At 32.8% G+C, this 72,089-nt stretch overlaps 3 protein-coding genes across 4 annotated transcripts; 1 reads left to right on the top strand and 2 right to left on the bottom strand.

Annotated features, from left to right (window-relative positions):
• Positions 1-30,807: 30,807 nt before the first annotated feature.
• Positions 30,808-32,655, top strand: LOC140893120 (small ribosomal subunit protein uS17-like). The gene is made up of 6 exons (XM_073302187.1): positions 30,808-30,936; positions 31,024-31,064; positions 31,160-31,260; positions 31,905-32,049; positions 32,129-32,218; positions 32,309-32,655. Exons 1-6 carry the CDS (start codon positions 30,925-30,927, stop codon positions 32,397-32,399), a joined length of 480 nt encoding a protein of 159 aa, XP_073158288.1. The 5' UTR covers positions 30,808-30,924; the 3' UTR covers positions 32,400-32,655.
• A 2,909-nt stretch (positions 32,656-35,564) lies between these two features.
• LOC140875322 (uncharacterized) lies at positions 35,565-37,835 on the bottom strand. Of its 2 annotated transcripts, XM_073278983.1 has the most exons (4): positions 37,713-37,835; positions 36,696-36,909; positions 36,521-36,584; positions 35,566-36,363 (listed from the first exon to the last, which is right to left on the bottom strand). In XM_073278983.1, the coding sequence occupies exons 2-4, from the start codon at positions 36,890-36,892 to the stop codon at positions 36,046-36,048; spliced, it is 579 nt and encodes a 192-aa protein (XP_073135084.1). In that variant the 5' UTR covers positions 36,893-36,909; positions 37,713-37,835; the 3' UTR covers positions 35,566-36,045. The 2 variants fall into 2 exon arrangements, with proteins under 2 accessions (XP_073135085.1, XP_073135084.1); XM_073278984.1 differs by lacking the exon at positions 37,713-37,835 and having other exon boundaries at positions 35,565-36,363.
• Positions 37,836-53,245: 15,410 nt separating this feature from the next.
• On the bottom strand, positions 53,246-57,234 carry LOC140875118 (large ribosomal subunit protein uL15c). Its single transcript, XM_073278665.1, has 4 exons — positions 57,092-57,234; positions 56,615-56,972; positions 54,819-54,970; positions 53,246-53,729 (listed from the first exon to the last, which is right to left on the bottom strand). The coding sequence occupies exons 1-4, from the start codon at positions 57,173-57,175 to the stop codon at positions 53,511-53,513; spliced, it is 813 nt and encodes a 270-aa protein (XP_073134766.1). The 5' UTR covers positions 57,176-57,234; the 3' UTR covers positions 53,246-53,510.
• Positions 57,235-72,089: the final 14,855 nt, after the last annotated feature.

The raw sequence follows: 72,089 nt of genomic DNA, 5'->3' as shown, positions 1-72,089 counted from the left end.
TTTTTCAGGGAAGACTCCTCTTTTTGCTGTACAAATTCCTGCTCCCGAATCAATATAAGCTGCAAAGTATTCAGCCTTATACTGTTCATACAACATCCCTATCGGAATGTATATGGAGAAAGGACTTGTTGCCATTTTTTAAAGGGATTACTAAATGGTCCTGCCATTTTTAACAGACTGTGTTGTAACTCAGTAATCCGATTAAGACTATTCACCTTTAGTCTTCCTAAGGCTTCAGAAGGTAGAGTATGGTTACTCCTTTCTACCTCTTCAATGCGATCTAGTAAATCATGTTCATGACTTACTAATTTCAACAGCTGCTTCTTCCTCTGTTTGTAAACAGAGTTCTCGAATCTGATTAAGGGATTGTCCCTTATCCAATTCTCTTGGTTTTTCATATCGTAGAATTCTTATTGAATCCTCCAAGTCTTTTCTTCTGCCATGAACTCTATTCCTTTTTCAAGGCGTTTCCATGGTTTATGGTATTCCAGAAAATCTAGGCTAAGAATGAGCTGATCCACTTCTTTTCCTGGAATTCCACATATTTGAACTTCCAATTCTCCAATATTTATCAATCCTTGGTAAGTTCCTTTTTCATGTTGTTCCAAATAGTAAATCGAGTTACAAGAGAACTGGTTCCGATGACTTGTAATATCGAATACTATTTTCACTTCTTTCCATCCTTCTGGAGATCTAAGTTTTCCTATTATAGAAAACTCTTTTTCTTCTGGTGGAATTTCTTGAATAGGAGATTTGTCCCATCTCCTACTTGTCATTCGATTTCCTTGAAAAGATAACCTTCGAGGTTCTATTTTAAGGTCTCTGTATAGAACCGGTCTGTCTTGAATTTGAATGTCTGTTTCCTGAGTTAAAGGAAACTCGATTCTTTCTGGGTATATTGCATGAGCAACTTTCCCAAAGATCTCTGGAATTTCAATGAACTCATTTCTAATAAATAATTCAGAATGATGAGTATTAGAAAGAGCATATGAAATTTGATATGTAATAGAATATGGTCTATTACCTTCCTTCATTAGTCTCTTTTCCTTGAAGTTTTGATGCAACGTCAAGGCTCGACTAAAGTCCCTGTCAGCTAAATTGTAGGATATTCTTGGATAGATAACTCCTACAATTTTTCCTGCACAAAGATTTCCTGAGATAGTACCCAGGACAGCATTTTGAATATTCGCCATTCTTTTATCGCATACTACGATATCTATGGGTGAATCTATTCCTTCTTTAAAAGTTGCCTTGATCATTATTTGGATTGCTCCAATATAAATCCAAGACATCGTCCTTGCTACCTCACCTTTCAACTTTTGCAATTCCTCTCTTATTTCTTCAAAAGGAATTAACTGCATCTCTATTTGATTACTTGTTAACTCCATGGGGATTGCCATTTCCCTTCTGGATACTTTGTAAATCAAATTATGTCTTCTTTGTCTAAGCCCTAAGTTTCCTAATACTCTTTCTACTTGTCCTGCCGAAAATCCCTGGTACTTTTGTAACGTTGGATTTTCTCTCATAATCCTTTGGACCATATTATGAGATATCGTGGTTTGGCTAAAGAATCCAGCCAAACCTTCATGTGTTTCATGCCGAAACACTTCTTCTTTATTCTGATTCTGATTCTGATTCTGATCCATCCTCAGAATCTTCTTGACTAAACAATATATCTTCTTCGTATATACTTTCATCTGAGGGGATATCCTCAAATTGATATACTTGGAATAGATCTTGAAAGAAGACCGCCTCATCCATATTTGGTGTTGCTTCAAAGAGTTTAACTCCTTTTTTCTCGTTTTCTGGACAATTTGTAGATATATGTCCTCTTGCTCCACATGTCCAGCAGTTGCAATCCTTGAAACTTTCACTTGCTCTTGTATGAGTTCATTTGAAAGTTCTTCTTGATGGTGTTCTTCCCCTGCTTTGTGATGAGCTTGTTACTGGGGATGTTCTTGTAGGTCAACTTCTTCTTCCTGACCTATAAGATCTGGCCTTTTGTTTGGACCAAAATGTTCTTGGTTTCCAAGAACTTCTCATTCTTTTATTGTAGGGATTACTTCTGAATTTTTTTCTTTTAAATCCCTGTGATCTATTTCCAATGATCGTTGGAAGATCATTATCTTTACAACATAAAGGTGTACGTTTATTTATACCCTTTATTTTCTTGTAGTTCTTCTGTAATGCTGCCATATGGCACCATTCTGCCAATTTTCCTTTCAAAAAGGACGCGCGTCTTGCCAAAGTGTCAAGATGACCTGGAACGTATTCTTTAATCAGCATTTCTCTCCAGGGACTTGGCATTTTTGCGAAAAATAGCTGAATAGATACATTTTCCTCGACTCCTGAATTCCATCTGTATTTAGTAAATAACATAATGTATTCATCAACTAAACAGATATCATGTAACTCGAGGCTATACAGAGCTTGAGTATATCTTCTCTTTTTCTCTGTATCTTGATTGTTGAAATAGTCTACCCCTATGAATTGTGCTTTAAATAGGGTGGCCATTCTTTCTCCAATTTCGCTGAGGGATTTTCCTGCTAAGATTGATTATTTCGTATCTGGCATAGTCATCTCCCAAGCAATCTTGACAGATCCCATTAGACTCATTTCTAGAAGTTTAATGAATCCTTCTTTATTGAGATCTAATGTCCCGGCTGCAATTCTCATAGCTGACGTCCAATCATCTATAAGATCTTCTCTGTTTTTGAAATCCAAAACATCAAGGTTTAACATAACCCCGTAAGGATGTATTGGATCTAAAACAGTTTTTTCGTAAGGAGTTTGAAGGAGTGGGATTTTACTCCTTCTTGATCTGGTTCCTGCTGGATGTGAATTTTCTCCAACCTGAAACTCACTATGTGGTTCTTCTGTTTTAACCGCATATCTTGGGGGTTTCCCTATGGGTTGTTCACCCTCAGGGGAGTTCATTTTTAGATCTACTACTTTGAGATTCGCAAAATAATCCGCGAGATCTTGTAGATCCTCGAGATTTAATCTCTCTAAAGTAGTCATCAGATAGTGTTTTTCTCTGATACTGCTTTTATAATATTAATCATCCTTTCATCATCAGTTAAAGGTTTTTGAACCATTTTGGTTTTACCTTTCTGATGTAACAACGGTTCGGTACCAAATGAGAGTGGTAACCTTCCTCCTGTATTTATTTTTCTAGAACCTGAAGTTTGTTCTAGATTTGTGATTTTAGTTTGAAGATCCTTTAGGGTTACAAGAATTTCTTCTTGTTTCTTAAGGATTCCTTCAATTTGCCGAGGTATTTCATACAGCTGATTGCTGTAATATTGTACCGTCTTTTGAATTTATCTAAGATCTCCGGAGAGTTTAGAGGAATCTGGGGTAATTTCTAAAAATTGAGAGTTAGAAATCATCTTTCTGTCGTAAGTAATCTATTGTGAACAGATTAACTTGTTTATAAGATTTCATATAAATAAAATCCTCTTGATTCAAACCTTCGTTTGAAGTCATCTTTTGTAAAAAATCTTCTCCTCAACAAAGAAAAGTATGAGTTAACGAATAATATTAAGTCTGAATATTTAACCTAAGGCTCTGATACCATTTTGCGCACATAATTATTTGTTCCAAAATAAGCATTAAAACATGAGATATAAACACAGAGATCTTTATATATAAGTATAAAACCTTCAGATCTAAGCACAAAACAACCCATATTGAGTACAAGAATTAAATATTAAAATAATCAAGTTTTGTGGTCCTTAGGGAGTGCAAAGAAAGAATCTTTAAGGAAGGGAGTTGGGAGAAAGAAAGGTTTGGGTTTGGGGATTTATTCATAATTGACTCATATTATAATCATTATTTTCAACTAGCCAATTCGAATAAATTGAAGAAATCAAAGTTTGGATCTTTTTTTTTTTGGCGTGTTTCGCACTTATGGATGGGTTCAAGTAGTTCGATTAACACGATTATTTTGCTATTTCGATTCACTAAGGTCAGTTTGTATGAATTCAATTTATAAATTAGAGTGAAAAAAATATACTTTATTTTGAAATATTTGATATTTAGTACAGTAAAATCTTTCAGAGAGCAAGGGCGGAGGCACGTGTGGCCCATTTTAGTTTATTTTTTAAAAAATGTGTTATATATATTTTTAAAAATAATTTTGTGTGTTATTTTTAGATGAATGCTATATTAGTTCGGATAGTCAAATTAAAAAATTAAATAGCTAACATGTAACCCAATTAAAAAAAATTAAGTAGCACATATGTCTCAAAATTGGACTTTTTCGTTCTTGTCTTGTTGATTACATTTAATTCAAGTTAACTTTCATATGTATCAATCTCTGTCTTTTAATAATATTTTCACTTCTATAAGGTAGATTTTTTCTTGCCGTTTTTTAATTTTTTTTTGCTTTGTGATATTGCTTATTTTAAAAGTAACTGCATTGCAATGAAATGATTTTTTTTAGAATTTCAATTTTTTGATTTCATAAAAAAGTTTAAGGGTAAATGATTTAAAAATCCCTACCAATCCTTCAAACTTTATCTTAACTCCCTAACCACAATTTTCTTTATTTCAACTCTCTAGTGGTCCTCATTTTTGAATTAAATATTATTTAGTAACTAATCCTTTGTACGTGACATTGTTAACCTATCGAACCAGTCTCGGTCATGCAAGACTATTAGTTACGCAAGGTTTCCAGTCGATATATTCCGAATTAGGGTCCAACATGCTTCCGTAAGATGAATTAAATTCAAATACCTCTTTGACCAAAATGTCGTCGGGTCATACCTGCCGAGTTTTACGAAGTGCTCCTCACACTCCAACCACAAAGTCGCAACAGATGGTTTCTGCACAAGCTCTTTCAACGACACCCAGCACAGCCTTAATTCGTTTTCTACCTTAAGGCGTATGATATATAAATTTAATTATAAAATATGAGCATGAAAAAACAAGAGGCTTTAAAGAAATTATTCAGACATAATATTATTATATAAATCAACTCCTTTGAAGAGGAGAAGACAACTTGTTTAGCTACTTATAGTAGCTTTGTTCTTGAAATACATGAAAGAAAACTTAATACAATAGAAAGAGAAATATTACAACAATTTATTTGTAAAAAAACTGAAGGGAATGATCGATGTCTTCAGCTTCCTTGAACGCTTGTATTTATAGCTGAGGTTCCACTCGTTTCACCGAAAAACTTCAGGAAATCTTACAGCTGTCTTGTATTTCTTTATGCCATTATTGATGACATCTTTTACTAGTGGAGGAATTACATGTCTGCCACTTTCTTTTGACTTTATTCTCCTCACATGTTTGCTTTATTGTTGTCGGGGCATCTTTTGCTTTTGAAGTAGGCCCCTGTGAAAACGCATCTTCAGTGGTCCTTGTCCACCTTTGCTTGTCTCGGAAAAATCCTTTCGATCCGTTCGGGGTCCAAATGTTTTTTCAAATTCTGGCTCCTTCTGATTTGGGCATTCTGAGCAGATATTCTCTGACCATCGTCCAATATGAGCCATGTTACAAAATTTTCGGCGAGTTTCTTTACTCCCCGGCAGCTTGTTGTTCCACAAAAGATTTCTCTTCTTTTCAAAGAGTTCTTCCGCAAAGGCTGTAGTTTTTTCTGTCATTGTGCTTAACAGGAACGATCCATTCACAGAATTCTGATAAAATTTAAATGAAAACTTGACTTTGTCCATCTCAGTAAGACAGACCCAAATACCTCATGCCCTTCTGGTTGAGACATTTTCCTCGAAAGTGGACACTAAGGGTATTTCTTCAGTTTTAGGATCCTTGATAAATTTGTGACTATTTATATCAGGTCTCCTTAGCTTGATGAAATAAAAGGGTTCGTGTGATCCTTTCACTGTTGGTTCCGGAGCTGCACTAAAAATGTATAACTCAAACACATCTCCTCTGGAAAAATGGTCGTTATTTGCCCATGTTTCTTGGACTGCTTCCTGAATCCATTTTGGTAACTGTGATATCTCTGGGAAGCTTGGTGATGTTGTATAAACTGAGGCCAAGGCTCCAAATTCATACCAGAGCTTTACATCCTTAGGATTGACATTGTTTTTTAGCCAAACCCTTGGATATATCCCTGCCACATCAACCCTACAAGTGTTAGGGTTAATTTTACTTTTTGTATTTAATTTTTCCCACCTTTTTTGATAAACCTGAAATGGAGAAATAATAGTTGGGTTAGTATCGATCTTAGATTTGTCCTTGTCAGTGTTGGGCCTAAGATTGATCTCTTCCTCTTTTATCCCAGAGGCGGAGGGTTGACTTGATGAGGAATCCTCATCAATTATTGTTTCATCTAGATCATCAAAAGTTGATGATAGATTATCACTTGTTTCTTGAGTTTTAGCTTCCTCAACATCTTTTTTCCCAACCGGTGGTTGTATTTCTTATTTTTGTAAAACCAATGGTTTTATCATATCTTGTTTATGAGAAACCAATGGTTTCTCTATAGCCTTCACAATTGGCCCTTGAATAGCAGCCCATAGTTGTGTTTGAGCTTGCATACATCCTGTAATTCGATTAGATACTTTGATCCGATCAGTTTGTTGTAACCTGCCGACCATTTCAGCATTAATGGCTAACTGGTTGAACTCGTTTTGAAGCAACCCAAGATGTTCCCTGAGATGCCTCTGCATTTTGATGATGGAATCCACGTCACTGCCTTCCATCTCTTGTTAAAAAATCTGCAAGAATATTTTCATGAGATTTAATAATAACAATATCAAAAATATAATTTTGACATAATGCTTGCCATCTTAATAACCTAGCTTTCTCAGGTTTAGATTCAATTTTATTTCTTAGGAAAGCTTTTATCTGGGTGTTATCAACCTTCAAAGTGAATTTTTTAGCAAGTAAAAATAATGGCTATTTTTCAAAAGCCCTTTTAACTGCATAAAATTCATTTTCGTTGATATGTCATCTGATGGCCTCTGATTCTGAAAAAAGGCCGCTACAGTATCTGCATGGTATTTCCCCATCTGGAGTGATCTTGGTAAGGAATGCTGCCCACCAATCATCACCGGCATCCGTAAATAATACCAGATCATCTTCATCTAAGGGTATAGCCATTTTTGGGAGATTCTTGCATATCTCTTTTAATTGGTTTACCCCTTTAGTATGGTCATCGGTCCATATAAACCTAGCATCCTTTTTTAACAAATGACTGAACACTTTTCTGTACATTGCTAGGTTGTTAATGAACATCCCTGCAAAATTAAATACTCCAAGAAAACTCTGGAGTTGTTTTACGTCTTTGAGTTTATCTGAAAAATTCTTTACCTTTTCCACAATATGGGGTTGCAGAATTATTCCAGTTTCATCAATCTCAATACCAAGGAATTCAATTTTTCTTGTTGCTATGACTGCTTTCTTTTCAAATAAGACCAGTCCTTCTTGTTTATAAATTTTAGAGAAAATCTCTAAGTGTTTAACGTGTTCGTCTATGTTTTTTGATGCTATCAGAATATCATCAATATAAACAAACATAAAGTTGAAATAATCTTTAAAAAGGTTATCCATCTTTCTTTGAAAAATCTGGGGTGCATTAGCCAACGCCATAGGCATAACTTCCCAAATATAGTGTCCTTGTGGAGTGGAGAAGACTGTGAATTTCTTACTGCCTTCTTCCATTCGAATCTGATAAAATCCAGATTTACAATCAAATTTTGAGAACACTCTAGCATTTCGTACACAACTAATTAGGTGTTCTCTACTTGGTATGAAGTACCCATCAAACTCCAGGATTTTATTAATACCTTGGTAGTTAATAACTAGCCTGGGTTTCCCTCTTTTTATTTCACCATGATTTCTAACCAGAAAACCTGGGCTGCTATATGGTGAAACTCCTTCTTTGATTAAACCAAGGTCCAAATGTTCATTGATAATCATTCTCATATCCTTTTGATCTGTTATGTTCATCGGGATAGGATTATATCTGACGAATTCATACTCTTTGCCTTCCTTTAGAGTAAGACTGTCTTTGAGTTGATTTCTATCCCACCATGCCAAAGGATGCTCGTTGTAACTTTCTTTGAGTCTCTTTTTGACATCTTCAAGGGATACCTTATTTTCTAACTCTATATCTCTGTGATTTAGAGTTACCTTGAGAAGCTCCATATCCTATGTTTGGAGTTCTTGTTCTGTTGTTATTTTCAACATGATTTCTCCAAACCTTCTTGGATCTTTCATTTTCGGGTGAAAAAGTTGTCCTTCATCACCACGCTGGCTGCGAAATATTATCGGCAATTGTCGATAAAAAGCAACCTTGAGTCTTTGAACTATAATTTTATGATCACAAATTGTAGTGAACATAAGTTTTCTTGACTCATTGTCTTGTGTGTACTTCTTAAACATTTGTAAGAAGTTATTTCCTAACAGGATATCAGCTCTTGTATCATGGAAATAGATTGGTGGTGTTTTTACCTTATACCAAGGTGTTTGACCTGCACCTCCCATAAGGATCTCTGCTTGTTTTATTCCTTTGCAAAGAATTAAAATTTTTCGAGAGAAATCTCGTCCAGCAATTTTTGGCAATTTTTCTTCACATTCTTCAGAGAATACTCCTCTTTTTGCTGTACAAATTCCTGCTCCCGAGTCAATATAAGCTGCAAAGTACTCAGCCTTATATTGTTCATACAACATCCCTATCGGAATGTATATGGAGAAAGGACTTGTTGTCATTTTTTAAAGGGATTACTAAATGGCCCCGCCATTTTTAACAGACTGTGTTGTAATTCAGTAATCCGATTAAGACTATTTACCTTTAGTTTTTCTAAGGCCTCAGAAGGTAGAGTATGGTTACACATTTCTACTTCTTCAATGCGTTCTAGTAAATCATGTTCATGACTTACTAATTTCAGCAGTTGCTTCTTCCTCTTTTTGTGAACAGAGTTTTCGAATCTGATTAAGAGATTGTCCCTTATCCAATTCTCTTGGTTTTTCATTTCGTAGAATTCTTATTGAATCCTCCAAGTCTTTTCTTTTGCCATGAACTCTATTCCCTTTTCAAGGCGTTTCCATGGTTTATGGTCCTCCAGAAATTCTAGACCAAGAATGAGCTAATCTATTTCTTTTCCTGGAATTCCCCAGATTTGAACTTCCAATTCTCCAATATTTATCACTCCTTGGTAAGTTCCTTTTTCCTGTTGTTCCAAATAGTAAATCGAGTTACAAGGGAACTGGTTCCGATGACTTGTAATTTCGAATACTATTTTCACTTTTTTCCATCCTTCTGGAGATCTAAGTTTTCCTATTATAGAAAACTCTTTTTCTTCTGGTGGAATTTCTTGAATAGAAGATTTGTCCCATCTCTTGCTTGTCATTCTGTCTCCTTGGAAAGATAACCTTTGGGGTTCTATTTTAAGGTCTCTGTATAGAACCGGTCTGTCTTGAATTTGAATGTCTGTTTCCTGAATTAAAGGAAACTCGCTTTTTTCCGGGTATATTGCTTGAGCAACTTTCCCAAAGATCTCTGGAATTTCAATGAACTCATTTCTAATAAATAATTCAGAATGGTGAGTATTAGAAAGAGCATATGAAATTTGATACGTAATAGAATATGGCCTATTACCTTCCTTCATTAGTCTTTTTTCCTTGAAGTTTTGATGCAACGTTAAGGCTCGACTAAAATCTCTATCAGTTAAATTGTAGGCTATTCTTGGATAAATAACTCCCACAATTTTTCCTGCACACAAATTTCCCGAGATAGTTCCTAGAATCGCATCTTGTATATTCCTCATTCTTTTATCGCATACTAGGATATCTATGGGTGAATCTATTCCCTCTTTAAAAGTAGCTTTGATCATAATCTGGATTGCTCCAATATGAATCCAAGACATTGTCTTTGCTACTTCTGCTTTTAATTTCTGTAATTCCTCTCGAATTTCTTCAAAAAAAATTAACTACATCTCAATTTGATTACTGGTTAATTCCATAGGGATCGCCATTTCCCTTCTGGATACCTTATAAATCAAGTTATGTCTTCTTTGTCTTAGCCCTAGGTTTCCTAAGACTCTTTCAACTTGTCCTGCCGAAAATCCTTGGTACTTTTGTAATGTTGGATTTTCTCTCATAATCCTTTGGACCATATTATGAGATATCGTGGTTTGACTAAAGAACCCAGCCAAACTTTCATGTGTTTCATGCCAAAACACTTCCTCTTTACTCTGATTCTGATTCTGATTCATCCTCAGAAACTTCTCGACTAAACAATATCTCTTCTTCGTATATGCTTTCATCTGAGGGGATATCCTCAAATTGATATACTTGGACTAGATCTTGAAAGAAGACCGCATCATCCATATCTGGTGTTGCTTCAAAGAGTTTAACTCCTTTTTTCTCGTTTTCTGGACAATTTGTAGATATATGTCCTCTTGCTCCACATGTCCAGTAGTTGCAATCCTTGAAACTTTCATTTGCTCTTGTATGAGTTCTTCTGAAAGTTCTTCTTGATGGTGTTCTATCCCTGCTTTGTGATGAGCCTGTTGTTGGGGATGTTCTTATAGGTCCACTTCTTCTACCCGATCTATAGGATCTGGCCTTTTGTTTGGACCAAAATGTTCTTGGTTTCCAAGAACTTTTCATTTTTTTATTATAGGGATTATTTCTGAATTTCTTCCTTTTAAATCCCTGTGATATGTTTCCAATGATCATTGAAAGATCATTTTCCCTACAACACAAAGGTGTACGCTTATCTATACCCCTTATTTTCTTGTAGTTCTTCTGTAATGCTGCCATATGGCACCATTCTGCTAATTTTCCTTTCAAAAAGGAGGCACGTCTTGCCAATGTATCAAGATTACCTGGAACATATTCTTTGATCAACATTTCTCTCCAGGGACTTGGCATTTTTGCGAAAAATAGCTGAATAGCTATATTTTTCTCGACTCCCAAATTCCATCTGTATTTAGTGAATAACATAATGTATTCATCAACTAAACATATATCATGTAACTCGAGGCTATAAAGAGCTTGAGTATATCTTCTCTTTTTCTCTGTACCTTGATTATTGAAATAATCTACCCCTATGAATTGTGCTTTAAATAGGGTGGCCATTCTTTCTCCAATCTCACTGAGGAATTCTCCTGCTAAGATTGATTCCTTAGTTTCTGGCATAGTCATCTCCCATGCGATCTTAACAGATCCCATTAGATTCATTTCTAGAATTTTAATGAATCCTTCTTTATTGAGATCTAATGTCCCTGCTGCTATTCTCATAGCTGACGTCCAATCATCTATAAGATCTTCTCTGTTTTTGAAGTTCAAAACATCAAGGTTTAACATAACCCCATAAGGATGTATTTGATCTAAAACAGTTTTTCCGTAAGGAGTTTGATGGAGTGGGATTTTATTCCTTCTTGATCTGGTTTCTGCTGGATGTGAATTTTCTCCAACCTGAAACTCACTATGCGGTTCTTCTGTTTTAACCACATATCTTGGGGGATTTTCTATGGGTTGTTCACCCTCAGGGGAATTCATTTTTAGATCTACTACTTTGAGATTTGCAAATGAATCTGCAAGATCTTGTAGATCCTCGAGATTTAATCTTTCTAAATTAGTCATCAGATAGTGTTTTTCTCTGATACTGGTTTTATAAAATTAATCATCATTTCATCATTGGTTAAAGGTTTTTAAACCATTTTGGTTTTACCTATCTGATGTAGCAAAGGTTCGGTACCAAATGAGAGTGGTAACCTTCCTCCTGTATTTCCTTTTCTAGAACCCGAAGTGTGTTCTAGATTTATGATTTTATTTTGAAGATCCTTTAGAGTTCCAAGAATTTCTTCTTGTTTCTTAAGGATTTCATCAATTTGCCGAGGTATTTCATACAGCTGATTGTTGTAATATTGTACCGTCTTTTGAATTTCTCTAAGATCTCCGGAGAGTTTAGAGGAATCTGGAGTAATCTCTAAAAATTGAGAGTTAGAAATCATTTTTCTTTATCTCTTCAAAATTAAGAGCATTAATCACAACCTGTTGTAAGTAATCTATTGTGAATAGATTAACTTGTTTATAGGATTTCATATGAATAAAATCCTCTTGATTCAAACCTTCGTTTGAAGTCATCTTTTGTAAAAATCTTCTCCTCAACAAAGAAAAACATGAATTAACGAATAATATTACGTCTGAGTAATTAACCTAAAGCTCTCATACCATCTTGCGGATATTTTTTTATACTGCAAATGAGCACAAAATCTCCAGATTCAAGCATAAAACCTTTAAATTTTAAGCATAAAACCTATAGATTTCAAGCATAGATTAGCATAAATCCAGTACAAGAATTAAACATTAAAATAGTCAAGTTTGGTGGTCCTAGGGAGTAATAGTAAAGAATCTTTTGGTTAGGGAGTTATAATAAAGTTAGGAAGGGTATTAGGGATTTTAGGACAATTCACTCAAAGTTTAATTGTATATTCCATTCAAGTTTCTATTTATATTAGATTATGTATCGTCCTGATCGTTTGTTGCTGATATGATGTCATATTTAAAACAAATTTGATTGTGATATCGGTCAAATGATTTTAAATCTTACGTACATTTCATAAAAAAATATTGAAGATCTTATTAATGGAAAGTTTTTAAGACTACAATGAACAAGTATTTTATTATCGTTTTAATTCTTATGCATTATTTTTTTGTTTTTTCTTAAAATTTTAGCCCGGATGAATTTTGGATCCTAGCTCCGCCATTGTCTGAGAGTGTATTTGATTGATCTTCTTAAAATAACTTATAAATTTATTTTTATTTTATTTTATTTTTTTATTAAGGGGTTGTTTGCAAGCCTTGACCTCTCCCAAATTTGAGAGAGGTTGTGTCGTTAGACCAAGTAGTCATTGGAAAATAGTTTATAAGTTTTTAAAGCTTAAAAACTTTTTATGAGTTTATAAAATGTTATGAATTATTTTAAAAATAAGTTATTAAAAGCGTTTAGATAAACGTATTTTAAACAACTTAAAAATTTTGATATGTTTCATATTATAACATCTTTTTTATTGACAAAATTACCAAAAAAAAGTATTGTTACGCCTTAAACGCATACAAATCTCGTGTTATGAGATTAATGTTTTTAATGCATTAACAAATCTCATATTATTATGTTTTGATGATTACAAAACTCGGTTAATTGTTACTAACCATTTAAAGTGAGACTTTGCAGATTAGATCATATTAACAATCAAATTCTTGGAAGTTACTTTGAAGTTGTAAAAGAAATGGACAAGGACAAGCCAATATTATAAAGCAGAAACTTGCAAAATTCACCGGGCACTTTTCGGTCATCCAAATCAGATCTCCAACAATGAAAATCAAGATCAGGATGTTCTCAAACTTCTCTCCAAATTTCATAGCAATCCAACGGCTGGATATGGAGATATGAGTTTTTTTAACAAAGATGCACAGTACTTACTTCTGCAAGGAATGAACTATGAAGACTCAAATTCAGAAAATAACTGGGAATGCTTCGGTTATTAAAATCCGATCTCCACCGATCACATGGATTTCTATGATGTTTTAAAGTTTGTATCCAAATTTCAAATCAATCCAACGGCTGGATATGGAGTTATGATTTTTGCAAATATGTTGAACAGTAGCTATTTCTGCAAGGAGCTAACTGCTAAAGTATCGGATTCAGAAGACTACTGGAATCGATGGAGGCATCCAAATCCAATCTCCACCAATCACGATCAATATCAGGATGTTACAAAGATTGTGTGTTAATTTCAGGCCAATCCAACGGATGGATTGTGAGATTCGAATTTTTGAAAAGTAATGCTCAGAACAAAAGCGAAAACGTGATTTTGCGACTTTCGAGATTTACTGGAAATGTTTGACTCGTTAGAATCAAATCTTCACCGTTCAGATTGAAGATCCAGATGTTTTAAAGCTTCAGTTTAAATGTTAGATCAATCCAACGGTTAGATTGGAAGATATGATTTTTCCACAAAAGCTGCTCAGTGCTGGAAAAAGAAGGCAGCGGCGCCTACACTTTGTCTCTACTCCTTGGCTTCCCAATAAACGCTCCAAGCACACAAATTCAAATTCAAATCTTTGCCAACTATAAATAGAGGCTTGCCAAGACCATTTAGAGACATTCCAACTCATCTCTTCTCTCCTTTGCAAGCAATTTCTCACTATCAAAGTGTTTGTGTGATATATTTGAGAGTGTTTGTAAAAATAGTTTGTGAGTTGGTTGTGCTATTGTTGTAAACACTTGAGTGTGAAGCCAAGTGTGTTGTGCTATCGTTGTAAGCACTTGAGTGTGAAGCCAAGTGTTGTGTTGAGGCTATCCTTGGAGCCCTTAAGGCCAAGAGTGTTGAGTTGTATCGGCGCGGTGATCGTGTCAAGTTGTAAGGCTATCCTTGGAGCCATCAAGGCCAAGACGTTCGAAGTGCTAGTGGATCCTTGGTTAATCGACTTAACCAAGAAGGGGAGACGTAGACGATTTATCGTCGAACTTCCATAAACATCTCTTATCCCTTTTACTGCTTTATTTACATTACGTATTTATTTACCGCACTTATTTATTTGATTGCTTAAGTCTTCCGCTTGCGTACTTGCATAATTATTTTAAATTGCTAAAGTTGCCAATAGAACCTAAATCCCCCCCCCCCCCATTAGGTTCTAACAAGTGGTATCAGAGCCATTTGAAAATACTTTTCAAATCCTTTTTATGGCAAACCTAGCGAGTGATTATGCTCAAGGGCAATCTACTAATCGTCCTCCTCTTTTTAATGGCATAAACTACGGGTATTGGAAAAATCGTATGTCCCTATATATCCAATCCGTAGACTATGACCTATGGAAAGTGACGGTGAAAGGTCCCTATACACCTATGAAAATAGTTGATGAGGTTGAAATTCCTAAGGGAATGGATGACTTTTCAAAAGAGGACATGAAATTAATTTCGCAAAATGCTAAAGCTATGAATATCTTGCATTGTTCCTTAGATATGAACGGGTACAACCGGATATCGATGTGCTCATCTGCTAAAGAGATATGGGACAAGCTAGAGATATGTCACGAAGGCACCAACCAAGTGAAAGAAACAAAGATCGACTTACTCCAACTCAAATACGAAACATTTGAGATGGAATCCAACGAAGATGTTGACACCATGTTCCGAAGGCTTACTCAAATCATCAATGAGTTAGCACAATTGGGAGAACAATATCCTACCAAGCAAGTTTGGAGGAGAGCTCTTCGTGCCCTACCAAAAGAATGGGATGCAAAGAGAACCGCCATCATCGAATCCAACAAAGGGGACACTGCCGCCTATGATCTTGATCAACTACATGGGACCCTAAAAACCCATGAGTTAGAAGTGTCCACAAGAAAAGAATCAAAGAAAGAAGATGTCAAGCACAAAGGGATAGCCTTGACTACACAAGTCGAAGAAGATGACGATGATGACATGGCTCTCTTCGCAAGAAAATTCAAGAAATTCATGCGAGGAAACAAATTCAAAAAGGACAAGAAACCTGAGAAAGAAGTGACCTGCTACAACTGTCAACAACAAGGTCACTACGCCAATGAATGCCGACTCAAGAAGAAAGTGGACAAAGGAAAGAAGAAAGCCCTACTAGCTACCTGGAGTGATAGCGACGACGACGACGAGGAAGCAAACTTCTGCTTAATGGCTAAAAGTGATGACATCGTCTCTGACGACGATGACGAGGTACCTACTTACGATGAACTCTTACATGCTTATAAAGATATGTTTGATATGGTTAAGGTTCTTAGAAAAGAGAATAGAAATCTTAAAAAGGAATTAGAAACTAAGGAGCATGATAACCTTAGACTTAAGGATGACTTAGATCACTTAGAAAAATCTTTCGATAAATTCAATGTGAGTAGCAATAAATTGAACAACCTACTTAGCATGCAGAAATGTAGCTTTGATAAGGGAGGAATAGGCTATGGTAAAAAGTCTATAGACTTTGCTAGTCTAATAGCTAAAGCTAAAATGAGATCAACCCCTACTTGTTCTTATTGTTGCAAATCTGGTCATGTTAGACATAAATGCAGATCATTGAAATATCAATATGTTCAAAAGAGCTATATGAAATGGAGGCCTAAGAGTACTTAACAACTCATTAGTCGGCATTATGAGATCAAAATCTAAGGGAGTTCAATATAGACCGGCTTAAAAATGCCTTGACTTGCGGCTGGTCTCCCTGTTGAACGTTGCTCTGTCCAAGGAAATAGGTTTTTAAAGTGGCCATATGCCCTACCTACTACTGGGAGCACTCTTGGAAAGTGGCGATGATGTTGCTATGAGAGACTGAACTCTTAGAAGTCTATTTTGTATCTCTCTTTTCTAACATTGTGGACCCAAAAGAACTAAAGGGTACCAAAATCAATTATTTTCAGGGAAACAAGAAAAATGCTCTCCCTAGCATATGGTATCTAGACAGTGGATGTTCTAGACATATGACGGGGAACAAGGATCTTTTTCAATCAATCAAACCAAAGGAGAAGGGGACTGTCACCTTTGGAGACAACAACAAAGGAGTAATTGAAGGCATCGGCTCAATAGGTATATCTAATTCTTGTCTAATTGATGATGTACTCCTAGTGAAAGGACTTAAGCATAATCTACTAAGCATAAGTCAATTGTGCGATAGAGGTTATGAAGTCAAATTCACTCCCCAACACTGCACTGTATCATTTATTAGTGACAAATCCATAAATTTCAAAGGATATAGAAGTGAGAACGTTTACAAGGTCTCTTTAAATAATTTATCTTTATCAAATATAAAAAGCCTTGTATCCGTGAATGTTGATGACAACATTCTTTGGCATAGACGATTGGGTCATGTTGGTCCTAGTACCATCGAAAAACTTTTAAAACTTGACTTAGTCGTTGGTATGCCAAAACTTGATTTGAAACTTGATTCTGTTTGTGATGCGTGTCAATTTGGCAAACATACAAGGGAATATTTTAAAAGCAAAAATTTTGTATCCACTTCTATGCCCCTTAAACTTCTCCACCTAGATCTATGTGGTCCCTCGAGGAACGCTAGTTTAGGAGGAAAGCTTTATGCGTTTGTCATTGTAGATGATTTTTCACGTTACACGTGGACATTGTTTTTAGCTCACAAAAATGATGTCTTTGAGTATTTTAAAACTTTTGCTAAACGAGTTGAGAATGAGAAAAATCTTTCAATAAAACAGATCCGTAGTGACCACGGAACTGAATTTCAAAATGAGAATTTTTCAAACTTTTGTATAGAAAAAGGCATCGGTCACAATTTTTCTTGTCCTAGGACTCCTCAACAAAACGGGGTCGTTGAGAGGAAAAATAGGACACTAGTAGAGATTGCAAGGACCATGTTATGTGAGCATTCTCTACCAAAATATTTTTGGGCTGAAGCAATGAACACTGCCTGTTACATCATCAATCGCGTATCAATAAGGCCAATTCTCAAGAAAACTCCATACGAGTTATGGAGGGAGAGAAAGCCTAACATTTCATTCTTTCGGGCTTTTGGTTCTAAGTGCTTCATTCACAACAATGGTAAGGACAACCTTGGCAAATTTGATGCCAAATCCGATAAAGGTATTTTTCTTGGGTATTCTACTACAAGTAAGGCTTATAGAGTATTCAATAAGCGCACCTTACTTGTTGAAGAATCAATGCATGTTATATTTGATGAATCTTTGTTAAATATTTCTCGCACTAACAATGATGATATAGAAATACTTGAAGAAGAGATGGTTTTCTCAAGCTTAAATGATATAGATGCTACAGTTGAGGAAACACCACTTCCTAAGGAATGGACACATCACAAAGATCATCCTAAAGATCTGATAATTGGAAGTCCATCAAAGGGAGTATCTACTCGCTCTTCTCTCAATAATATTTGTAATCATCTTGCTTTTGTTTCTCATGTTGAGCCAAAATGTGTTGATGATGCTTTACTTGATGATTCCTGGATTATTGCTATGCAAGATGAGTTAAATGAATTTAAACGCAATAATGTTTGGGATCTTGTTTCTAGGCCGCATGATAGACCTGTGATAGGTACTAAATGGGTGTTTAGAAATAAACTTGATGAGCATGGCACCATCACTAGAAACAAGGCTAGGCTCGTAGCTAAAGGATATAGTCAAGAAGAAGGCATTGATTATGATGAGACTTATGCTCCTGTTGCCCGTCTTGAATCCATTCGTATGTTACTTGCTTTTGCATGCTCTAGAAATTTTAAATTATTTCAGATGGATGTTAAAAGTGCTTTCTTGAATGGTGATTTGAAAGAAGAGGTCTATATTGAACAACCTAATGGCTTTGTTGATAATTTGTTATCTGATCACGTATATAGACTCAACAAAGCTTTGTATGGATTGAAACAAGCTCCTCGAGCTTGGTATGAAAAACTCTCTTCTTTCCTTATTACCAATGGCTTTACTAGAGGAATTGTTGATATTACTTTGTTTACCAAACATGACAAAGATGATTTATTAATTGTGCAAATTTATGTTGATGACATAATTTTTGGTTCTACTAATGAAACTCTTTGTCAAGAATTCTCTAAGTTGATGCAGGAACACTTCGAGATGAGTATGATGGGGGAACTTAACTATTTCCTCGGATTACAAATCAAACAGTGCAAGGATGAGTTCTTTGTGAACCAAAGCAAATACATCAAGGAGATTCTAAAGAAGTTTGGAATGGAGAACACAAAATCATCATCCACACCGATGAGCACAGCAATCAGACTCGACAAGGATGAAAATGGTAAAACTGTAGATCAATCTTCCTTTCGTAGTATGATTGGCTCCTTATTATATGCTACTGCTAGTAGACCGGACATTATGTTTAGTGTTTGCTTGTGTGCACGATTTCAATCATGTCCAAAGGAATCACATTTGTTCGCCTTAAAACGCATTTTCAAATATCTTTCAAATACTCCAAATCTCGGCTTGTGGTATTCGAAAAATTCTTTCTTTGATTTAAAATCTTATTGCGATGCCGACTTTGGTGGATATAAGGTGGACCGGAAAAGCACTAGTGGAACCTGTTTCTTTTTAGGAAACTTTTTGGTTTCTTGGTTTTCCAAAAAGCAAAACTGTGTTGCGTTATCAACGACCGAAGCCGAATATATGGCTGCCGGTAGTTGTTGTGCGCAAATTCTTTGGATGAAGCATCAATTGCTCGACTATGGCGTCTCTTTTTCAAAAATCCCTATTTTCTGTGACAACACTAGCGCCATATGTCTTACAAAGAATCCGATTCAACATTCGCGCACCAAACATATTGGCATTCGTCATCATTTTATTCGTGACCACATCGAACGAAATGAAGTTGAACTTCAATATGTTGACACTAAAGATCAAATTGCCGATATTTTTACAAAACCACTAGATGAAAATACTTTTATTCGTTTGCGTGGTGAACTTGGCATGATTGAGTTGTAATCACTTGTGGACATAAATAAATTTAATGTCATATTAAGGGGGAGCTTAATATAAAATTTGAGCAACTTAATTTTGGATAATACAAATTAATTGTATTTATTCAAAGTTATAAAGCTCACATTTTATGTGAAATTTATGTGTTGCTTTTTAGAAATCATATTTAATTATCATGTTTTGTATTTATTTTTCCAGTCTTTTTGATTATCACAAAAAGGGGGAGAATTAGTTTGGTTAAATACTTTAACTAAGGGGGAGAGTTAGTTTGCTTAAATGCATAGAGAATAAAAAAATTGGTTATTTGATAAACAAACTCTTCTTAACTAATTGTTTAATTTAGGAGGAGTTTTATTCATGCAATTATATTGTGCAAATTTAAATTATTTATTTAATATTGTACATTTATTTCTCATATTTAACCAAGTTTTGTGATCATCAAAAAGGGGGAGATTGTTACGCCTTAAACGCATACAAATCTCGTGTTATGAGATTAATGTTTTTAATGCATTAACAAATCTCATATTATTATGTTTTGATGATTACAAAACTCGGTTAATTGTTACTAACCATTTAAAGTGAGACTTTGCAGATTAGATCATATTAACAATCAAATTCTTGGAAGTTACTTTGAAGTTGTAAAAGAAATGGACAAGGACAAGCCAATATTATAAAGCAGAAACTTGCAAAATTCACCGGGCACTTTTCGGTCATCCAAATCAGATCTCCAACAATGAAAATCAAGATCAGGATGTTCTCAAGCTTCTCTCCAAATTTCATAGCAATCCAACGGCTGGATATGGAGATATGAGTTTTTTTAACAAAGCTGCACAGTACTTACTTCTGCAAGGAATGAACTATGAAGACTCAAATTCAGAAAATAACTGGGAATGCTTCGGTTATTAAAATCCGATCTCCACCGATCACATGGATTTCTATGATGTTTTAAAGTTTGTATCCAAATTTCAAATCAATCCAACGGCTGGATATGGAGTTATGATTTTTGCAAATATGTTGAACAGTAGCTATTTCTGCAAGGAGCTAACTGCTAAAGTATCGGATTCAGAAGACTACTGGAATCGATGGAGGCATCCAAATCCAATCTCCACCAATCACGATCAATATCAGGATGTTACAAAGATTTTGTGTTAATTTCAGGCCAATCCAACGGATGGATTGTGAGATTCGAATTTTTGAAAAGTAATGCTCAGAACAAAAGCGAAAACGTGATTTTGCGACTTTCGAGATTTACTGGAAATGTTTGACTCGTTAGAATCAAATCTTCACCGTTCAGATTGAAGATCCAGATGATTTAAAGCTTCAGTTTAAATGTCAGATCAATCCAACGGTTAGATTGGAAGATATGATTTTTCCACAAAAGCTGCTCAGTGCTGGAAAAAGAAGGCAGCGGCGCCTACACTTTGTCTCTACTCCTTGGCTTCCCAATAAACGCTCCAAGCACACAAATTCAAATTCAAATCTTTGCCAACTATAAATAGAGGCTTGCCAAGACCATTTAGAGACATCCCAACTCATCTCTTCTCTCCTTTGCAAGCAATTTCTCACTATCAAAGTGTTTGTGTGATATATTTGAGAGTGTTTGTAAAAATAGTTTGTGAGTTGGTTGTGCTATTGTTGTAAACACTTGAGTGTGAAGCCAAGTGTGTTGTGCTATCGTTGTAAGCACTTGAGTGTGAAGCCAAGTGTTGTGTTGAGGCTATCCTTGGAGCCCTTAAGGCCAAGAGTGTTGAGTTGTATCGGCGCGGTGATCGTGTCAAGTTGTAAGGCTATCCTTGGAGCCATCAAGGCCAAGACGTTCGAAGTGCTAGTGGATCCTTGGTTAATCGACTTAACCAAGAAGGGGAGACGTAGACGATTTATCGTCGAACTTCCATAAACATCTCTTATCCCTTTTACTGCTTTATTTACATTACGTATTTATTTACCGCACTTATTTATTTGATTGCTTAAGTCTTCCGCTTGCGTACTTGCATAATTATTTTAAATTGCTAAAGTTGCCAATAGAACCTAAATCCCCCCCCATTAGGTTCTAAGAAGTATAATGTTCTGCAGATAATGTAACGATTTATAATATACGAAAATAGGTTTAGAATAAACCTATATTAAAAAAATTATTTTAATTTAGAAAAATTTATGTTATTTGAATTTTTTTTAAATAATATTTATGGGTAGAAGATATGACGGAGATTTATAAAAATATACAAGGATATTTTGGAGAGATAAAATGTTCAAATTAGATATTTTCTTTAAAAAACGGCCCTTAATTTTTTAAAAAATATCTTATAATCTTTTTGAAATTGTTTTGCCAAAATAAAAATAAAGGGCATATAAGGTCCAAAACAATTTATAACCTGTTTTGTAAAATTTATAAGCTCAACTAAACACCCTTTAAATAAATACTCGATAAGTAATAACTCCTTTAAAATAAAATTTTGTCTAGTCCCGACTTGGGCCAGTTTATTGATTCAAGAATTTCGTTAAATTAATAAGATAATAAATTTTTGAAAGAGATTTATATAAATACATGCTCCCGTCAATATCCTAAATCAATAATTCTCTAAAATTACAAAATATAATCAGGACAAGTTAGTAAAATGTGATTCTATATTGTTTTTTTTTTAATTCAAATCTAATTGAAACGAGTTTCTAATTGAATTCATCTCTAACTATTTTTATCGCATCCAAAAGTTATAGTGTCGCATTATCGGACTGTGACGAAAAATTCTGAAGAGTTTTTTTCTCTGTGAATGCTTTTTTTTTTGTGTAACTGGTTCCAAAATATTACAGTGACCCGTCCCGTGATTACTAAGAGTCAAAGCTTAAGCATACAATATAACTTAATAAACAATAATCAAAATAAGTCAGCGAAAACTTAATCAATTCAACTAAAAACTAAAGGCATGAATACAACCGGTTCCAAAACAATAACTGATAAATGTTATACAACCCAATCGAAGATAATACTAAACTCCACAAAGAAAAACATGGTACAGTACAATCCACCTTGCTCCTGCTCAACAACCGCAACCTCTCGATCCGTTCAACCTAAGTCCTGCCCGTGGAATAGGGTGTCCAAAACCAAAACCGAGGGTGTGAACTAACAAACGCTCAACATGAAAGTACGAGTATACTCATTCTATGAATGTTAAATAAAAATGATCGAGTACCGGAAATCTATCATGATAAAGGAACACTGCTCAGTCTATAGGCGTCATGGTATGTAGCACGCTGAGCCGTCGTAGCAGGAGGTGTCTCTCATACCATAAGTCGTGGGCATAACCGGATCCAGAACCATGACATCCATCCAATAAAATATCATGAGGCTGAGTGATCCCTCTACATGTAGTATCAAGGTATATTCTCAACGTGATAATGCATGCAACATAATAATCGTGATATAATAGATGCAGATAGGTTATGCCATATAAATCATGCAAACATAGAACATGTATACTCAACTAGGATATGTCGGATAGTACGTCTGTACCTCATAAAAATAACCTAGCGATAACGACACTCTAGTCCAAGTCTATAAGCAGACAATCATCGTATCAATAAACATCTACTAAAAGCCTAAACTAGAATAATAGCTACTCGCTGATGCTAATTAGATTCTAGCGCTATACCTGCATCCGTAGTCAGTTCGTTGATGGTGATGACCTCAAAACTTAGGCACAACTACGCTGCGATCCTCGTAACGCCTCACTATCGAATGGTCCTCAAAATAATGCCCAGAAATATGCCTAAAACTGACCAGGACATCCCAAAATTGAGAGAGAAACTGAAGAAATGAGTGAGGGAAATGGCTGCCTCGAGCCCCTATTTATAGAAATCGACCGGAACGTCCAATCTCAGGTTCGGAGCTTTTGAACACACTTCAGAACTACCGATAGTCCTTCCGAATCCCTCATCCAAATGGGTGTCTTTGATTGTACAACACATTGCCGCCGACACAGTTCGGATCCACCGAACTCTAGTTCGATACTTTTGAACTCTGTCAAGTCCATTCACCCAATAAAAACTCATACTTTGTCTGGGTTTAGTACATGCCGTCCGTAGGGCACTACCCTGCGGGTGACGTGTAACCCCATGATTTGTCAAAATTAGTGGGTCCCATGTACGTCCCACTGATTTTAACCAATCATAAACCGCCACGTCACCCGCAAGGCACTACCCTGCGGGTAGCATCGACTCAACCCTCTGTGTGACTGTCACAAGATTGAAGGTTCCATCTCCAATTCAGAGATTTCAAACTGCTCAGTACTATCGATTACTAGCTCTGGCTTCCGAACCAGTTTGGTGCGTCTGAACTGTTCCAACACTTGAAGCCCTTGGTACCATTTTTTGATCGTTCTAAATCCGATTATCAATACTTAAATTCAAATTAGAATCCCTTATTCATGTTTAGACAATAGATTAGCTTGATTAATAGTCGGACTACTACAAATATTCTCTCATCATCAACTTCATAATCAATGTGATTTTCAATTGCATTAGATGTAAATTTTTTTCTAATTTTTGCACTTGTTAACACATCCATTTTTACCTCGATAATATGGAAACATTTTTTAGTGAATAATATAGAAACTACTACTGCTACATCAATTTAATTATTACATATTAATTAGATCGAAAATTTAGTCTTCAAAATAATAAATTATTAATTTATTTATTAATTAATACTTTGAAAATTAATAAAATTTCATGGTCACGACATTATTAATTTATAGAGATTTTATTATTCCTAATATATTGTTTTTTTGCAACTATATATAAAAGAATTTTATGTTATTTTCATGACAATAGAACCTGTCCTCTTTCTCCTTCGATAATACTAGGTAAACCTCAAATTAGTGGAGATGTTAGTATTGAAGAATTTGATTGTTCACAACTACCGGTAGATCGTAGACTAATAACTCGAGTTTGTTCTTATAACGTTAACATTAGGGATCAAGTTCGAAGAACATATCTGCAAAAATTTCCATGTCAACCTTCAGGTTATGAATTTTAAAAATAAAATTTTGGAACAAGCCAATTTATATGGTTTGATACTTCAAAGTAATTTAGTGATTGGTTTGAGTATAGTATAGAAAAAGATGCAGTGTATTGTTTTGTATTGTTATCCCTTCAAGACAACAAAGGAAAAACAAGAAGGAGAAGAGGCTTTCGTTAGCGAAAGATTCACAAATTGAAAGAATACAAATAGATTAAATATTCATATTGACCAACATGACAGTGAACAACATAAAACCCAAATAAATTGTGAAGCTTTGATGAATCAAGATGAGCACATTCAACCACTTTTGCACAAACAGTTAAAGAAAATGCGGAACAATTAATTATCATATCTGTATCAATGCTTCGACTGATTGTCTCAAAGCTCTGTTGTGACAAGGGCATTCATTTTGGGGTCATGTAGAAACTGAATGTTCTCTTAATCATGCTAAATTTCTTATTCAACTGGAATTTTTAGGTGCTCATAATAAAGTTATTAATGATGTGATACTGAAAAATTTGCAATTTAACATCACATGATATAAAAAAATAGTGAGTGTCTGGATTAATATTATCATGAGAGATGTTGGTTACTCACTGCAGTGTTCTCAAAATTGGATTGAACCGGTCGGTTCAACCGGTTCGACCGAGAACCGGTCACTGGTTCGGTCCGGAACACTCCCAAAAATCATTTTAATGGTTGAACCGCTCAAAACAGGTCAAGAACGGGTCAAACCGGTCGAACCGATAAAAAAACCGGCTCCAAGAACGGGCCAAGAACTGGTTCAACCGGTATTTCGAATTTTTGTTTGAAAAATTAATTTTAATTTTAAAATCTTAATTTAATATTTTATTATATATACATGATTATTGAAATTTGTACATCGTTAAAAATATTGTTTTAGTATTATTAGAGGTTTTTTAATTAATTTATTTATTTTTAAAAATATATATAACTATAATTAATATTTTGAATATATTTACATCGTTATTTATTTTTGAAACTAGTATAAATTTTTTTTTGTCTATTTATATACATCTTTTAGGTTTTTAAATTTTAAAATATATTATTAATTTTATTATATTATATTATATAAAAGGTTTTTTGATCCGATCGTCCGGCTAAAACGGTCCGATCGATTGGACCATTTTTTCAAAGTAGACTGGTTCGATCACCAGTCTGATTATGAAAACATTGATTCATTGCCCTCTATTTAGTTGATGAATCCCGTGATGGGGTCTACATATTGCGACAGACCTTCTTCCTGATATTCTGTAGGAAATTCGGGTCCAAGATTTTGATTTGCGAGGAAATATTCTTGATCATGACTAAGAAAAATGTGATCCACTTGTATGTTTTCGGATTCCCAACTCCTGTTCTGAGACCGTGAAGACGACGGAACATCTGGATTGGTATTTGAAAAATTTGGATGAATATACTCTTCTCCGTGAAGATGCCAATTGTAATAGTTCGGTACAAAACCATATCGACTTAAGTGCGCCTTCACTTTGTTGTCATCTAAGAATACTTTATTCTGGCACTTTTTGTGGTTGCAAGGACAACGTACTTTAGCCGCTAATAAACATTCAACATGACTAAGAGCAAATACTATGAATTCCTCTACACCATTAATATACTCCTCATTCATATAACCATTTTGCAGTCTACAATACATCCATCATTTGTCCGTGTGATTCATATTTTTCTACAATAAACAAAGGAAGGTGATATTCATTAATGCTTACAATTATATTAATAATTATATAATATATATATATATATATATATATATATATATATATATATATTCATTAATCGTTACCATTATATTATCCTAGTCTTATTCCATAGTTGTATTTTTTTACAAATAGTCTTGTTTTATAAATTATAAAATATTATAGCTTTGATAAAATTTAATATATATATCATGCCAAAAATAAAAGTTTTTAATTTAAATTTAAATATGATAGAATTTTTTATTACCATAAATATCAATTGACAATTGCATGATAAAATATATAATGCTCGTAAAAATGAATTACTTAACAATAAATTAATAAAATATTATTAATCAATATCATTACGTTAAATATATTTGATAAATGCAATTCAAACAAATTTTTTTTATTAAAAAAACAATTCAATCATCTAAATCAGTTATAAAAAATTAATAATGATAACTAGTTGTTTCAAAATGAGAAACATATATACTTCATGTTCATTGTAGAACATTTGGGTTTGCCATAATATAAGATTATATATATATTTTTTATAAAAAAAGATTATATATATATATATATATATAATCTTTTTTTATAAAAAATATATATATAATCTTATATTATGGCAAACCTATATATATATATATATATATATATATATATATATATATATATATATATATATATATATATATATATATATATAATATATATATATATATATAATCAACATGAAATCATTAATGTAAATAATTCACTAGATAATTAAATCAAAGAAAAATACAAATTCATCATGAATTAATATATCAAATAATGCTATGTCTCGAATCTCTCTTATATCAATATTTCGTTTCGTCTCATTGTAACATCGAGAATATGCGTAGGTTCATTTGATTTTATGTTCCAATTATATAGTAATTAACATGCTCGAAATTATAAATTTTATAAAAATTATTTTGTGTAAATTTAATTAGCTTTTGACCACACACACATATATGTATACATGATGGAATAACTTCAAGATTAAATTACAAGTATACAAAGATAATTAATGACGTACGGGTGTAGTCAATTGGGGCTAGCTAAGCATTTCATGATAGGAATTAAAGAAAATTTAAAGATATTTGATCTTTAAACTTTGGTTTAAATCTACAAAAATAAAAGCTGAATTTATACTTACTTCACCGGATTAATAAGCCGCAAATAATTTTATAAGAACGGACGATGACTTCCGAAATTGGGTTCGACGGAACAAGTAAAAAAAAAAAAAAAGGTACTGGAAGAATTTCCCAAACACGAGGATTTCGGATCTACTCCCCGATTTAAATTTTGATTGAGGACAAAGAAATTATTGGCGGTCAAAAGTAGTGAAATTTTGAAGAAATAAAAGGAAGGAAGACGTACGTCTGGATCGAAAAGATAGTGTCTACACATATATTGTGGCAATGAATTCTTCTTCTGTACCCAGAGGGGCCATTCTATGCTGCACCGGTGTCTACACATATAATTAACATGTAAATGTGGCAATGAATTCTTCTTCTGTATTATTTTTATCCTTGGATTCTTTGGTACCCGACTTTGTATTTTTTTTACGATATACTACAACAATAATGACAATATTTTTATTTTATTTTATTGGTTTAGTGACTCCCTTGTGTTAACACTTAACATCAACAAGGATGTTCTGTAAAAAAAACGTCAAGAAGGATGAATTACTTCATTACCTATCATATCAGTTTTAAAATTCTTTTAATGGTTATTTAATTAGATAAATGTTACCTCGATCCTTTTTAATTTTTTTTATCATTTGATAGATATTTATTTAAAAAAACATCATTTCTTAAATTTTTATTTCATAATTTAATTTTTATTTTTATTTTTGTTTTCATTAAAAAAAATATTGTATAAGCACACAATACATACATACGAGTATTAATTAATACTAGTAGTTGGGCGTGTGAAATGTAATATATAAATATTGGATATCAATACCTTGACATTAATTCTACTGACATGAAATTCAAATTTGTAAATAATTAAAAAATTTCAAAACTCGTTTCTCTTTTTCAACATTTAAGTTAATTCTATGCAAAAGCATCCATCAAATTTTAATCTATGAAATACAGATTTAGAAGTTGTTGACCGAATAAATCTAAAACAAAAAACATATTTAGTCAATTATAATCTTATCGTTCCAAAAATAGTAGCATATATACTTAAAAAAATCGGGAAAACGTTCGTCGAACCTTTATATTGAAATTGAAAGTTCTGAATTAACCTGACAAGGTGGAAAACAATCAAAAATCAATAACAAACTCATGCATGCATTATATATCTTCACATTTTTTAATAGTCCAAACAAAACAAACACCAAAGGCATATTCAAGTTTCTATCTGAAACATGTTTGACAGAAAGGGAAACAAACATTTTGTCAGACATATTGTAGGCAGAAATTAAGTGAAGTGTACATCAAATGTAATATTAAAACAACATAACTCTTCTACCAAAAAGCGGAAAAAAACATGAATCATATGACATTTAGCCATTGTAGTTGGATGTCATCATTGATTCCTACCGTGAATGGTTGAAATAATTAGAAATAGAGAACATGAAATGCTGTGCGGAGTCAATTTAAATTTTTTTTTTCAAATTCGCTCACCAATTATAGTTATTACTGCATATAGAAGATAATGAACGTGGAAGGAAAGGAAGTGGCAAACGTGAGATTGAATGAAGGAAAATAAATTCAAATTCCAAATGAACTAACATTATAGGTTAAGGAAATAAGGGCGTGCGGGAAAAGTTTGAAACAATATTACTATTACCATTAAACCCGTAAACTGAATTTTATGTAACAGAAGATTTAAGGGCAAAGTTGGCAAAATATATTTTGGTGTAGCGCGACAAACCAAAATCAGTTTTTATCATAAGCTCAACTTTAATAAAATAGAAAAGATTTAAAACACGATCAATTTGACATCTGCCACCGTAATCTTTTAACAACTTGGAATTATATTTTAATTTAATCCTCCTTAGTTCTTACTAGGGGTGGAATCGGGTCGGGACCCGTCCCGAAACCCCCTTACCCAATTTTCGTCCCGATAGAAATTGAGATATTTTTTTCTCCCGAACCAGCACCCGAGAAGTGTCGGGACCCGAATATTCGGGATTCCGTCGGGTCGGGAGAGGGTAATCCCGAATAATATTTTTTAAAAAAAAAAAATTCTATGTAAATATTTTTTTAAAAAAAATTATGAAAAAATTCAAATAATTTCTTAATACATTACAAATAAATTAAAATTTCTTTATATATAACAACTAAAAAACTAAAACATTTTTTTAGTACATTACAAATAAACTAAAACAACAACTTGATTAATAAAAAAACATATAATTATTCATAATAATAAAAAAACAAAATAAAAATTTATAACTCAATTGTCTCAACGTTAATATTAAAATAGATAAATATAAAAAAAATTATATGGTATATAATTATAAAACATTAATATTAAAACATAAAATTAAAAAAAATTATTTTTTAATTAAAAAATATTATTTTTATATTCGAATCGGGTCGGAAATCCCGTCGGGAAGAGTTGCCTATCCCGATCCCGATCCTGAAATTGATCGGGTCGGAAAAAATCCCGACCACTCGGGTCGGAAAAAGTTCGGGACAGGAAAAATTCGGGACGAGAATCGGGACGAGTCGGGATTTATGTAAAATTTGCCACCCTAGTTCTTACCTTCATAATCTTCATAGTACTATAAAATAAAGTTGAAATTACCATATACTAATTTTTCTATTAATTTAGTGAAACACTTATTTTAAAAATTACAATTATATCTTTATTATATAACTTTACCGATAATTTTTTTCCTTGAAATAATATTTTTAAAATATTTTAATCATCTCGTTGTGGGTCGAGATAATCAATGCACGATTTGTAAATCCTCTTGTGACGAATATTGAGTGCACGTATGTGTATAGGGCAAATCCATTTTTTCTCCCGTCCCAAATATAGTTTAATTTTCATCTTTAATGTTATACCTTTTTTTTGTGGTCAATTTACCCATATTAAATTAAATCATTAACTACTTATATAATTATGTTATTCTATTAAAATCTTCATTAAATAAGGGTAAAATGAGAAATTTTATTCTAAAATTTATTTTCTCAAACACTTTTTTAATTTGAAAACACACACTTGCCTATATCAATGGTTATGGACCGAAAGAGTATATAAAAAAAATTTAATTATAGTAAATCATTTTAAAATGTACTTTTTATTTTTATTTTTTTTAAAATAAGCATAAAAATCCAATTTTTTTATGTAAATAATGTTTCAATATTATTATCAACATTATCTGGATTATACTATCGAGGAATACTTTTTGAAACATACAAACTATGACAGTCAAATAATAATTTTAAATTATTTATCAACTATTTTATCAAAAAAACTATCTTTAAATTACATTATTTATAATTTTATAAAAAATTTCTTTAAATTTCTTAATCTTAATATAATCTTAAAAAATTTAGATATATAAAAATTTACTCTATATAATTTTAGTAATATAATTATTTATAAACGAAATTAAAACTTTTGGGCTTGTTTGAGCCCAATTTTCTGTACAGGCTGCCCGAGTCCTTTTAAGAATTAGTGATTAGGGTTTATTTCACTCATCGCCACCTCCGCCGTTCTTTCCGCCGTCGCTCTCCCAGTTCTCACTTTCTCACACCCGCAGCACGCAGGCATACGAAAACCATGGCGGAACAGGTATATTTCCAGCACGAATTGCCTCGTATCTGCCATTTTTTCCCTTTTTTGCATCACTAATTATCGGTCTGATGATTAATTTTGCAGACTGAGAAGGCATTCTTGAAGCAGCCCAAGGTTTTCCTTTGGTAACGTTTTCTCTAACGATTTTTCTTCTTCATAGTTAGATCCGTACTTTTTAAAACTTTGTAGATGGTTGTGGGTGATATTCGGGAAATTGCAGCTCGAAGAAGTCAGGAAAGGGCAAGGTACCCGGTAAAGGAGGTAACCGCTACTGGAAGAGCATCGGGCTAGGGTTCAAGACTCCTCGCGAGGCTATCGAAGGTGTCCTTTTACCCGATTGTTGCTTTTTTCACTTGTTTGTATAAATATGATGGCTCACCTCCTTTGCTAAATCATCCCCGTTTGGTAATTATTTAGCTTTAGTTCGAATATATTTATTCTAAATATTTTACTCGTTTGCTAACTGGTATTGGTATTTGGTTCTGGGATAAGCTAAGAAACCAATAAATGTCGTCCGAATTGCTTCTATTGCGGTTAAATTTCTCACTTATCGGGTGTAATTGTCTCCGAAGATTTGAGTTGTGACTGGGTAGCGAGTTCAACTTACATCTGTGAAGTAGTAAATGTACTAGTAACTATTTTGCTTTTTGTTTGCTATTGGTCCTGTTTTTGTAGATAAAATCTAAGATCCTAGGATAATTTGATTATTGTAAAAGCGCTACATTATAGTTATGCTTGTAGGTTTTGGCTATGCTCTATCAATTTGTTATGTGTCTCGGTTTCTTGTGTTGATGTTAGTCTCCACCTTTAGGCTTTAACGATTAGGTTGTATTGGCAAGGCTGCTGCCTGGTAAACAATTGCTGGTCGTTTGTCATTCAATCTGATGTTCATAAAAATTGTTTGGATCAGACAACTTTGCTTGTTTATTCTTAGTTTTGTATTAAAAAAATTTGTCTTTCTGCAGGTACGTACATTGACAAGAAATGTCCATTCACGGGAGGTGTGTCTATTAGAGGCCGTATCCTTGCCGGGACATGCCACAGTGCTAAGATGATGAGAACTATCATTGTTCGTCGGAACTACCTGCACTGGGTGAAAAAGTACCAGAGGCAAGAATAATGTTGGACCTTTTAATGATCTTACATATTTTTGTTTCTGTGGATGTGATTAATTTATGGAGTTGTTTAGGTATGAGAAGAGGCATTCAAACACACCTGCGCACATATCCCCATGCTTCCGTGTGAAAGAGGGAGACCATGTTATAATTGGCCAGTGCAGGCAAGCAACGATGTCTTCATCTTCTTCATCTACTTCTTCATCACTTGGTTGCTGTAATTTATTTGTGATGAGTTTCTTGTCCCCATGCAGGCCTTTGTCGAAGACAGTGAGGTTTAATGTTCTTAAGGTGATACCAGCTGGTTCTTCTGGTCGTGGGAAGAAGGCCTTTACTGGGATGTGATAACTGAGGACTGTTCTTATTACGATACGGAGCTATGTTTTCAAGACTTTTACTTCAGTTGATCGATCTGCCATTGTTGATTTCTCAAATTTTGTGTTGCCCATAATTGAAATCTCTCGAATTTTGTTTGGTTTCTCTGGAAAATTTGGACGATGAATTAGTATTCCAACATAGGCTGCATTCAAATTCTCATCAAAATCGTGTATTCGACAACGTTACATGTTGGAAAAGATGAAGTAGAATTGCGGTTGCTGGAGTCCTAATCGGTGTATCAACAGCGGAGTCCCAAAATCTCAAGAAAATCTTGTGGGCATTTTTTCTATTACCGGTAATATGAAAAATTAGTGAGCAAGCAACTCGGAATACCATGTAGGTAGTGTATAAGTAGAGTCCACTACCTCTCAACTCTCATTCTAAATAAAACTAACCAAACATGTAAAGTGCATAATTTCTTTCAGAGTTGGAAAGAAGTCACCAATATTTTTCCTCTAGCTATTCTCGCTCTAAACAGCAAGAGTGGCCAGTGTATCATCTTAAGAACCCCGGTTTGGAATATTAGCAGTGGCTCCATTCACCAGAGTAACCTGCCACACTACATCATAAATCATCAAAGCATAAAATGGTGACATGAAACAAAAACTCGTGACTAAAATTTTCTGTAGAGTGAAACCATAACACACTTTCCGGGTGTTGTCATATTATTTTTTGTCAACCCTCCACTCTCCAATCTTTCCATTCGTCAACTGGCCCTGAAGGATCAAGGATGTGAAACATAAATTTCTTGAATGTAAGAAAAGCTAACAAGTTTTTAAACAATGATAAGTAACAAAACAAAAAGCCTCATCGGGGCGCAGAAAATACTTGCAAAACAACTTTTTTTTTGTTTCCCTTTTTTAAAGTATAGCAACAAACAATTTTATGGAGTAATTATTACAAATGAGAGAATAAACGGTATTGAAGAATTTGATAAATGAATTTTTCACTTTGAATGAGAATATTTCCAAGAGTTTATAATTTTATATACAAGAAGTTTTAACTTCTCCTTCAACAAATTAGCTAACTAACTGATCGAATATAACTATTTCTACTGATTTTAGTTCTAATATCCCTCCTCAAGATGGATTAGATATGTTCTTGAGGGACATCTTGAACAACGAGGATAATGTTGAATGTGAAAGCGGCTTTTTGAACATGTCCGCAGACTGGAAGTTGAAGATGCGAGCGAATGGGTAGAAGTTTAATGATCCCGTTAGTGATTTTGCTTCGAATAAAGTGGCAATCAATCTCTATGTGTTAGGTGTGCTCATGAAAGACCGAATTGATGGCAAGATGCATAGCCGATTGATTGTCAAAAAAGATGTTGACTGGTGTGGGAGAATCAATCTGGAAGTCCTTGATTAAGTGTAGGAGCCATAGAATTTCACTTGTGGTACTGGCCAATGCGCGGTATTCAGCTTCGGTGGAGGATCTGGAAATCGTCACTTGTATTTTCTCGCTTATAATCTGTGCAGTATTCTTGAGAAGGCGTTTTACACAAATATAACCGTTGGATTGGGTTGAAACTTGAACAGAGTATGTACAACATAAAAAGGTACATTGTGAACGGTGAGATCAGATTATGATCTTTGTATTGGCGAAAAGAGGTTCTGAAAGATGACCTTCTAACTGTTGCAGAAATGCTTAAATTTTAGGAGCTTATAATCGAATTTTGGGAGGTGTTTTTCTGCGTTTTTGGGTGTGATTTCTCCCTTCAGCTGATATATATAGGTGGATTATAGAAGCTTGAAGGGTCAATCCATCCTAGCATTATGGCCATTATGTCTTGATATAATGATGAAATAATGGTGGTTCATGGCTCTTGGTTTTTTTGAACTGAAATTAGCCTTCATTATTGACTTTATGGCTTGTTTAACTACCCACAAAAGCCAATTTAAATGACATTTTCGAAATATTCTTTGTTTGTTGTTCAAAATCGAAATGCACGTGTCATCTCTCTTTCATGGTTGGTCCGAGTCTTCACACCGGGCAACCAAACGGGCCTTCAGGCGGTCTACTGATCCATCCGATGCATATTTCACCTTATAAACCTATCGACAGCCGATAGATTGTTTGCCCAAAGTAATGGTACCACTGACCAAGTGTTGTTAGATTCCATAGCATTGAGTTCCTCCAGCATTGCAGCCATCCAAACAAGACAGCTTGATGGAAGAATTGGGGCTCATACTGTGGGGGCTTATATACAATAACTTTAACTACTCCTTCAAATAATTAACTAACTGATTTGAATATAACTACTTCTAAGTAATAAATGTGGTTGCACTCCTTGATTGCATTCTTTAAAATTATAGAAAATCTTGGCATTTTTTTTTACTTCGACCTACCAAAGTGAGTCTCAACTTCTGAAAGTCTCTTTTTTCCTCCAAAATTTCTCAAAAATGTTTGCATATCTTAAAATTAATTCCGAAATTTTGCATGAAAAGATGCGTACAAAGACCCAAATAGTTTGTAATTGTCTCTTGTGCTATAATGAATAATGCAGACGACTTCAAAAATATTTTAGTGCCTCAATTTTGGAAATAATATAAAATATACTGCCATTATTTTTCACATCGAATTCGCAATTTTGTGCGACCTTGAAATTTCAAAGACTAGGGGGCAAGAAACGACAAGGAGAATTAACTTCAATCACCAAACAACTTTTGCCAATATTCTCTCCGCTACTTCTCAATTTTCAGCAATATATATGTTCTCAATTTCATGATTTTAGTTACAACTTACAAGTAGTTTTTGTTGTAAATTCATTTGTTTCTTTTAAACATATATTTTAAAAACGTTTTGTGTTTTTAATTGAAAACAACTTAAAACATATGTTTGTACCCAGGCCTGACACACACGCGCTTACAAAAGTTTGTGTAAAACAAAAAACTATATATGATTTTCTTCTATATTTTAATATAACACTTTTCGAACCAGGTGATAGCGAAAAAACATCCCCACCCGGAAAAAAATAAATCCATAAATAAAAATTGAGCTAGATCGAAGATAATCATCGACCCATTGACGCAATAATGTTCCACAATTTCGCGTGGCAAACAAACGAGACACGCATCATCATGCAAAGCACTAAATATAATAATATTAGCATGATAGCAACTTTTGGAACCAAAAATAAACACCACCCTTTGAATTGTTATTATCTATACAAAAGTTGAATTTTATAATATATATATATATACAAAGCGAATTGGGCTACAAAAGATAACGACTCTTCCCAAAAAGAAACAAAAAGATTAGGGCAATGACTCAATACCACGTAGATTTCTCTATTATACAAATTCTACTCGGAATCAAATCTCAAAAATGACCCCCTAAACGGACACAAATGACCAAGAATCCCCCTCCTCTCATCTCTTACTTACACTATTACAAAGAGGGGCTAAAATCGGTTAATAACTTCCATCTCATACTTACAATGCATTCCCCTTTAATTACAGACGCATTCAAATAACATTATATATACACTTTTTGGACAAAAATTATCAATAATACACCTATTCCTTAGCTCACACAACATCAACATTGTGCAAAAATCATCTTCTTGTGAGTTGGTCGAAAATCGGCCTCGGATTCTTTGTACAAGTACACTCTAGGCCAGGGCTGGGATGCTGCAGTTTCGCCTATCCCTGTCGAGGCAGTCGAACCCCTCGACTCTCACGGCCGGATTGTTACCAAAATTTGCTCGAACACATCCACCCTTGCGAGTGGACGATGGGGAAGGGGCCAGACCAGACCCTTCTGCTGATGGGGTTGTTGGGATTGCGCGCGGCGAGACAGGGTAAATTTTCGCGTCCCCGAAGCGCGCGTCCTGAGTTAGTGGGTTAGATACTCTACTTGGTGGCGACCCGGAAAAAAATGGGGGCGACGAGGCTACATGGGTAACGGATTGATCAACACCGGAACCACCCTGTTAGATCGAAAACCAAATTTCAGAGGCAGGTTGAATGCTTTAAATAAGCAACAAATTGTAGTTGCTAATAATATTAAATGCAAAATAAAGTCACACAGAATGAATGATCCATCTGATCCATCCATTTTCAAACAATAATTATACAGAAAACAACCTTTGCAAGAATGATGTCAAGCAGTTCATTTCCAGCTTTAACTTCACAAATCTCTTGCTGATGGCTGCTACCAAAGAAAACAAATTTTTTTTAAAAAAAAAAACTAAAATGCTGGAAATAATTAAAATTCTAAAGTAAAAGACCATAAAAAGGTATGTAAAATTACAAAATTGACCTGACATGCCATCGGAGAGGTCTCATAGCCGAAAAGTCGCTAAGGGTGGTATGGATCAAGCCGACCCGCCGTGGCTTTGGGCAAACAACAGTTTCTTTTCTCTCCACAGATCTTCCTCCGCCGCCGCCAGCAGCGGTGATCCCTATCATCTCTTCACAGGAAACAAAGCCCTTCTTTTGAATTGAATAGTGATTCATTTTTAAATATAATACACCTGATAATGTCAAGAAAGTTGAAATCTTGGTTAGAAAAACAAATTCAAGGCAAAGGGATATGATAGATCTGTAGACAAAGAGGGAAGCAAACAACTTGAATTAACTGAGAATGCTATAAATATGTTTCTTTAATTTTATTTCAAGCGTGATTAAGATCCGGACAAAGTGGGTAAATTGGAAAAAGAGTCGGCTCAATTTGACTTGTTCTTTCAGACAAAACACATAGTGCACATACAAGATTAAAAAATTAATTTCTTTTTCCAGTAGTCTTAAAGGACAAACACAGATCCGTGGGAAAAATCGAAAGTTTGGGTTTTTTTTTTCCATCATTCTGAAATATGAAACGCTTTGGGTTAATAGATCAAGAAAAATCTCACGACCCAAATCTGGAAGATTAAAAGATATAATGAAAATTCAGCTGCAAATTTAACAGATCTGGAGGTATAAATGTTTTTCAAATCCCATATACATATTATATCGGATACCATCACAAGTTATAAGAACTCTCAACTCTGAAGAAAAAATATACACATCCGCAAAAAAAAAAAAAAAAAAGGAAAGAAAGAAAGAAAGAAAGAAATTAGCCACGATTCAAGCTTCTGCACATCAAAGACTTGCTTTTTATTTTGCAGGAAAATTTTTCAAACTGAGCCCACCTCAATATACAAGAATCGCAGCAATAGTACTACATAATTACACGAATTTTTTCGTTTTTTCTCCCCCAGAAGTAGCCCACCTTCATCCCAGCTGCAAGAAGGCGAAGTAGCTAAAAAAAATTCAAAAGATGAGATCTAAAATTTACCTGGAAGAGCTGTACACAATTGCGAAGCGCCTCCAAAAAGAGAGGATTCCGAGAGGGAAAAAAAATAAAAGAAAAAAGAAAGAGAAAAAAAAACGAAGAGCAGGAAAAGAGTGAGGCTCGGGCAAAGAGGGGAGAGGGATTCCTGAACGGTTCTATTGTATTTATACAAGTTGTGGAACAGACCAAATTATTTTATTTTATTTTTATTTAGACATGTTATCCCCACCTATATCAAACAATTATAATTTAATTAATATCATCACATATCCTTTTTTTAAAAAAACAATATAAATATTACCATAAAAATTAATTTAATTATATTAATATATAATGTTACTAAATATTGAACAAGATTCCATAGTGAATGATTTTGTTTCCATCTTTGTATAGAACAAGTTCATGTACCTTATTCAAGAATTGAATATGATGTTTAAAATATAAACACACGAAATTAGTATGAACATTATAGCGTTGCGGAAATAATTAATTAACCACTATAGTATCATTTTTTTACACTAAAATTCATATACATGTGATGGATTTTGAACTGATCCGACTATTAAAAAAATAATATTTTTTATATCAAAATTATTACGTTTTTTACATATATAAATTGAGTCAATCCGTAACACATATAGGAACAAAAGCAACATAATCAAATTTTTACACTGATTATTAATACTTGTCAATTTTAGAAATGGTAGGAGCCCCCACCAAAATATAAAGAAAGAGAGAAATTTGGAGGAGCGTTAGGGGTTGTGATGAAATATAAATTATTTATTCAAAAGTAGATCATGGGTCTTTTTTAATATTAATTTATATTTTGGAGACACTACTGGCTATAAAGACAAGCAAACAAGAATAGATTAATATAGCTGTAACATTAGAATCTTTAAGTTTTTATTTAATTTATTTTTATAGGAGCCAAACCTAAACAGTGAAAGTTGACTAGTCAAAATGTAATTATGGTACCAACTAACAAGCTTATGCACAGAGGAGATGTTCAACGTGTTTATTATATAATTGATAATTGAGTAGAAATCGATTCATTCGTGGGATGAAATAATGAAATACGTGTGTTGTATAGAGGATATATCAGTATATATGAATAAATTAATGATTTATAGCTTCCATTTTTTGTAAAATCGCGTCAAACATTTGTCGAAACAAATTTTATAATTCATCAATGTTTTATCATTCAAGTTAACAAAGCGATCCCATGAAATTATTTTAAAGATATGTTACACACATTCAACTTGAGTGAATTCTTTCTAATGGAAAATCACTAATTAAATGAAAAACAAATTTTAGGTGACTGTTCTATTGTTCAATTTTGTAAAAAAAATCTCGGACTTAATTGAATTATATGAAAAATATTTCTTCGGAAGCACCATATTCGGGTTGATATTTGTTATTAACAACTCTGGACACCGAACTAGTGCTTGTATGTGTTCGAATTAATAGGCTTGATTGTTGATCTTTTGTTGTTTTGGTCATAGATATAAATGTCACAAGAGATCTACTCTTAAATGAAACCAATGTACTCTTGAGTCTTGACTCATTTACTTCAAAGATATACTATTACACTTTTTTTCCCCCAAAATACTCTTTATTAACTTGATTTAAATCAATTCAAGTTTAATTAAATGTAATTTTTAAATTATTTAATGTTTCAGGCCGGATCTAGCAAAACCTTTGTCCATGTTGATCTTGTTTGATCGAGTTTAAATCGACTTATTGTCACCCGTACTCTTGACCCAAGCTCGTTAGATCCCATTAACCCATATATAATTTAGTGATGATAATGGCGTGTGCATGCGGGGTAGTGCTTTTATGAAGATTCAAAATTTTAAAACAAACTCTTTCCAAAGACAAAGTAACCTGCCACCTGGGGAATCCTATTTCTTTTTTTACTTTTAACCCTTTTTTTTTTTTTTTTTTTTTGAAAAACACTGTGATTAAATTTGGGGTTTAATCAAGTGATTTCATTTGTTTTGGGTCTCTCTCTCGTGCTTTTTAGTAATCCATGTCATCAATGGCTTTCTCTATGCTAGCACATGGACAATGCGTATGTGCTAAATTCAAGGGCCCATGTTTTTTGATATGAAGATTCGGGTGCACAGAATTTAACATGATTAATTATTTTTTAAAAATTATTTAAGTTATTAATTACGACTAGAATTATAAACAATTTATGTTATATTTGAAACAATATTATTATTTTAGAATTTAAAGCATACACGTGAAATATAGTTACAATTGGATAATAAATTTGCTAAAATATATTATTATTATAATTATTTAGTGAATGAAAGGAGGAGTACTTTCAGTGTTTTTTTTTCCATTATTAAAAGTCACGTGGGAACAAATTTTTATTATCGATAAATGTTGTTAAATAAATGAGTTGAGATGAGAAGATATAAACATGCAATTAGTTAATAATCTTCATAATATTTTAGTAAATATTAAATTCAATGTAATACGATCTTTACAACATTTTTTATAAAATGAGTACGAATAATCTTTGTTTAAATATTTTATATGTTACAAGTCTAATTGAATTTATAGATGTTATTGCAATTAATGATTGTAACAAATACTATAATTTTGTATAAATTAGACATTGAGGAAAATATATAATTTGATGACATAACATATTTAATAAATAAAATTTAAGAAAAAAATATAATAAATAATACATAGTGTTGAAAAATTATTTTACCACTACTGATTTTGAGAAAATAATAATAATAAATATAATGCATTCTAAACTCTAAATTAAATTATAACGTTTTTTCTTTCTTTACATAACCATTTTCTTCTTTCACGATTTTTTCGTTTGCCATCCATTATTTATTCTTAAAAAAATTAATTTTCTTATCATAATCGATAATAATTCTTGTGATTTTTTCTCTATCAATTATTTTTATTTTTATATCTTTTTTATTTGATTCTTTTGTTGGATCATATATGCTGAAATAATTCTTTGCAAGAGTATAAATAATTTCATTGTCTCCAATCTCCATTCTTGTGGTATTATATTCTATTACTTGTAAGTCAATATCGTTAATAATCAATGTGTTATTGAACGTTTTTTCTATTTTTAATTTCATGCTAAGTTGTTCGAAATCTACTATTGCAATATTTTTTGTTGTTAAATTTTTGCTCGAATTTTGAATGCTTTTGATTAAAAATATTAACATTTTGTCTTGTATTTCAACCGTCTTATCCATTTTGAGAATAAATGTATATATTTTTTTATTTCGTGTCTCTAAAATCTTGTAGTATATTGAAGTGATGTTGTCCTATAAATAAAGAAGATTTTATTAATAATTTGTAACAATATATAGGACCGATCGCTTGCTGCTTTATCAAAAGCTATAACTGACGGTAATAGTGCAATTCAAATCTTTTAAACCGCACAGCAGCCAAGCGTCATGGTTCGATTGTTTTACCCAGCAAGGACAATTATTGCATTCAACAATCTTCATTGCACTCCTTGTAATCAATGAGAATCGAACTCATGACCTTAGCTCTGATATCAATTGTAGGACCGATCGCTTGTCACTTTACCAAAATCTTACAGTTTCAATATTCATCACTTACAGTCATCGCTATTTTATAGCTATATATATTAACAGTTTAAAATAATACATTATCAATAACTCATGTTAGCCTATAGATATAATATTTAATATAGTTTTATTTTGGCATAATATTGATATTGATTCTTATGCAATTATTAACTTGAGTTTCCATCATTTGATTGATTAATATTGAGCAAGTATGACATGTTTGGTACCATGCATTTGTTTTATTTTTTTTCTTATGTATGTATGCTCTGAATCGATATGATTTATTATGTATTTGATAATAAGTGAGATATGTTAATCAAATTAAATAAAATATTCATTTTTTAATGTTCTAATTTAATGTGTTAGTTATTTGTTTTACAAGTATTGATTTATGTAATAATAATAATAATGATAATAAAAAAAAATAATAATAATAACATATATAATGCATTCTAAACCTTAATTTAAATTATTAATAAATATTTTTTACACTATATGTTAAATTTTTATCTCTTTCACGATTTTTTTTTTCTATTTATCATGCATTATTTTTTCTCTATGAAAAAGTCAATATTCTTATCATCTTTATTAATAGCAATTTATATAGTGAGTCTGGCCAAACGCGAAGACCCACCCGGACCTGTTTGTAAACACGTTTGGGCGATTCTAAACTCGTCTCTTCGGGCAGGTTTAATACAAGGTTAAGTTTAGACCTGGTTCATTATCATCCTTTTATTGAAGTGTTGTCGTTCTTTAAATAAAGTATATTTTATAATAATTGGTAATATATATATACTATTTGAAAGAAAAAATATTACATGTTTAGTTATGGAATCAATATAATATTTAACAGTGCAACTAATAAAAAAAATTTGCAATATTTTCGAACAATATAACCCCCGAGTTTCAATATTTTTATCATTTATGGTCATCATTATTTTATATCTACATTAACAGTTTAGAATAAAACATTATCAATAACTCATGTAAGTTTATAAATATAGTATTTAATGTAGTTTTGCCTTGTCACAATGTTGATATTGAAACATATACAATTATTACAGTTAGTGTTTTCTATTGTTTTCTTGATTAATCTTAAGCAATTATGGTTTGTTTCGTATCTTGAATTCGTCTTATTTTCTAACTCATGTATGTATGCTTTCAAACAATATTATTTATTATGTATTTGTTAATAAGTGAGATAAGTTAATTAAATTAAAGGTTTATTTTGTAATCTCTTATCTTTAGAGTTGATTTTTTATTTTGTAACTATTGATTTATGGAAAACAAATATAATATAGATAATGCATTCTAAATCTTAATTTAAATTATTGCGCAATTATTTTTTGCTTTTATATTTTGAATTTTTCTCTCTCAGTTTTTTTTTCCATTTACCATTCATTTTTTATTTCTCTGTGAAAGAATTAATTATTAACTCGAGTTCTCATCATTTGGTTGATTAATATTGAGCAAGTATGATATGTTTGGTACCATGCATTTGTTTTATTTTCTTTCTTATGTATGTATGCTCTGAATCGATATGATTTATTATGTATTTACTAATAAGTGAGATATGTTAATCAAATTAAATAAAATATTTATTTTATAATGTTTTAATTTATGTGTTAATTGCTATTTTTATGAGTATTGATAATAATAATAATAATAATAATAATAATAATAATAATAATAATAATAATAATAATAAAAATAATATATATAATGCATTCTAAACTTTAATTTAAATTATTAATAAATATTTTTCCTCCATATATTGAATTTTTATCTATTTCACGATTTTTTGTCCATGTATCATGCATTATTTTTTCTCTATGAAAAAATCAATATTCTTATCATATTTATTAATAGCAATTTCTATGGTGGGTCTGGCCAAACGCGAAGACCCACGAGGACTTGTTTGTGAACACGTTTGGGCGAGTCTAAACTTGTCTCTCTTTCGCAGGTTTAATACAAGGCTAAGTTTAGAGCCGGTCCATTATCATCCCTTTATTGAAGTGTTGTCGTTCTTTAAATAAAGTATATTTTATAATAATTGGTAATATATATACTATTTGAAAGAAAAACTATTACATGTTTAGTTATGGAATCAATATAATTTTTAACACTACAACTAATAAAAAAATTTACAATATTTTCGAACAATGTAACCCCCGAGTTTCAATAATTTTTTCATTTATGGTCATCATTATTTTATATCTAGCTATATTAACAGTTTAGAATAAGACATTATCAATAACTCACGTAAGATTATAAATATAGTATTTAATGTAGTTTTACCTTGTCACAATATTGATATTGAAACATATGCAATCATTACAGCTAATGTTTTCTATTTTTTTAATTCTTGTGCAATTATGGTCTATTTTTTATCATGAATTCGTCTTATTTTTTAACTCATGTATGTATGTTTTCAAGTAATATTATGTATTCTGTATTTGTTAATAAGTGAGATAACTTAATTAAATTAAATATTTATTTTGTAATTTTTTTATCTTATGTGTTGATTATTTATTTTGTGACTATTGATTTATGAAAAACAAATGTAATATAGATAATGCATTCTAAACCTTTAAATTATTGTGCAATTATTTTTTCCTTTTATATTTTGAAATTTTCTCTCTCATTTTTCCCCATTTACCATCCGTTTTTGTATTTCTCTATGAAAGAATCAATATACACATCATCTTAATAGAATTTTTGTGTTGATGTCTTTTTCTATCAATCATTTACATTTTACTATCATTATTATTTTATTTTTTCATTGGACATACTTTTTTTTATTACTAAAAATTTTTAGTGACAAAAATAACAATAATTTTAGCGTTCCCAACTACATTCTGGTATGTATCATCTTTGATTACTTGTATATCAATATCGTTAATGATTGATGTAATTTTTGGACACCCTCTTTTTTTTAATTTATTATTTTTCAAAATCTAATTATCTCTTTTTTCTTATAATATTTTTGTTGCCAAAATTTTTGATTGAATTTTCAATGTCATTAGTTAAAAACGTTTACATTTTATCTTTTATTTCAACCTTTTTTTTTCTATTTTGAGAGTAAATGCATATTCTTATTTATTTTAGTGTATTTAATATTCCTTCATTTATTGTAAGACTATCTCATAATTTTTTTAATGGAAAATTAGTTAACTTTTTTTAATTTCAACTTTTGTATATATGATATCTACAAACAAATAAAAATCAAATATCTGGTGTTTCAATCTCTTAGTATTTAATTAAAATTTTTGTTGAATTTTTTAAAAAATATTTGTGTAAAAATATATTCACTTTATCTACAAGAAAATAAAAAATAAAGTATTTTGGTATTTCAATTTTTTTGAAAACTGAATCCTTATTATCTAATATGTACACACTTTTTTAATTTTGATCTTATCATTTATCTACAAGAAAATAAAAAATAAAGTAGTTTGATATTTCAATTTTTTTTGGAAACTGAATCCTTATCTAATATGCACACACTTTGTCAATTTTAACATTATCATAATAATCAATTTTACATATAATATAAATATTAATTTACGTTTATGCCCTAACTAAAATGTTTTTTTTTTACTTTCATAAACCTATATATTTTTATATGGTTTTGCTTATAGTGTAAATAAAAGGACAAAGTTTTTATTTCACAATCGTAAAACTTTGACCTTTTATTCACACTTTTAAATAGGTATAGATATAGATATAGATAGATTTAAAATTTTTTGTTTTAAAATAAAATAAAGATGTTTTGATGTTTATTTTTATTTTCTTCGAATCCCATATTCTAAGTTAGGCTTGAAAGTTTATGTTTAAAATCTCAAATACTATAGTTTATTGTTTATAGTAATAAAAAATTAATCAAACACTACGGTTTTTTTTTTAAAAAAAATTAGTTTTCAAATACATAAATAATTATTTTTTTTGTATATTAATTAGAGCAATCAAAACGCGCCAATTTTGTCAGGTCGCCTTCCAGAACATAAAATAAGTGGTAATATTGCGATTCTCCCCATCTAATGACTGTTGCCGCAAGTTACGGACCGACCTGTTCAATCAACTCGTTTTGACGGAACTGGTAGCATCAACAGTTCCAAATGGGTTTTGTACACGTTGCCCACAGGGCACTACCCCGTGGCAGCATGTACAAAACCCGTTTTGACATACTATATCCATAAAAATTATTATCATTTTCACCTTTATACGCACTTCGATACACTCAAAAATCATTTTTATTTTCTTGATATAAATTTGTAAATTTTTTTGCTTTGTAAATTTGTATAGTTTTACTTATGTTGGAATTTAACTATAATTTCATAAATATTTTAAGGTTTGAATTTACATAAGTTTGTTTAATTATTAATCATCACCGTACGTATAGTAGCTAGTCTCAACTGATTTGTATTTCACACACACACACACTCATGGAGTTATAAGAAAACGTGTTTTTATTTTAAGAAATGGTATTTTGAAAATGAGTTATGCTACATGTACATACACGGTTACATATATATTGCTTTGAAAATCACAAAACTATCATAATGCTAATGAAAATATCTTTTTATTGTTATAATTTTGTTATTGCAAAGGTAACGCGCAATCATGTATGTAACCGTGTATATACATATATAATATTGGAGTTCTTTGAAAATTGTTATTGTAAATACTAACATTTTTAGCATCTCGTTTGTTTCAAGTACTCTTAAAAAATTTATCCCAATAAATAATTTTTAATTTCTTAACTTTCTAAAAAAAAAAAAAAGTTTTACAATTACGTTTTTTTGTTGTAAATCTAAGTAAAATTGTGGGAACCCAAAAATTAGTTAGGTCAGTGGGAAGAAAACTGGTCATTTAATTTAGACTAAAGAAAACTGACCACGAAAATTAGTTGAGGAAACTGAAAGAAAACTGACAACGAAAATCAGTTGAGGAAACTTGAAGAAAACTGAAACTGACATGTTGGAGTGGGAAAAACTTGAACAATTAGACTGAATTCAGTTGAAAAAATTCAGTTCAGTTGAGTGCAGTTCAACATACCAGTAACTAGATTGAAATTCCAGAAGACCAACTGTTTCAGAAATGTAACCGATGCTTTAGAGGGTGTTTGGCAGAGCTTAAAAGCTAAGCTCTCAAATTTTGTTTGGCAAAATTTTTTTAAAACAGCTTATAAGCTGTCAAAATAAGCTGTTTGACAGCTTATAAGCTGTTTTTAAAAAAGTAAGGGGGAGATACTTTTTTCAAAAAGATCTTATTTTAATATTCTGTCTCTCTAAAATATCCTTGAATATATTCATAAATCTCCATCATATCCTCCACACATTAAATATTAAATATTATTTTAAAAAAATTTACAAATCACATAAATTTTTCTAAAGTAAAATATTAAAACAATTTTATATTTTAATACTAAAACTATTTTCGTATATGTATAACTCGAAATATTATTTTCATATAATTATACCCTTTTTGGTAATTTTGACAATAAAAAGATCTTATAATACCAAACATATCAAAATCTTTAAATTGTTTAAAATAAGTTTACCCAAACACTTTAACAACTTATTTTTAAAATAAGTTCTAACAGCTTATAAGCTCGTAAAACAACTTTTAAGCTCTAGGAGCTTATAAGCTCTTTTTTAATAAGTTTAGCCAAACACCCTCTTAATTATGACAAATAATAGCATTGAATGGAAGCTTAACAATTAGAATTATGCTTATAAATAACAATCGGATTAGATACAATGTTACACAAATCCTGAGCTCTTGAACATAAAAACATAGAATTTTGAGTGAGAAAATGGCAAGGGAAGCAGTTCAGTTGAGCAAACATTCAGTTGAGCGAGCAGTTCAGTTGAGCAAGAGCAAGATAATTTTAAAAACAACCGAAACATTTTTAGCAACTCTCAGTAAGTGGGATTTCTAATTTAAAATTGATCACCTGCTTTAAAACTAATTCCAACATGATATTGTGTTCAAAATCTTGATTCCGAAAACTGTATTTCTGATTACTGATGCACTGAAACTTGTGAACTAGTGTAGAAATACATATTCTAAATATTATTGATTAACGATTGCTGATTACTTATTACATGTCTCACCTTTTAGAGTATTATCATATAAGAAACTAATATGAGTTAGCCACGAAGTTCATAAGTTAGTTTGGTGCATAAAACCGATTTCTGTTATTATAGATGAATACATAATTCTTGTCTTGTTCCATTCTGTCGTGTTTTGATATGTATATGTATATGAGACTACTGTTAAAATGATTTTAAAAGCTGGGGTGATTCTTCAATTTACTGATGCCGATTATATCACTCACTTACCCAAAACATGTCAGATAATAATGCAGAAAAAATAGAAGATGATGAGCGAATTTAGTTCTGGGGTTGGTGAAGAAAAAGACTGATTCTTGCAAATAAGATTTATTATTTCCTGTCCACTGCGTTAAACTTTGTATCAGTTTAATTTCTGCATAGATTCGTATTCAAGTTAGTTTTAAAGACAATGTAAATTTAGTTTTATGAATAAGATAGACTGGTTTTTGAGTTTCTGAAAACCGAGGCTTGTTCTTTTCGAATGAGTGTTTGAGAAAAACGCCGGTGTCAACCAACCCCGGTTTCGTAGCGTGAAAAAAATATATTGTAAATTTTATTCCTATTTATTTTTTTTAAAAAGTCCCCCCTCGTGAAAAAAAGTCTAGCTCCGTCTCTGAGTATTTTTTTTTTTTCATCTAGCCATTAGAATAATCAAGATAGTTGCTTTAAGTGAGTTGACACATTATTATTATTATTGTTGAAGTATGCTTCTATCATATTGAATAAGAATAGAGAAAAGATCAAATCAAAGATTACAGATCAAATGAATTCAGTGATCAGATGAGTTCATGGTCAGATCGAATACTGGGATCTGATCGAAGTTGATGGTCAGATGAGTCTTTAGATGAGTTCATGCAGATCGATTGCTCGAGTACTGGGACTCGGATAAAAGTCAGATGAAGTGTCCGAGAAGCTGTAAGCTTGAAGGCAAATCAAAGCGGATCGAAGTACGAGAGCAGATCAGACTGATGAATGAAGGCTTATCGGGTTGGACCATGTTGACTTTATAATTGGGTCGTCAGTTGTTGTTGACCTAAAGCCCAAGATGAAAGTCGACGTAATTCTCTATATAAGCAGATGGAAGCTGGCTGCAACGAACATAACAAAAAATCAAATTATTCAAACTCCAGAATATATTTGAGAGAGAAGAAAAGAGAGATTTGAGAGGAGAGAACTGGAGCGCAGATTGTGACGGGAAGAATTCAAGGATAACAAGCTTGAATTGTGTCTGTATCTAGCGTTAAAGTTTCTTTCGGGTCTGTCTCTGTAATAAGCTCTGGTGTTAGAGCTTGAATTTCTTCTGTTGGTGATTAATAAAGTGGTTTTGTTGCTCTCCCGTGGACGTAGGCAAATTTCTTGCCGAACCATGTAAATACTTGCGTCGTTTATTTGCTTTCGCGTGAGTTGGTGTTTGATCTGTGTGCATTGGTTTTATCGGTTTCTGGGATTGTGTTATTGTTCTTGTTGGTGTGATTGTGTGGTGAATTCTCGAAATACCAAACTCTTCTTGATTGATTCCTAACAATTATTATATAGTAAAATACAGACGACGATTACTATACAATACGAATTAATGAAATATGCTACAAAGTATCTCAATGACTGAAACTCACTTAAATTATTTTTAAATATGGTTGTTATATTACGCATTATTACCTACAAGATCCAAGAATACGATGTCCCACCATATCCAAGCTCTCTCGGCTTGTGACCAGAGTTAACCAGCAAGCCACAAGCCTGTGAACTCTACTTTTCAATCTTAATTAGCATTTAAGAAAGATTAAAACGTATGTCATCATCAATCATACACTTAATTAAACAGAAGCAAAACTTCCTTTAATGACCGGACAAAAAGTAAAGTCGAAAATTTTAACTTGTAAATTAAATTATTAATGAGATAGATTTTAATTATCTGGACACTTTATTGCCGAGTGGGGGTATCTACAAAAGTCACAAAGCCGGATGAGCATGAAAGAGCAAGCTGCGAAAACATTTATTTATAGGATTCAGAAAGAAGAATATTTATTTATAAAGTCACCCAATCGTCCCCTATGTAACCTCTCACAATGTGTTAGAACACGAGGTTATTACAAAAACGGTTAATGAGATCCTACTTATCATTTGATACATGAGATGAAAGTAAGATAAAACATAAATTTTTATTTATCTCATGTTTCTCTCATGTTTTTATTAAACCAATGATATTTCATGACCCGGTATGAGGCATTGTTTGATTTGATGTATTATTAATCTATGTATAACTTATCCCAATCAATTTTGTCTTATTTTCGTCATATTATTTATCTATTTATTAATTAATAATTTTACATCAATTAAATCAAATAAATTATAATTTATCCATCAAATCAAATAATGTATTAACTATTTTTTCTTATTTATTTTTAATTTACATTATATTACTTATCTATGGATTACTTATCCTATCACTCAAACCAAACGGTGCCTAGACTTGATGACAAATAACTCTCAACCCATGGTATTAATGGAGGATTAGTGTCATATAAGTAAAATTGTGTGAAATTGACAATGATAATTAAGAGAATAAACACAATAATCCAACAAAATCAAAAACATACAAACAACATATTATTCATATCTATGTCTTGCTTATTCACATCTCATCATGTTTTTATTCATCTATCGTACATCACATCCATGATATCAAACGGTATCCTAGGTATTATCCAAACCATGGATCTAATGATCTATATTTAACACATAAGCATAATTAATGTTGGGGAGCTGACGTGGTAAATAATGGAACCATTAGATTGACAATTAAGATAATAGTCGTAAGATAGATAGAACTCTGTGAACAATAACCTCACGTCATATGTAATTATGAAAAATATTTATTTTGGCTGTACAAACAGTCAAACCACATGTTATATAAGTACCATTGCGGTTAAGTTTAGGAGTTTCTCGTGAGTCCAATTGTATCGTTGTTTTTTCATATTTAATACTTCAACGAATGCAGTTGCACACACTTTGATTTAATTTTCTGTTTCTACTCTTTTATTCTTCTACTATCGGATGTCTGGTCGGGATTTCTTGATTTGGCTAGATAAACTTGTATTCCGTTATATTTTTGATTAATTATTCAATAAAGATTGCAAGTTTTTCTTATAAAAGAATATTTATTTATAAGAAATAAAACTTAAACATATTGGTATAACCTAAAATATGTAAGTCCCACTCCCACCATTTGCTCATATATCCCACTAGAAATCATAAAGAAAAAAATGAAATCAAATCAACGAGGAGGAATATTTAGTTGACATAGGATAGGGTGGTGGCTCCATTGGAGCGCATTTTAGGAAAAGTAAATCGCGAAATCATTTTTCTTTTTGAAATTCCATCTCAGAAAAAGGATGTGGTAATAAAATTTCGAATCTACGCAAAATGTCAAGTCGTTTTCTTGTCTTAATCCAAAAGGGTGGAAAAGTTTCCATTTCTTTCGGCGACTTTTTTTTTTTTTTTTTAAAAAAATTTCGTTCGTAAATAAAGTTATTTATTAAAGCAAATTCTGTGACGTAGTGGTCGATAATGAGAAGAATCGGGTTCTTGATATTGATTTCATGCAAGCGACACAAATCATTAGCTACAAGAATATATACTTCTAATGGGTTAGGGAATGCTCAAGCCTCAAGGGGCCATGAAGCTGGCGCTTCGTTTGCCCCCTTTCATCCTCGGCCTCCGATGACCGAGGAAACGAGGAAGTCGCACACGGAAACATTCGTGTGCGATGAAGTAGATTGATCTCTTTTTATTTTTATTTTTTAAAATTTTTTATGTGTTTTGAATTTTTTTAATAAAAAAAGTCTAGGTGGCATACTCGTTTGAAATAAACGTCCTTTTTTGGTAGATTAGATCCTAACATATGAGTAATACCCAAATTATGCATCCAACGATTTCTATTTTTACATATAGGCATAATTAATTATATATTGTTGACATGACAAATCATGGAAAATTAGATATATCATGTAGGTATTACTCATATGCTAGGTTGAAATCTAACATTTTTTTGGATATCTGAATTTTGCTTAGCATGAATAGTGGAATTCGCAACTTTATAATCATGTGCAATTTTTCATGTGTGTTTTGTTTTGTTTTTTTTTAAAAAAAATGTGTAAGTTATAAAATTTTAATTACGTGTAATTATATATATAATTTTTAACTATATGCAATTGTATTTTGTTTTTTTTAATGTACAAAGTTATTGAATGAAATAAAATATTTATATTTAAATATTACCTCAACATTAAAATAAATTACAAACACTAACATCACCTTGAGATAGACATTTGAATAATTTCATCCTACTTTTACAGGCACTATTTCAATGATATATTTAAGGGTGAAATTTTATCAATATTTGTAGGTCCATTGAAAAAATCGTAAACCCTACATGTTTTGATAAATCTCAACCTTTGAATCTATATTGAGGCAGTGCATGTACTCCTCTCACCATTGGCTAATCAATGACCTTAAACTAAGGAATTGGTTGGAAACCATTGGTAATTGAATGTAAATTTTATTCAATTTATGAATGATTATTCAAATTTTGAGTATTCATTGACATTTTTTATTTTTATTTTATATAAAACTCGCAATTGAGAAAATAATCTTCCATTTTTTTATGAATAATGTTATGTGTACATAGAGTCTTACATAAGGAGTTACACGCCCTATAAATTAGAAAAGCATATCAAATTCTTTTACAATATCTTTATTTTCAATTGTTTGTTTTGCTCAAAAAAACTCTTAACAAAAATATTTTTATTTTTTATTGTGTAGTTTTAGGAGTGTAAAAATTGAACCCGATCCAAGTTGACCGAAAAATTATCGGATTAAGTTTGAGGTTTTGGGGTTCGGGTTGGACCTGAAATATTTGATTTTTTATTTTTAACAAAATAATTAAATACACATAATGATAATCAATATATTTTTATTTAAATATAAAATAACAAAATCTCACTTAATTATATAGTTCTATATAATTTAAATTTGAAAGTTTAATTGTACGAAATTTAAAATATACTTACTACACAAAATAGAAATTATTTTAAAAATCAATGTTTTACAAAATAATTATTGCATGTTGAAAATCTATGATAATATACAATAATTTTTTTTTTTCAAACATACAATATATAAAAACATAGTAAATATTTTTTAATTCTATAAATAAGTAAAAAAATTTTAAAAAAATTTCTCAAACCAAACCTGAATAAATCAATAGCGACTGACCCGAATTCGACTAATCCGAGCAACCCAAATCTACATGATTTGATTTTTTATTTTGTTTTTTTAAACAAAATATTAATTATTACACATAATAATAAATATATTTTAATTTAAATACATAATAATAAAATCTCATTTATATATGATTTAAATTTGAAAGTTTAATTTTAAAATATATTTACAATAAAAAATAAACAATTATTATTTTTGTTGAACTCGGTACAAAATTATATATATTTTCATAATTATTTTATAAAATTTTATAAAATAATTATTTTTGTTGAACTAGATAAAATTAATTCTATAAGTAAATAATAAAATAAAAAAATAATATTTTAGGAAAAAGTTTTTTTGAGCAAGACAGGGAATTGTAGGTTGAAAAGAAAAAAAAATTAAAATTTTTTTGAGATATTTTCCTAATTTAATAAGGCGTGTAACCCTCTATGTAATACTCTACGGACACGTACACGTATCATTATCCTATGCCATTGTCAATATTTATCCAACACTTGTGATTTTCAATAAAAAGCACTGTTGATGCACATCAAGTTTAAAATGGAGCTCGTTTACCTTATCATCATACTTGATTTTATATTAAATATAGGGAAAAAGAAAGAAACAATGCACAAAAATGAATAGATCTCGAACTGCAGTAATTCTACACATGTTCAACTTCCGGTTGGGACGTGGTTGAACCACTCCCACCTCGCTCTCGACAGATTCAAGAAAATTACTAGATGGTATCAAACAGGATTAAATGGTAGATTTACAGCTCCCTTTAATGTGTAATGTGTCTTTCATAAACTGGGTGTTCGAGTTGAGGTTAACGATCAAGGTCAAAAAGGGTTACCGGCTGCGGCTGCTGCTGCTCTTTTCTTGGCAAAATATTCTTCGGCTCGTGCAATGTTCTTAGCCACTGATGGCTTGACCCACTTCTTCCGGCCTGGGAGTACGGTTATGGGGCAACCGGCAGCCTCAAGTTTCTCCTTTGCCGATTTTGAGAAGGAACGAGCCTTGAATTCGAGTTTCACACTCAGTTCTCCATCACCTAGAATCTGAAAGAAAGAGAGAATTCCAATGTTACAACAAGAGCTTTCCAAATGCTCGTGTAGTACCAGACATGATTTCTGACCAACAAAATATTTCCGACTTTACTAGTTTGGGATATGTTAATCAGGTCTAAATTACAAAACTACATGATAAAACTAGTACCTAAACAAGCAAAATTCTAGAAGGTGGCCCAATATTAATTTTAGAATTTAGCATATCCCTGGATGCCAGATAGAAACTGAGAAATATATTCCTAGAGTTAATATTCAAAGGATACATGTGAATGGTCATTAATATTAGACAACAGAGACTCCAAACATAAGTATCCACTCAAAAGATCAAACTCATGGAAGTAAGCACAACAAAAATTTACAGCTTAAAACCATGAATAAATCTTGTCTTACAATATCCAATCATGTGAAACCATCACTTCGGTCTCAGAAAAACAAATGAAACTAACATCATAAAATCAATGAATGCCACAAAAACAAAAAACTTGGAATCGGTATTCAATGAGATGGAGTTTGTTAAATTTCTATGCAACCACCTTCTTCCAATTGATTTCAGCACTTCCTCCAAAGATAGGAACGCAAACAAGAAGAAAAGAAAACAAGAAATTATGATAAGGAAAATATCATTTGCATGTTGAGAGATACCATTAAATGGCAGCAAAGGAGACATGCTACCTCTCTAAACTGGTGTCATAATCAGATTCAACCTGGCTGTATAAAAGCTAGTGTCAAAACTCTGGGTTCTTTTTCGTTAATATCTTGGCTTGACATATAGGGGGGCTGGTTAACTCCTTGTTAGAGTAACTGGCCCAGCCTGGATAGATAGTGCCTAACCTGTGGGTTCTTTTTGTACATTCTTTGTTAAACATTCTCCGGTTTACTAACACAATTCAGGTATTGCAGAAATTATGGTCGGGCATATGTCAAGAATGTACAAAAAACTTCAAACCTCATATTCACAATTTCACATCTACAGCTTAACATGACCTCTCAAAAGTGCAAAATAATTGTGGTAATAATTGATTATAAGTCAGAATGACTAACAAATGCAAATATAGTTAAGTGTTATCGTCTAATCATTACCTTAAGAGGAAGTCTCCTTTCCCTTCCCGATGGGTTGATCAGACCTTTTGTCTTCAATGACTCCAGCGAAACCTCTTCTCCCTCTTGAAATCCCGCATCAGCAATATCTTTCAAGTTGACGGGTACGTACTTTGGCAGTCCAGCATGCATACCTTATGGGAAAAATGATGCATATCAACAATAGCATGAATTAAACCTACTCGAGGTTAGTCTAACTCACTCTCTGCAGCTGATGTTTCAGAAGATAAATTCTATAGCTTATATATAATCGACTGAATGTTTCTTGATATTTATTGTTATCATTCCAGTTATGATTCCTCTCTAAATCTGTTAAAAGTCCTATGTCATTTTTCATAATATAGTTCTTTATAATTCAATAGTTTGAATATGGTAACGGTCTAAAGGCTCCGAGACTCTCACTTGATAAACTACTCTTTCTTTTTTCCTTGCACAAAACAATTGAATTAAGATAATCTCATTATCATCGTAATTATTCATAAACTACTCTTTCTTTTTTCCTTGCACAAAACAATTGAATTAAGATAATCTCATTATCATCGTAATTATTCATACTCGATGACCTATCACTACCTCTCATTAACTTGTCATGATCTTGCCATTGACCTCATTACCATGTGATTGCTGCATACTCTTCTGTTACAATCTCAGCCTCTACAATTCATGACATATTAAACCATAGATTTATTGTTTATCATGATTAATAAGGGGCACCTCACATCCTTCCCAAATCCAACTCTTTGGCATAGAGAAATTGAGTGCGAAGCAACCAGAACCATACACCAAACCATTCGAATACCATTTTCATTTTTAATCCTCTCATCAGATCAAATCAATTTTTTTGAAATATCTTTTTTCACCAATTCAAATGTAATTTCAGTTTTCATTTCATAGATTCAGCAAATCAATAACATATTTCAATTTCCATTCCCACATTGTTCTGCAAATTCATGGGCATATCTAATAGCTGGTCAACTTTACAAGTGAAAATACTTGAGTAATATTATAATTACAATTAAATAGTTTTTGTTGAAGACTATAACGGTCTACTGATATTAGGATTTGCAGGGAATCAAAATCGATGCTAAGAAAAATAACCATACTGACATCAAAATCTTTGTGAAATTTCTAGAATTGAGCAGCATGATCTAACGAATGTCAATCCTTTGACGCATGCACAAGTGGGAGTGGACGCATAATCGTCAGCAAACTCAACAAGTGCACCTATATCTAAACTATTTTAAAAATGGATATCAAATGGTTGCACCAAATCCTATTCTATATGAGTGATTAATCAATATTTCCACTACATTCCCCATTAAATTAAACATGACACCGAACTTTGGATAACCACATTGCCCTATTCGAAAAGTAACACATTTCAAGATCCAATCTCCAGGCATTGAGATTCTAGCGGTCCACCATCCTTTTCTTTTGGGAACAAAGAAAAGTAATTCTAATGCATTCAGATCAATGATGATTAGATACGAGTAATATAGAAGCATGCGTACCGAAATTGCAATGATGCAAGAGTGTTTATATAGCTAGCGACTTCGAAAGCTATGTTGGATTATCTAAACCAGCTACATCATAAAACAATTACAAGTGCTTACCAAACCAAACATCCCCGAGGGAAAAATCATCAACATTATCCAAAATCACCATGAACTATACCACAAACACTTCCACACATCTGTGTATAAGCTAAGCCAGCTACAAAAACATACTGAAAACGAACAAAATCAAGGAAATTTTCAATCTTTACAGCAAAACCATACCTCCAGCAATCCCTCTCAACTTAGGAATCCTCCGGTACAACGGCATCTGTCCACCTTCGAACCCCTTTCGAACCCCAGGACCAGACCTAGATTTCTGACCTCTCATTCCAAACCCACAACTGCCTCCCTGTCCAGCCGCATGCCCTCTCCCCTTTCTCTTCGATTTCTTCCGCGACCCGGGTTGCGGGCCCAGGTTATTAAGACGAAACCGCGCACTCTGGCCGCCTATTTCTGTCTCTTGGACACCAGAAGCAGCCGAATTCAGAACCACGAGTGGTTGCCTCTGCTTTGGTTTGGGCTGGGAGAGTTTTATGGAAGGAAATACAATTGGGTTCTCCTTCAAAGTTCGTATATTGCCCTGTTAATCGGCAAAAAAGCACAATTAAAGCCGTGATTGTAAAAATACAAGGGAAACTGGATAATCTTGGAGAATACATGATACCCGAATGAGTGAATAGACGGAGTTATACACAGTACCTTGAAATGAGAAGAGGAAAGATGAAGCAGCGGTGTGGTGGTGGAAGGGGTGGGAGTGGAGAGGGACAGTAGAGAAGATGCCATAGCTGAGCCTTCCAATTCTTGGAGATCAGTTTGTCTCTGAGACCAAAGGATAGGGGTGAGTGTTTTTTCCCTCATCAAATAAATAAAAAAAAAAAAACTTTTATATTAAATAAACTGATATTTTACCCATACAATGCACGGATTATATCTTGTATATAATATAATTAAATTGGATCAAATAAAAATATTGACTATAAAATTAAAATGCAAATAAATTTAATTTTACAATGAGTAATAAGAATAATAATGTTAAAAAAAGTACTTTTTAAACGGCAAAAATAGTGAGAATGAACATTTGAACGAATAATCGAAATATAAATTATATATCATATAATTATAAAACAAAAAAATTATCTTATAAATTTTGAAAAACTTTCTTAAATACAATATTTGTTGTTGAATTTTTCTGGTTGATCTTATCATCACATTATCAAAATTTTGAGACCCTTTGTGAGACCTCGGTGCTAATCGACTAATCTTGGATTAAACTACACTAAAGCATGCAAGATCCAAGACTAAAAGAAAACTGATCTTTTTTAAGGGGGTGCGCTCGGTCTGCTAAAAAGTGCAGACCGAGCGCCCCTAAACAGCAACCTGCTGTTTTTCTCGATGGGGGTGTGCGCTCGGTCTGCTAAAAAGTGCAGACCGAGCGCCCCCTGCTGCAGAACAAGGAAACAACAGAAAAACAAGGAGGCTCGACTCCAACACTTCCAAAACAAAATCATGCATTACAACGCAACTCAAAAACGTTAATACACGTGCATAATCCATTACAAAGTAGTTCTAAAGTTATACAATCTTCAACTAGTAGAACATGCTTCCATCTAACTTATTCAAAATAATACAGCAACAAGAGTTCGAATACAATCTAGGTTCGATTACAAATTCGACTCTCAAAACACCAAGTCTCACTTCTAATCAACTCGACCTTTAGCCATGCTGCCTCTGGCTCGGTCCTGCCCCACCTGTTGCCAAGCACACAAACAAAGACAAGACAACAGCCGGATAATCCGGTGAGAATACAATTTTCAATAAAAGAGACTAGCATACAATATAACATAATATATCAAAACAAGATATATAATCAAATTCCACATAATCTTCAAGTAATTCATTTCACTGCGGAATAAAATGATATGCATGACTTTAAAACCTCTCGATTAACAGACTCAGGTAATCAGAAGGAATTCTTCTTTCTTTCTTTCTTTGGTTTGGGACCCCAAGGTTAAAATATCCAACAATCACACCGAACTCCCCTTTTGAGGTGGACGAGGTATATTTTAATCCTCTAGACTCTAGGACATTATAGTGAGTTAATAGACACTTGTAGTAAATCGCCTACCAAGGCCACTCAACTATAATCTCCAGATCGTCTGATTCAAAATGAATAATCAATCGGTTCAATATGAATGCATATGAAATCTCATGCATTCAAATATCAATTCAATCATAAGTTCAAATAAGCATATAAACATGCAAGTATGTGATTTCTTTTAGGACACTCGAATCAATCCGGATTCGAGTTAATCGTCCTATTCCATTTCAAAGTCGTCTTATACCTTCTCGTCGTTTCACAATCTTCAATCTGTAAAACAACAATACTCAATTCAATATCTATCCAAGATCTTTGATCGATAAGTAAGAAATCGATACTATACCAGCTCAAATCTTCCAAACTGATCGAAGCTGAAATCTCGCAACTCCAAGGAGTTCGAATCAATCTAATAGAAGAAGTCATAAGGTCAATATCGATATCAAAACCTCATCAAACTCGGTATAATCAAATCAATAGAAACGATATCCCGAAACTCAAACTGACGGCATAACGACTATTTTCTGATAAACCGGAAACGCAGACAACATAATATCAATCCAAACAACTCATATCAATCATCATTCAAACATTCAAACTCAAATCCAACACATCTCAAAACCCAACATTTCGAAATATGCTTCTAAAAATCATAACAATTCCGAACGACACTCTATTTCAATTCCTTCTGAGAATAAACAATAAGAATAATCTCAAGAACATCATACCCGAAAAGAATCAAATTCCAACTACATCCGAAAAATAAAACATATTTGATCGGAGAGAAACTTACGATAGAACGAAGCTCTCAATGTCGTGACTGCAAATATCACTTCAGAATTTAATTCCAACGGGCGGATCAAGCTAAAATCGAAATCACAAAGCTTGAGGAAAAAATGGGGCGTCTTCCATGGAGGAAATCGACTTGGAGGGGAAATGTTGAAAATAAGAAGACTTAGTCAAAGTCCAAGATTATATAACAAATCCACTTTTTGCGTTTTAGTCCCTAAAATTTTCGAAAATTGCAAAATAGTCCCTGATCAATAAAAAGTCGGCTTTCTAATTTTGAAATCACTAATTATCTCAAATGAACTCAATTAAGATAAAATCGAGGCGTTACAATTCTCCCCCTTTAAGAATAGATTTCGTCCTCGAAATCAGTAATATCAACTCATAAGAAAGAAATAAGAATTCAAGAACATAATTAAGGACTCACGTCAGATAAATAAGTCAGGGAATCTCTGTCTCATATCTGATTCTGTCTCCCAAGTCGCTTCTTCGACTCCGTGACGACTCCACTGAACTTTCACCAAAGGAATCGATTTGGTTCTGAGCTGTTTCTCCTTTCTGTCAAGGATCTGAATCGGTATCTCGAAATAACTTAGAGTTTCATCAAGTTCGGCTTCGTCAGGCTGAAGAACATGAGAAGGACCGGGATGGTATTTCCTCAACATTGAGACGTGAAATACGTCGTGAATACCAAATAAAGAAGGAGAAAGTGCTAATCTGTGGGCTAGATCTCCTATCTTCTGTAAAATCTCATACGGACCGATGAATCTCGGTGACAACTTTTCTCTCTTCCCAAATCTAACAGTACCTCTAAACGGATAAATCTTCAAGAATACTCGGTCTCCCTGATCGAAAGATAGAGGTCTGGGACAGATATTCGCATACTTCGCTTGTCGGTCCTGAGCAGTCTTCATTCTCAATCGAATAATCTTCACCTGCTCAGCCATATTGCAAATCATATCTGGTCCCAGGTCTGGGGACTCAGACATCTCATCCCAGTACAGAGGAGATCTGCACTTCTTTCCATACAACGCTTCGAATGGTGCCATTCCTATACTCGTCTGAACGCTGTTGTTATACGAAAACTCCACAAGAGGCAACGAATCCTGCCAACTAGTGCCAAAATCAAGCACTACTGCTCGTAGCATATCCTCCAGAGTCTGAATCTTCCGCTCTGATTGACCGTCGGTCTAAGGATGGTATGATGTACTCAAGTGCAAACGAGTACCAAGAGCCTCCTGTAGACTATGCCAGAAATGAGAAGTAAACCGAGGATCTCGGTCTGAAAGAATCGATCTCGGCACACCGTGCAATCTGACAATTTCTCTGACATACAACTCGGCCATCTGATCATGACGATATGTCATCTGATACGGAATAAAACAAGCAGACTTTGTTAAACGGTCAATCACTACCCAAATGGTATCGCATCCTCGAACAGAACGGGGTAGTTTCGTGATGAAATCCATCGAGATAGGATCCCACTTCCATTTTGGAACAGATAAACTGTGCAGAAGACCACCCGACCTCTTTCTCTCGGCCTTCACCTGCTGGCAGTTCAAACAACGGGATACAAACCTCGTAACATCACTCTTCATCTTCTTCCACCAAAACTGACTCTTCAGGTCGTTATACATTTTTCGACCTCCAAGATGAACACTGAACCAACTGCAATGTGCCTCTCGCAGAATACGCTGTCTCATCTCAGAAATATCAGGCACAACAATATGGTTATTCACAAATAAAACATCATCCCTGACCTGAAATTCAGACTGGTGTCCAGATCTCACTTTCTCTATCAAATGCTGAATACTCTCATTGGATTTCTGTGCTTCTCTGATCGACACAAACAACTCTGGCTCGGCCTGGATAGCACAAAATCTGATAGTATTCCTATCTGATTCAAACTCCAATCCAGAATTGCAACAATCGTCAATCAAACAAGACACACCGATGGTCGAAAGAGATAAGGAACAAAGCTTGCGACTCAAAGCAACGACAGCTGCATTCGACTTTCCCGGGTAATACTTAATCTCGCAGTCGAAGTCCTTCAATAAATCTAGTCATCTCCTCTGTCTCATATTCAACTCAGACTAAGAAAATAAGTACTTAAGACTCTTATGATAAAAAAAGATCTCGAAAGACTCACCGTACAGATAGTGACGCCAAATCTTCAAGGCAAAAACAATAGCAGCGAGTTCAAGATCATGAACTGGATAGCGAGTCTCGTGCGGTTTCAACTGCCTCGACGCATACGCTATCACGTGCTTCCTTTGCATAAGAATACATCCTAGACCAGAATGGGAAGCATCGCAATACACCGTAAAACCTCCAAAACCTGATGGAATAGAAAATATCAGAGTGCTAGTCAATCTCTTCTTCAACTCAACGAAACTGGTCTCACACTCTTCAGTCCAAACAAAAGGCGCATTTTTTTGAGTCAGCTGGGTAATTGGCTTTGCAATAAAAGAGAAACCCTGAATAAATTTGCGATAGTAACCCGCTAAACCCATAAAACTTTGGATTTCAGGCACAAAAGTCGGCCTACGCCAGTTCATAACTGCCTCGATCTTGCTGGGATCAACAGAAATCCCATCTCCAGAGATAATGTGACCAAGAAAAATGACTCGGTCCAACCAAAACTCACACTTCGACAGTTTGTCAAACAACTGTTCATTTCTCAAAATCTGCAAAACAATCCTCAGATGCTCTGCATGATCAGCACGACTCTTCGAATAGATCAGGATATCGTCAATGAAAATAATAACAAACTCATCTAGAAGCGCTGAAATATTCGGTTCATCAACCCCATAAAGACTGCTGGGGCGTTAGTCAAACGAACGACATGACGAGAAATTCAAAATGGCCATACCTCGTCCTAAACGCAGTCTTAGGAATATCCTCTTCTCGCACTCTCAGCTGATGATACCCAGACCTCAAATCTATCTTTGAATAAATACATGAACCCTGCAATTGATAAAAAAGATCATCTATACAAGGTAAAGGATACATGTTCTTAACCGTCGCCTAGTTCAGTTGGCGGTAGTCAATGCAGAGACGCATAGAACCATCTTTCTTTCTAACAAATAGAACAGGAGCACCCCAAGGCGATACACTAGGTCAAATGTATCCCTTGGCAATCAATTCCTCCAACTGCTCCTTCAATTCCTTCAATTCAATCGGAGCCATTCTATACGGAGCTTTAGAAATCGGCTGAGTACCTGACATCAGTTCGATGCCAAATTCAATCTCACGAATAGGCGGTAATCCCGGAATCTCATCCGAAAACACATCAGGAAACTCTCTAACCACTGGTATGTCAGACAACACTGGGCTAGACTTCAAAACATCCACTTTATAGATCAGAAAACCCTCTGCTTCTCTTTGCAACAGTCTAGTCATAGACAAAACAGAAATCAAAGGAATTCTAGATCGAGAACCCTTACCAAAGAATCTCTACTCATCTGTTATTTCTGGTCTGAAACGACTACCTTCTGAAAACAATCCACTGTAGCTCTGAACTCAGTCAAAACATCTATACCAACTATGCAGTCAAAGTCAGACAAACCAAATATAACACAGTCGAACTCTATCAAATTCCCTTCACTACTCAATTCACAATTCCTAACAAAATTCCTCGAAACAATTCCTCCACCCAAAGGTGAAGTAACAGAAACCACAGCAGGTAATGGCTCAAAAGGTAAGGCATGTTTCAATACAAATTTCTCAGATATGAAAGAGTGAGACGCACCCGTATCTATCAAAATATAAGCAGGATAACCAAAGATTGTACAGTTACCTGCAATCACATCATCAGGTGCTGCCTGAGCCTGATCCTCATTCAGAGCAAAAACTCTCGCCTGCTGTTGAGGAGGTTGCTTCAAGTTCTGGTTACCTCCTTGATGATTCTGTTGTTGGGTCTGGAAAGAGTGAATTGAATTCGCTTGCCTCTGAGGTGGTGCGGATTGTATAGAAGCATTTCCACTCTGCGCTTGCTCAGAACTCCGTTGAGGACAAAGTCTAGCATAATGTCCCGTCTTCTGACAGATGTAGCAATTCCCAAAAATCCCTCTACACTGGTCGCTGGAGTGGCGACCTCCAAATTTGTTACAAGAAGCTCCAGAGGAACCGGAACCCTGTCCAGAACTAAACTGATTCGAGCCACCCGAACTCGAAGAACTGCTTCCTGATTTCTTAAACTGTTTTCCCTTCGGTCGGTGGTAATCCTTTCTGTTGCCTCCACTGCTACCACCCTCGGATCTCTGAGGTTGATTCTGATATTGAGACGGTTGGTTCTGAAACTATCTCTGTTGCTGCTGAGATGCAACCTGATTCCCTCTCTGCCTCATCAGCCCTGCCTCAACACCCTTGGCCTGATCCATTGCATCAGCAAAGTTATTGAGCCTTCCAGTATTCACCAGAGTGAAGATATTAGGATTCAAGCCATTGATAAATTGATCAGCTTTAGCTTCATCGTTGTCGGAAATGTGAGGTGCGAACCTCAACAAGCTGTCAAACTTGGCAACATAGTCCTCGATATTCAAGTTTCCTTGCTTCAGATTTGCGAACTCGGTACCTTTATCCTTTCGGTACGAAATTGGAAAAAACCGTTTAAAGAACTCAGATTTAAAAAGATTCTAGTCAATAGCTGTACCTCGATTCTCAAAAGCCCTTTTTGTTGCGATCCACCAGTTCTTCGCAACTCCTCGTAATTGATGAATAACTAGCCTGATTCTGCGGTCATCAGAATAATCGAGAGAATCAAAAAGCTGGTCTATTTCGTCCAACCAACTCTCGCAGTCAACTGGATTCTCCGTACCCTTCAAAATCGGGGGTCGGAAAGATTGGAACCTCTTCAGTAAGGTCTCCATAGGCGTAGCTGTTGCATCCATCTGATCTATTATTGTACTGCCCCGTTCGTTCGGAGGAGTGTTCACAGGAGGATTCTCATTTGGAGTAACAACTGGCGGTGGTTTCTATTCAACACTCTTCGAGGACCCATAATCTGATAATCAAAGGTTAGGACACAAATAATCCAATTCCCATAGTTCCATAAGGTCCAAAACCTTCTGTGAATAATAGCACCACTTCGAGAATATTCGCATTCGGTCCAGAAACCATCAATTGATATCTCAAGTAATTTCATGCTTTATAAATTAAATCACATAATCATGTAATTCTTAATCAGTAAAGCATGCTCGCATCGTATTTAATAAATCAATTAAATAACTCAAACACATGCGAGAAGCCAATTCAAGCGGACTCGATCTACCCCGCTCTCTTCTAAATTCAGTCCAAGATCTTATCACTCTGATACCACTTAATGTGAGACCTCGGTGCTAATCGACTAATCTTGGATTAAACTACACTAAAGCATGCAAGATCCAAGACTAAAAGAAAACTGATTTTTTTAAGGGGGTGCGCTCGGTCTGCTAAAAAGTGCAGACCGAGCGCCTCCTAAACAGCAACCTGCTGTTTTTCTCGATGGGGGTGTGCGCTCGGTCTGCTAAAAAGTGCAGACCGAGCGCCCCCTGCTGCAGAACAAGGAAATAGCAGAAAAACAAGGAGGCTCGACTCCAACACTTCCAAAACAAAATCATGCATTACAACGCAACTTAAAAACGTTAATACACATGCATAATCCATTACAAAGTAGTTATAAAGTTATACAATCTTCAACTAGTAGAACATGCTTCCATCTAACTTATTCAAAACAATACAACAAGAGTTCGAATACAATCTAGGTTCGATTACAAATTTGACTCCCAAAACACCAAGTCTCACTTCTAATCAACTCGACCATTATCCAAGCCGCCTCTGGCTCGGCCCTGCCCCACCTGTTGCCAAGCACACAAACAAAAACAAGACAACAGCCGGATAATCCGGTGAGAATACAATTTCCAGTAAAAAAGACTAGCATACAATATAACATAATATATCAAAACAAGATATATAATCAAATTCCACATAATCTTAAAGTAATTCATTTCACTACGGAATAAAATGATATGCATGACTTTAAAACCTCTCGATTAACAGACTCAGGTAATCAGAAGGAATTCTTCTTTCATTCTTTCTTTCTTCGATTTGGGATCTCGAGGTTAAAATATCCAACAATCACACCGAACTCCCCTTTCGAGGTGAACGAGGTAAATTTTAATCTTCTAGACTCTAGGGCATTATAGTGAGTTAATAGACACTTGTAGTAAATCGCCTACCAAGGCCACTCAACTATAATCTCCAGTTCATCTAATTCAAAATGAATAATCAATCGGTTCAATATGAATGCATATTAAATCTCATGCATTCAAATATCAATTCAATCATAAGTTCAAATAAGCATATAAACATGCAAGTATGTGATTTTTTTAGGACACTCGAATCAATCCGAATTCGAGTTAATCGTCCTATTCCATTCCAAAGTCGTCTTATACCTTCTCGTCGTTTCACAATCTTCAATCTGTAAAACAATAATACTCAATTCAATATCTATCCAAGATCTTTGATCGATAAGTAAGAAATCGATACTATACCGGCTCAAATCTTTCAAACTGATCGAAGTTGCAATCTCGCAACTCCAAGGACTTCGAATAAAATCTAACAGAAGAAGTCACAAGGTCAATATCGATATCAAAACCTCATCAAACTCGGTATAATCAAATCAATAGAAATGATATCCCGAAACTCAAACTGACGGCATAACGACTATTTTCTGATAAATCGAAAATGCGAACATCATAATATCAATCCAAACAAATCATATCAATCATCATTCAAACATTCAAACTCAAATCCAACACATCTCAAAACCCAACATTTCGAAATATGCTTCTAAAAATCATAAAAATTCCGAGTGACGCTCTATTTCAATTGCGTATGAGAATAAACGATAAGAATAATCTCAAGAAAATCATACCCGAAAAGAATCAAATTCCAACTACATCCAAAAAATAAAACATATCTGATCGGAGAGAAACTTACGATAGAACGAAGCTCTCAATGCCGTGACTGCAAATATCACTTCAGAATTTAATTTCAACGGACGGATCGAGCTAAAATCGAAATCACAAAGCTTGAGGAAAAGATGGGGCGTCTTCCATAGAGGAAATCGACTTGGAGGGAAAAGGTTGAAGATAAGAAGACTTAGTCAAAGTCCAAGATTATATAACAAATCCACTATTTGCGTTTTAGTCTCTGAAATTTCCGAAAATTTCAAAATAGTCCCTGATCAATAAAAAGTCGACTTTCGAATTCTGAAATCACTGATTATCTCAAATGAACTCAATTAAGATAAAATCAGGGCATTACACCCTTAGTAGGGGCGGCAAAAATTTCCGAAATCCCGATCCTTCCCGAATCCCATCTCATTCCCGTCCCGAAAAAATCCCAACCCGAAATTTTCCCGACCCGAACTTTCGGGATTTTTCCCATCCCGATTAATATTGGGAGCGGGATCGGGAATAAAACCTTATCCCGACGGGATTCCCGACTCGTCTCGAAATAATATAATAATATATTTTATTAATAACTTTATTAATATAATAAGCTAAATATTATTAGGTTTCAACTCATATAACACTTAATTGTGGACTTAATTCGCATAATTTTTATTGTTGGGATGATCAAATTGTAAAATCACGAAATGCCATTTTATTTTTGTGTATTTTTTTAAAATTAAATTAATAACTTAATTAATTCATATTTATAATTATCTAATTAGAACAAATATGTAGAACAAGACTCAAGAGATTAATTTGACAATCTATTTAACAAAAATTATTTAGTAATTGTGTCCGAAAATTTTATTAATAATTATCCGATACATTTTTTCTCTTAACAAAATTTTGAAACATTATCCGTAATATGTTAATATTATATGTTTTAAATTGAATATTTATTTTTATTTATAAATATAAGTTTCTAAATAGTATATTTAATAAAATTATCACATTTTTTTTTATTTTTTTGAACGAAATCTTGAACATGAAAAAAAATTCGGGATTTTCTCTCCCTACCCGACGGGATCCCGAATAGTCGGGTCCCGAAATGTTTCGGGTACGGGATCGGGAGAAAAAAAAGTTTCCGATTTTTTTGGGACGGAAGTTGGGTAGGGGGTTTACGGGACGAGTCCCGACCCTATTCCACCCCTAACCCTTAGGATTGATATACAACGACATACAATTGACTATGACTAAACACGAGATTCCTAAAAAAAAGTCCTACATGAGTGATGAGACAATGATTGACCCTGAATTTTTTAATTGTCATTGCATATGATACAATCAAATGATATTATCTTCTTTGAAATTTAAAGGAAGTCTTGGATCAGAAGAGGTTAAAGACATTCTTGGAATAAGCACTTTGTGACCCGCATTACTTCCAATCAGAGTTTGTCCTTCCAAAACATGGTTTCTGAGTCTCGTCACTATCAATCTAGTGTCGTTGTATAAACCGAGAGAATGATCTATGTTCCGCAGCAACAAAACCGGAGTTCCAAGTTTCAAGTTAAACTCGTGATTTGGTACTCCAGAACATCTTATTCCATTTAAATATTCAGGGGTATGGACATCATGCAATAAATCAACGTTTTTATCAGAGTGACATGCCATATCAGAACTTAAATACAATCTTCCCTCAGAATGATTCAGATATATCATGTATTTATTTATGGATTGAACGACATCAGGAGCCGGTGCCAAAATAACTCTCTGCTGAAAATATGCAGTATCACTGATAGAAATGTCTGATGACGGATATATACTCTCGACTAGGGCTGTAAACGAGCCGAAACGAGCTGAACTATAGCAAAATTTTAGTGTTAGAGTTCGAGCTCGAGTTCGAATTGAGATATTTGAAGTTCGGCTCGAAGCTCGAATTTTTTTTATTTTCGGCTCGAGTTCGATTCGATAGAGAGTTCGAGTTCGATTCAAATATATTATATAATATTTTCTATATATAATATAATATTATTTATAATATATATAGTATATATTATATAAAATATTATATATGTATATTATATAAAGGTTCGCGAGCCGACTCGCGAACTTTCGAACAAAAGATTTTAGGCTCGAGTTTGACTCGTATAATAGTTCGAGTTCGAAAAATTCGAATCCGAATCAAATATTTTTTCGAGCCGGCTCGAAAAGTTCGCGAGCCGGCTTGGCTCGTTTACAGCCCTACTCTCGACTATCGATGCAATAGGATCGTTACAATCTTTCAGCAAAAGTTCACCTGGAATATCGATTGTCGCATAACCATCATTTGTTTCTCCAATTTTTTCATCTCCTATATTAGCAATCCAATCAGAAAAATGCTTTGTTTTATCAAATTATTTATCAGAACCTAAATTTTGTAGTCGCATATTTTTTTTTCAATCTCAAAACCGTACAATGTCTCCAAATATAAGAAGAATTGATGGTCGCCAGAACAATATCTTGCCTACTGCCATTTGGAATAACATGCAACATTTTACGAAAATCGCCACCAAGAACAACAGTTTTACCCCCAAATGGCAAATTAAGGCTAGAAGGATTGACAAATCTCATGATATCTTTCATGCTTTTATCTAAAGCTTCAAAATAGAACTTATGCATCATTGGAGTTTCATCCCAAATGATAAGCTTAGATTTTTCTATAAGCTCCGCAAGAGGACTTCCTTGTTTGAAATTGCATGTTGAATCTTCATTAGGATTAAATGGAATCGCAAGGCGTGAATGAGTTGTTCTTCCACCAGGTAGTAGAAGAGATGCAATACCACTAGATGCCACATTCAACACAATCTCTCCCTTCGATCCCAAGAATGCAGATAGAGTCTTCCAGACAAATGTTTTTCCAGTACCTCCATATCCATATACAAAAAAACCCCTCCCTTATTTGAATTAACTGCATTCATCACCGTAGTACATATTTACTTCATCAACATTTTTTCCAAACTTTCATCATCTGAGCTTCGATAGAATGATGTCGTCACATGATCATGTCCTTTATTTATATATTTGAACAAATATTTGATAGTCTGAGATTGGTTGAACCATATTTTATGGTTGCATGTATGCGTTTTCCTGAAAGCGAGAAAAAACATAACAAATTGAAGTTAGATTGATGATAAATTTAAATCACAAAAGGTTTGCGATAAAAAAACATAACAAATCAAATTAAAATAAAAGATGAATATAAATCACAAAAAGTTTTTGTACCTCAGCATCTTGGAATATGCATTCCATTGTCGGATCTTCCTTACTTTTTTATGGAGGTAAATCGTAACAAGATATTAATCGTAATTTCAGTGCCCAATGCCAATCTGAAATATTTATTTGACGAATAACTTTGAACAAAGATGTCATTTGATGCGTATCGAGTGGAGACTATGTTGTGATTATTTGATTGAAGTTGAAAATATAATTATATTTATACAATAATTGTGCTCAATTCAATATTGAAAAGGTTCTATATTTTTGTTAATTTTTAGATTTTGTTGTAAATAAGAATGGGCCGAGAAATTAGTAGTGATTTTGTATAGTTTTAATTACGGTAGTTATTTTGTATGCTTTTAATTACGAAATTATATATAGTGATTTTGTATAGCTTTAATTACGGTTGTGATTTTGTATGCCTTTTTATACGGAATTAAAAATTGCAAATATTATGTAATTTTTAATTACATAATGTTGTGATTAATTTTGGAATTTGAATGTTTTGTAAAGATTTCTCTTTGATCAAAATATGCCAAATATAAAATAATTTATTTAATAATTTGTAAAAGTATGATTTTTTTAGATCAATCTTTTTTCCGGTTTTGTTCTGAAAATTTTCATTTTTTGAATCTTAGGTTGGATTTTATTTTAAACGTTTATTTATGATTTTTTTAATTTTTTGAAAGTAATTTTCTCAAATGAACGCTGAAATCAGGGAATAATGTAAATAATGCTATGTAATTTTAATTGGATTTATATATATTATATAGATAGATGCAAATATTATGGAATGTTTAATTATATAAATATTGTAATTTAATTCCATAACCAAGGAAATGTTTTATATTTTTGTTAAAACTCAGTTATTCTATATTTTTGTTAATTTTTAGATTTTGTTGTATTTAAGAATGAGCCGAGAAGTTAGTAGTGATTTTGTATAGTTTTAATTACGGTAGTGATTTTGTATGCTTTTAATTACGGAATTATAGATAGTGATTTTTTTTTATAGTTTTAATTACTGTTGTGATTTTGTATGGTTTTTTATACGGAATTAAAAATTCAAATATTATGTAATTTTTAATTACATAATATTTTGATTAAGTTTGAAATTTGAATTTTTTGTAAATCCTCCCTAATCAAAATATTCCAAATATAAAATAACTGATTTAATAATTTGTAAAAGTATGATTTTTTATTTTTTTTTTCCATTTTTGATTCGAAAATTTCGAATCTTAGGTTGGATTTTATTTTAAAATTTTATTATGATTTTTAAATTTTTTTGAAAGAAAATATTATCAAAGGAATGCTGAAATTAGGGATTAACGTAAATAATGTTGTGTAATTTTAATTGGATATATATATATATATATATATATATATATAAATAGATGCATATATTATGGAATATTTAATTATATGAATATTTTGATTTAATTCTGTAATCAAGATAAAAAATGTTTTATATTTTTGTTATTTTTTAAAGTTTATAGTATTTAATTAATTACGGGTTGAAAAATAATTAGTGATTTTGTATAGTTTTTATTTACAAATTATATATATATATACAAAGATTACGAAAATATACATAAAGACTACGCAATTATATATTTGTATATAAATATATGTAAATATTCATACGTAATTAAAAAATTGATATATAATTTACGGGATGATATTTATAGTAATATGATTTTGGCATAATTTTGCAAAAAATGACAAAAACTCAGTTATTATATAGATATAGATAAATTAAACATTTTTTGAATATTTGAAATTTTTTTAAAATAATTCATGATTTTCGAAGTTTTTTTAGAAAAAACAAATATTGTAAATGTATATAAAAAGATGCAAAGATTATGGAACTTTTTTGAAAAACAAATATTTAAATGTATATATATGTATATAAAAAGATGCTAAGATTATGGAATTTTTAATGTATAGATATGTATATAAAAAGATGCAAAGATTATGCAATTTTTAATTAAATGAATATTACGATTTAATTATGGAATTTTTTATTTCCATTTTTAGCAATACAATTTTGGCGGGATTTTGCCAAAAATGACAAAAACTCAGTTATTAATTATTATTATTATATATATATATAGAGAGAAATGTTCAGCTGCCCAACTATGTTTTCCCACTTGGTCCACGATCACTAAAATCCGGTAGTGGGTTTTAGTGATTTTTGTTTTTGTTTTTTTGCATCACTAAAACCCACTACCGGACCAAGTGGAAAAACATGTTTGGGCAGCTGAAAATTCCTCTATATATATATATATATATATATATATTTTTTTTTTTTAAAAAAAAAAAAAATGATACAATCATAAGCTGTCGATAAATCTAACAATATACAACACTTTTGAAAGAAAAAAAAAGTATTATTCGACATATTATTAGTAAATGAACTATGTGGATGAATTAATTTAAATTACTGTTAAGATTAATTATTATTTTTAAATTTAATAATTAGGTGTACATTTTTATTTTCAAGATTATTTTTAAAAAAATAGATTTATTTTAACGTTATATTATAATAAATAAAAATCATGTTTAGAATTTGGGTCTTGCTGATTTAACTTTTCAAAATTTGGTATTGATCCATTAAAAAATT

The sequence above is a fragment of the Henckelia pumila genome, chromosome 1 (assembly GCF_033568475.1).
Source record: "Henckelia pumila isolate YLH828 chromosome 1, ASM3356847v2, whole genome shotgun sequence".
NCBI classification, from domain to species: Eukaryota; Viridiplantae; Streptophyta; class Magnoliopsida; order Lamiales; family Gesneriaceae; genus Henckelia; species Henckelia pumila.
Note: the sequence above shows the minus strand (reverse complement) of the source record. Positions and strands in the feature narration are given on the sequence as shown.

Coding starts and splice junctions, on each gene's coding strand:
- LOC140893120 (XM_073302187.1), top strand. Junction 31,261..31,904: donor TCCTCGCGAGGCTATCGAAG/GTGTCCTTTTAC, acceptor GTCTTTCTGCAG/GTACGTACATTGACAAGAAA. Junction 32,219..32,308: donor GTTATAATTGGCCAGTGCAG/GCAAGCAACGAT, acceptor GTCCCCATGCAG/GCCTTTGTCGAAGACAGTGA.
- LOC140875322 (XM_073278983.1), bottom strand. CDS start 36,892: ATGAATCACTATTCAATTCAAAAGAAGGGCTTTGTTTCCTGTGAAGAG. Junction 36,585..36,695: donor CCTCTCCGATGGCATGTCAG/GTCAATTTTGTA, acceptor CTTTGGTAGCAG/CCATCAGCAAGAGATTTGTG. Junction 36,364..36,520: donor TTGACATCATTCTTGCAAAG/GTTGTTTTCTGT, acceptor TCGATCTAACAG/GGTGGTTCCGGTGTTGATCA.
- LOC140875118 (XM_073278665.1), bottom strand. CDS start 57,175: ATGGCATCTTCTCTACTGTCCCTCTCCACTCCCACCCCTTCCACCACC. Junction 56,973..57,091: donor TTTCCTCTTCTCATTTCAAG/GTACTGTGTATA, acceptor GCCGATTAACAG/GGCAATATACGAACTTTGAA. Junction 53,730..54,818: donor AAAGGAGACTTCCTCTTAAG/GTAATGATTAGA, acceptor TCTTTCTTTCAG/ATTCTAGGTGATGGAGAACT.